At 47.4% G+C, this 59,014-nt stretch overlaps 3 protein-coding genes across 3 annotated transcripts; all 3 read right to left on the reverse strand.

Moving 5' to 3' along the window:
* Positions 1-209: 209 nt before the first annotated feature.
* LOC135880521 (acyl-coenzyme A amino acid N-acyltransferase 1-like) lies at positions 210-10,101 on the reverse strand. The gene is given in 4 exon segments (XM_065406837.1): positions 210-806; positions 5,794-5,858; positions 5,861-5,995; positions 9,639-10,101. Coding segments are annotated over 4 exon segments (1,260 nt in total).
* A 16,598-nt stretch (positions 10,102-26,699) lies between these two features.
* MRPL50 (mitochondrial ribosomal protein L50) lies at positions 26,700-29,673 on the reverse strand. The gene is made up of 2 exons (XM_065406232.1): positions 29,551-29,673; positions 26,700-28,206 (listed from the first exon to the last, which is right to left on the reverse strand). Exons 1-2 carry the CDS (start codon positions 29,634-29,636, stop codon positions 27,816-27,818), a joined length of 477 nt encoding a protein of 158 aa, XP_065262304.1. The 5' UTR covers positions 29,637-29,673; the 3' UTR covers positions 26,700-27,815.
* Positions 29,674-36,426: 6,753 nt separating this feature from the next.
* ALDOB (aldolase, fructose-bisphosphate B) lies at positions 36,427-55,833 on the reverse strand. The gene is made up of 9 exons (XM_065406196.1): positions 55,738-55,833; positions 45,940-46,061; positions 45,426-45,637; positions 44,802-44,856; positions 42,861-43,021; positions 42,518-42,601; positions 41,698-41,872; positions 37,649-37,848; positions 36,427-36,984 (listed from the first exon to the last, which is right to left on the reverse strand). Exons 2-9 carry the CDS (start codon positions 46,049-46,051, stop codon positions 36,889-36,891), a joined length of 1,095 nt encoding a protein of 364 aa, XP_065262268.1. The 5' UTR covers positions 46,052-46,061; positions 55,738-55,833; the 3' UTR covers positions 36,427-36,888.
* Positions 55,834-59,014: the final 3,181 nt, after the last annotated feature.

The following is a 59,014-nucleotide window of genomic DNA, read 5'->3' on the forward strand; positions in this document are numbered from 1 at the left end:
TCGTGCATTTGTGTTTCCCACCTGCTATTGGCTGCAGGCCTACAAGAGAAGATGTCCACGTTGTAGTGGTTGGAAATGCACCCTCGTCCCCCAGGCGGTGTATTTCTCTTTCAGTTGAGACCCAGAATTCACAGATTGTTCCAATATTTCTTGATCGGGTTCAGGAGGGCATGGGGCGCAGAAACTTTTCGGTCCAGGCCTCCCTGTTTTCAGAGTTTGCTGCTTCCTGTTGGGCACAGGTGGTGCCAAAGGAATTTTTGGATCTCTCTCCAAGAATGCTCCTGTGCAGCGGCATGGGGTTGGGCTTCGCCTCCCCACATCAAGGGCAAGAGGAAAAAGGGGTTCCAGGAGCAGGGGCAGAACGGGGACCCCGGGGGCTCTATCAGGTGCCCGGTGCCTGGATAAGACAGCAGAGTGCAGTTCTTTCTCCCATGTCTCCTCATCCTCTCCATCGCTTCCTCAGCATATGCTTTGCTGTTGTGGTTCTGGTCACTTTCTCCCACGACCAAGAGGAGCTGACCCTGGGCCTTTTCAACAGGGATGATGCTACCTTGATTTGCCTCTGCTCGAGTGTCCCCAATGACACTGAAGAAAGAGAGCAGCCCCAGGGGTGTGAGCCGCACACACTCAAATTTGCAAGCTATTGGACTGATGTGGAGATCACGGTAGCGCAGCGCAGTCCCGTGGATGGCATTGGTCCCGTTAATGCAAACTGTGGCTGTGATCTGTGGTAGGAACGTTGCCATTGCCAGTGCAATCTCAGCACCTTTGCAGGTTGCAACCACACCAACTCCTGCCCCTCCCACCTGAAAACACACCATACAGAAATACATTAAACGTTAAATTAATGTGCAGCCTTTTTGTGTGTGTTCTGCCCTTCAATGATTCCTGTTCTCTGATCAAGTGGCACAACAGTGACAGTCTTATCTAAGCATATTTAGTGTGGCCATCACCAAGATATCTGGACCTTCACTAGTAAGTCAAGATAACATAAGCATCCAACTGACATAAGTTTGAAAGATGGATATTCACCATTGCACCTTAAATTATGCAAGGCAAACACCAAGCCTGCAAATGCAGACTGCATTTGCACATGGCCACTTAGATGTATATAAATATTCAGCTTTCTACATGCAATTGTGCAATTAAATTAAATATGCAATTATAAGTATGAACTGCAAATCTCCATCTTGCTATCTCCATCTCCAGAACTATGTATCCACTCCCCATATTTTCCACTTTAAATGTGGCTGTCATAATTACCTTGGAAATTAGCTCCCTGTCTCCCTACCACCACCATCACCACCTCTGCTTTAAAAAACAACAACTTTGATTACACTGGTCTACAATTTTTGAGAAGTCATCTGCTTCAGCACATTTTATCTCTATTTATTATGTATTTTGATGTGCTGAATTCAAATATGACAATTAAAACAACTGATTGGCTACTGTTTCTAAGATATTTAAGTTTTTACATTTTATGTCTATGTATATTGTGTAGATAGAGTTTTAATCATAAATTGTAAACCTAGGTCTTTTCATGTGTTTATGGTTGCTTTACATGATAATATTTCACCTGTCCTGTTTATGTAACACTTTAAAAATCAGCAAAAGGGTTATATAAATAAAATTTATTATGAAACAAAAGGCAAAAAACTATTCTGTACATAGTTTAGTCCTATTCAGTGTCTACTCAGCGCTTCTTGGCTTGTCTCTTGTATTCATTAAATGGAGCATCTCTTGTCACTGTCCAGCAATAGTCTGCAAGCATTGATGGGCTCCATTTGCCCTGATAGCGTTTCTTCATTGTTGCAATGTCTTGGTGAAATCACTCGCCGTGCTCGTCGCTCACTGCTCCGCAGTTCGGTGGAAAAAAATCTAGATGAGAGTGCAAAAAAATGTATCTTTAGTGACATGTTGCAACCAAGGCTTTTGTATGCCTTGAGGAGGTTTTCCACCAACAACCTGTAGTTGTCAGCCTTGTTGTTTCCGAGAAAATTTATTGCCACTAACTGGAAGGCTTTCCATGCCGTCTTTTCCTTGCCACGCAGTGCATGGTCAAATGCATCATCTGGAAGAAGTTCACGAATCTGAGGACCAACAAAGACACCTTCCTTTATCTTAGCTTCACTTAACCTTGGAAATTTTCCACGGAGGTACTGAAAGCTGCTTGTGTTTTGTCAATGGCCTGGATGTGTAAGGGTGGTAACAAAATCTTCCTTGATTCAACAAGTGGTGGATGCTGAACACTTTTCCTCCCAGGCTCCAATGACTGTCGGAGTGGCCAATCTTTCTTGATGTAGTGGGAATCTCTTGCACGACTATCCCATTCGCAGAGAAAACAGCAGTACTTTGTGTATCCAGTCTGCAGACCAAGCAAGAGAGCAACAACCTTCAAATCGCCACAAAGCTGCCACTGATGTTGGTCATAGTTTATGCACCTCAAAAGTTGTTTCATGTTGTCATAGGTTTCCTTCATATGGACTGCATGACCAACTGGAATTGATGGCAAAACATTGCCATTATGCAGTAAAACAGCTTTAAGACTCGTCTTCGATGAATCAATGAACAGTCTCCACTCATCTGGATCGTGAACGATGTTGAGGGCTGCCATCACACCATCGATGTTGTTGCAGGCTACAAGATCACCTTCCATGAAGAAGAATGGGACAAGATCCTTTTGAGGGTCACGGAACATGGAAACCCTAACATCACCTGCCAGGAGATTCCACTGCTGTAGTCTGGAGCCCAACAGCTCTGCCTTACTCTTGGGTAGTTCCAAATCCCTGACAAGGTCATTCAGTTCACCTTGTGTTATGAGGTGTGGTTCAGAGGAGGAGGATGGGAGAAAATGTGGGTCCTGTGACATTGATGGTTCAGGATCAGAAGTTTCATCCTCTTCCTCTTCCTCGTCTGACTCAAGTGAGAATGATTCTGGTGCCTCAGGAACCGGCAGTCCTTCTCCGTGGGGTGCTGGGCGTATAGCTGATGGAATGTTTGGATAATGCACAGTCCACTTTTTCTTCTTTGACACACCTTTCCCAACTGGTGGCACCATGCAGAAGTAACAATTGCTGGTATGATCTGTTGGCTCTCTCCAAATCATTGGCACTGCAAAAGGCATAGATTTCCTTTTCCTGTTCAACCACTGGCGAAGATTTGTTGCACAAGTGTTGCAGCATATGTGTGGGGCCCACCTCTTGTCCTGATCCCCAATTTTGCAGCCAAAATAAAGGTGATAGGCTTTCTTAACCATAGTGGTTATACTGCGCTTTTGTGATGCAAAAGTCACTTCACCACAAACATAGCAGAAGTTATCTGCACTGTTCACACAAGTACGAGGCATCTCTGCTCACTTTGGCTAAATAGAAATGTGTCCCTTTGCAAAATCAAACACTGACAAATAAGAGAGCACGACACTGTATGATTTCTAGAGCTGATATAGGGCTATTTGTTCAGCAGAGTGATGTAAGCTTCGTTATGATTGCATCATCCATGACTTCTAGGAATAACATGATGCAATTCATATCATGTATGACGCAATACCAGCTTCAGATTGCATCATTCATTGTTTTGCCTAAAAAGCAAGTACTGTCCAAACCCAGTCATAGATTTAGTCATAGATCCAGTCAAAGATGTATTTTAGTCATTTCTGGTTTAAATTGAGATCCCTTCCCTTTATAACTCACTTATCCTCCGCCATTCCCAAGTCAAGGGTCGTATATACTGACCCAATAGCATATCTTGAAAACTAGAGCCAATCAACAATTTTAAGCATCATTTTCATTCTCAGTGACCCAGAATTAGTAAAGTTTGACTACATTTATTTCAGAAGCATTTTGGCTGTAGAGCAGTGTTACATACATGCTTGTTGGTAGCTGGGTAGACATTTGAGCTAGCAGGCAGGGGCGTGATGTTAACCCTGCTGAGCAGTATGAGGGAAGAGAATGGGGTTGCACCAATAGACATGTCATCCTTCAGAAGAAGTTTAGATGAGGTTCTGTCTAGTCCATCTCCCATGGAAATCCCATTGCATTCCCTCCCTCCCCCCAAAAATGTTAGATAAAAACCTTGGTGTCTTGACCCTATTGCCTTGCTCAATAACAAGTTGTAGTGCCTAACACTGGGTGAGACTCAAAAATGATAGGACATGTTCCTCTCTGAACGCAGAGCTAGTTTTCCTACGGACCCAACAGGACCCATTCTGTGAAGCAGAGAAGATTGTGATCTAGTCAGAAGGCCAAAGATAAGAAGAAGTCTGGCACACCTCTGAGCAAACTCAACAGGAGGAGAATAAAACTTGCAGTTGGTCATCTTTGTCTTCCCTGGGAGGTGTGACAGTGGGTAAGAATACTCTGTTGATGGCAGGGATTGCAGGGAGCTGCAATATGGACCAGGCAGTAATTCAAGATATGTCTACTGTAGTGAGGCGGCCTGGCTCCCAGCCGCCCCAGAGAGGTACGAGCCCCTCTGGATGCCAAAGTGGGCGGAGCCACTGGAGCCTGCGCCCGCCCCCCAAAGGTCAAAGCACAGGACAGGAAGTACCAAAGCCCCACCCCAGAGCTCAGAAGCTGCCTGGCCGCCGGAGAAGCCAGACGCTGGGGGCCTAGCTCCCGCTGGGGAGACTCCTGCAGCCTGTGACCGACCTGAGGACTGGCCATACCAGTCAAGGCCTGATGACGACCAGACCCCGGAGAAGCTGTTAAGCCTACCGGTGAGAAGTGACCCAGAGGAGCTGCCAAGCCTACCGCTCGCTGAGTACCTTGAGGAGCCCATGGTGCTTTATTCCGTGGAGGACACCGACCAGACGCAGGTACTGCTAGAGGGGGAGGTAGGAAGTAGCCCAGGGGCAGCCGACCCTAGTCTGGCTGCGGCACACCCAGAGCCGATGTCAATGTGTTGCGGCCAGGATCCCTACTGACAACAGCAGGCTGCCTGCCGCTGTTAGGGCCCCGGGCTGGGACGCAGTGGAGTGGGCGGGCCTGCGTCCCCCCGTCACTGCACTTACGGGTGGCCATCTCCCCCTTGCCCCAGATGCTCAGAACCAGGAGTCTGGATTTTTGTTCCTGAACTATTTGCTTAGCCCCTGCCTGAGGGCCTAAGCTCCTGTTTGTTTGTTTGTTTGTTTGTTTGCTGCCCCGCCCTGACCCAGGGCCTGGGCTTATCCTGAACTATTTGCTCAGCCCCTGCCTGAGGGCCTGAGCTCCTGTTTGTTTGCTGCCCCGCCCTGACCCAGGGCCCGGGCCGGATACTGAACTATTTGCTCAGCCCCTGCCTGAGGGCCTGAGCCCTTGACTGTTTCCTGCCTCACCCGGCTAATTCCCTGACTCAGCGGACCTCAGTAGTGAGGCAGCCTGGCTCCCAGCCGCCTCAGAGAGGGGCGACCCCAACTGAACCCTTCTACACTACACTGCAAAAAAAAAAAAAAAAAAAAAAAAAAAAAAGGTGTGTTCTTAACTCAGCTTAGCTGACCAACATTAGCTAACTCGGGTTAAAATAGCAGTGATGACACAGCAATTCAGCTTTTGACTCAGGTTAGTAGCTCAAGTTAAAGATTATATGGGAGAATGGGGGTGACCTTGAGCTGCTAACCTGATTTAAAAGCCACGTTGCTGTGTCCTCACTGCTCTTCTAACCTGGGTCAGCTAACCCAAGTTAAGCACACACTGTTTTTTGCAGGGTAGTTATATACTTAGACACACAAGCTACACCTTATGGAGGGTTGTTGGATTTCTTCGGCAGTAGTTGCGATAGGGAGACAAGATATAGAACTTATCTGTGAGCAGAAAGTACCTTTGGATGTTCCAAGAGTATGTTGGCAGCTTCCTCAAAATATTCCAGCTCCACCTCCTCTAAAAACTGGGCAGGTCTTCATACGCAAAGTAAGCTAGGGCCAGTGCAGCAAAGCCACGACTGGCAAGGAGGCTGGCTCGGAATTCAATGAGTCCACCCACGCCACCAAACATGTCAATCAGCCCTGGAAAAGGACCTTCCCCTGAGGAGAACAAGGAAGAGAAAATGAGTGAAAACCAGAGACATAAACAAGGAAAGGGAAGCATGGATTCACAGAATGATAGAAGACTAGGGTTGGAAGAGACCTCAGGAGGTCATCTAGTCCAACCCCCTGCTCAAAGCAGGACCAACCCCAACTAAATCATCCCAGCCAGGGCTTTGTCAAGCCGGGCATTTAAAAACCTCTAAGGATGGAGATTCCACCACCTGCCTAGGGAACCCATTCCAGTGCTTCATCACCCTCCTAGTGAAATAGTTTTTCCTAATAGCCAACTTAAAACCTCCCCCACTGCAACGTGAGACCATTTCTCCTTGTTCCATCATCTGCCACCCCTGAGAACAGCCGAGCGCCATCCTCTTTGGAACCCCCCTTCAGGTAGTTGAAGGCTGCTATCAAATCTCCTCTCACTCTTCTTTTCTGCAGACTAAATAAGCCCAGTTCCCTCAGCCTCTCCACATAAGTCATGTGCCCCAGCCCTCTAATCATTTTCATTGCCCTCCGCTGGACTCTGTCCAATTTGTCCACATCCTTTCTGTAGTGGGGGGCCCAAAACTGACACAATACTCCAAATGTGGCCTCACTAGTGCCGCATAGCGGGGAATAATCACTTCCCTCGATCTGCTGGCAATGCTCCTACTAATGGAGCCCAATATGCCGTTAGCCTTCTTGGCAAAAAGGGCACACTGCTGACTCATATCCAGCTTCTCATTCACTATAATCCCCAGGTCCTTTTCTGTCCTAAAGTGCTGTTTAGCCAGTCGGTCCCCAGCCGTGCATGGGATTCTTCCATCCTAAGTGCAGGACTCTGCACTTGTCCTTGTTGAACCTCATCAGATTTCTTTTGGCCCAATCCTCCAATTTGTCTAGGTCACTTTGGACTCTATCCCTACCGTCTAGCTTATCTCCCCAGCTTAATGTCATCCACAAACTTGCTGAGGGTGCAATCCATCCCATCATCCAGATCATTACTGAAGATGTTGAACAAAACCGGCCCCAGGACCAACCCCTGGGGCACTCCGCTTGATACTGGCTGCCAACTAGACATCGAGCCATTGATCATTACCCATTGAGCCCGACAATCTAGCCAGCTTTCTATCCACCTTACAGTCCATTCATCCAATCCATACTACTTTAACTTGCTGGCAAGAATACCGTGGGAGACCGTATCAAAACCTTTGCTAAAGTCAAGGTATATCACATCCACCGCTTTCCTCATATCCACAGAGCCACTTGTCTCATCATAGAAGGCAATCAGGTTGGTCAGGCATGACTTGCCCTTGGTGAATCCATGTTGACTGGTCCTGATCACCTTCCTCTCCTCCAAGTGCTTCAAAATGGATTCCTTAAGGACCTGCTTCATGATTTTTCCAGGGACTGAGGTGAGGCTGACCGATCTATAGTTCCCTGGATTCTCCTTCTTCCCTTTTTTAAAGATGGGCACTATATTTGCCTTTTTCCTGTCGTCCGGGACCTCGCCCGATCACCACGAGTTTTCAAAGATAACGGCCAATGGCTCTGCAATCACATCAGCCAACTCCCTCAGCACCCTCAGATGCATTAGATCCCTATGCATGGACTTATGCATGTCCAGCTTTTCTAAATAGTCCTTAACCTGTTCTTTCACCACTGCAAAGATACTCTCCCCTCTCTTCGTTACATGGATCCCATCTCTTCCTAGCAATCCTCCTTCCTGGAACAACATCCCACAGTAGAAGAATCCAAAGCCCTCTCTTCGACACCACCTGTGCAACCACGCATTTACCTCCACAATTCGATGGTCCCTACCTGGGCCTTTCCTTCAACTGGGAGGATGGACGAGAACACAACTTGCATGATGAGAACACGATTCAGTGTCAAAATGGCTAGAACTGGAATCATTGTCACTAGCTAACAGCACCCCTGACCCCAGCCTTTCCCATTCTTACCTCTCATAGCCTACTCCTGGGAGCGGAGCAGAATTCTGGGATCTGCCTTTCTACTTTCAGATGAATCAACTAGAACCCTCAGACAACAGCCCTACTACTGCTGTGACATGGAGCCCAGCCAAGATGGTGCGACCCTAAGAGCCCTTTTATCCCGACTGGCGCAGGGTGCACAGTGGTATGTAAAAATAAATCCCAGCAAGTCTGACAAATGCGCTACCGACAGCACAAAGTTGTCAGAATATTTATCTAACCGCTGTGTTGTAAGGCATCATATGAAAACTGGTGACGTGCTGGTCACGGATATCACTGCATGATGTATGTATGGTTAACGTGTAGAGCTATGTAGGTATGCTGGAAATGTGTTACTAAAACATGTTTAGATGAAGCAATCCAAGTCAGGCTGATAAACGGGTTTGTGCTAGACAAAGGTACCTGGATTTGCCAGTCTGCCTGGGTCAAGCTTTGTAAGCCAGAGACAATGAAAGTATATTTGCATTTAAAGTGAACAAAGCAATCAGTCCAGCAGAGCCAATTAAGTTATGTCATAACCATACCCAAAGGACCTCATTGGTCAATACACTCTCATGCTAGGTACTGGACAAAGCCACAAACACCTAGTTAGACACAGTCCCTGCCCCAAGGAGGTTCCAGTCTAGAAAGTAGAGTCCTCTCAGCAGGTTATACACACTAGGGATGGATGGGGCTGTCCACGGGCGGAAATTTAGAAATTGGGGAAACCACTGAGGAAGAGCCTGAACTTGATTTCTCTAGTTATATGGCAAGGACTTGCCCACCTGAAATGTTTGAAGATAGACCTTTGAAAGAGAAGAGCCTTAACTGGATTCCTGAGGTTCCCTAGACTAGGCTATAGACATGTTTCTAATTTTAGATGACAAAATTAATAATGACCCTTTACGAGCCCCTTCATACAGCTGGGGGACTGTGCACTTCACAAGCACCCCACCCCTCTGCTCACCACACACACACACACACACGGGTAGGCACGTGCAAACAGAGCATTGTTTTTCCATGTGAACAGCGTAACAGCCTCAGGATCTGCAGTTTGCACACAGAGCTCGGTTACGAAGAGGAAGAAAGCTCTGCATGGCTGTTCACAAGCACTGGGGCTTGTGCCTTACGTAGAAAGATGAGGCAGATGAGAAAGAGGTGGAGGACAGAAGAGAGAGAAAGGAATGGAATTGGGTGAAAAAAAGCAAGGAAAATTTGAATACTCATGAATGAATTTTTTTGAATGAATGTGCTTTGGTCTGTGTGTGTGCCCTTGTGTGTTTGCGTTTTACTCGCAGGAATGTTTATGGAAACAGCAAATTGTAAGCTAATACTGGAAGAGAGTCACTGAAAGTGATTCAGAACTCATCAATATGAGTATTCTCAATGGAAACTGAATCCTGAAATTCATGCTCATCTAGTCATGAAGCAAAATCACCCCCACGTGACCCATCGATCCAATCATAACTAACCAACGCAGCTGAGATTTTTGCACTCATGACAAACTCCTGGGGACAATCTTCAGGACAGGAATTAGTCACAGAAATTATCTGGCAAACAAATACATTGGAGAAGATTGCAATCAGTTGGCAGACCATTCGTGAACAGAAAAAGGAACCTTTGCTGAATCAAGTCCTTCTTTATGGCTCATTCACCCAGTTCTAGAACCGAGGAGACGGGGATTCTCTCACCTGGAGGGAGGAAGAGGGCTCCGCGGACTCTGCTGCCCCTGATCTGGACCCGTTGTACTCCGGGTACCACGTACCACCTCTCCACAGTCTGGCTGGCTGCAGGCTGATCGCGGGGTGAGGAAAACACGTGATATGAGTCGAACAAGTCCAGGCGAACCCGGAAGGGACTCTGCATCACATCCCGCTTCATCAGCCTATGGAACAGCTTTTCTGGCTTCAGGCACTGAAACAGACCCATGGGCTGCACACCAGTGTAATCCCCTCCAGTGGCAGCAGCCTGCTCCAGGTCCACCTCGCCAGCCTTATCTGACCAGTAGAGCGCTTGGGAGCAGAAGAGCACCCCTTTCTCATCGGTCAGAGAGGCTTGGAGGGTCACCAGCTGGGAGGGGGGCAAGCCAGAGACTTGGATTTTCAGTGGTTCATCAGCAAGGGATATCTTTGGGGTGACTGTGAGCCTGATCATTGCTAAAGCAGGGGCTGCCGATAGCCCTCAGGTCCCTGGGAAACAAGGAGAGATGAAATTAGGAATACCAAACGGTTAAACTACAGTGTGCTGAAATAGGAGGAAGGCATGGAAGATTCCAATTAAGTCAGGCCATCCAGCCCATTGCCTGGTAATACTTCGTCTTGCTCACAGCAAATGCAATCACAATGGTATGAACACTTGTGCACCGTGAGAAGCACTTGTGTACGTGGCTATGTGGTGTACTAGGAGGTTTCAGCAGCAGTCACCAAGGCATCACTGAATCAAAGATCTGAGTGGAGCTCACGGTTCAGAGACACTCATGAAAAAACCATGGAACAGCCCAATTGATTGTGGGGCTTAGGATTTCTGGATGCCACAGGGATTGTCGATCATAGACCAAGGGGCTCATCTGCTAGTTCTCTGCTTGGAATAGTTTTTACGGCAACCTCCACACCCAGTTAAGATGTAAATAGCAATGTGCTGGAGGTGCAAGAACCACATGTGACGGGTTCGGTCACAGAGACTCCCTTGGGACTGTCACCTGATGTGCTGAAACTACCTCTGAGCCCGTTTCCCCTGTCAGCTTGGGACTTCCAGAACCCTGCCTTGTTGAGCCAGACACGCTAGCCGGCTGCAACACAGACCCAGGGTCTGAACCACATCCCAAAAGCTGCAGGTTTTAACTGAAAACCACTCAGGAGGTACTCCTGTCTCCAGCACCCAGACACCCAGCTTCCAATGGGATCCAAACCCCACATAAATCCGTTTTTACTCTGTATAAAGCATATACAGGGTAAACTCATAAATTGTCGGCCCTCTAGAACACGAACAGAGAGATATGCACAGCTCTTTGCTCCCCCAGGTATTAATCACTTAGGCCTGGTCTACACTACGAGTTTAGGTCGACTTTAGCCGCGTTAAATCGAATTAAGCCTGGACACGTTTACACGACGAAGCCCTTTCTTTCGACTTAAAGGGCCCTTTAAACCGGTTTCTTTACACCACCTCCGACGAGGGGATTAGCGATGAAATCGGCCTTAGGGGGTCGGAATTGGGTTAGTGTGGACGGAATTCGACTTTATTGGCCTCCGGGAGCTATCCCACAGTGCTTCATTGTGACCGCTCTGGACAGCACTCTCAACTCAGATGCACTGGCCAGGTAGACAGGAAAAGCCCCGCGAACGTTTGAATTTCATTTCCTGTTTGCTCAGCGTGGAGAGCACAGGTGACCATGCAGAGCTCATCAGCACAGGTAACCGTGATGGAGTCCCAGTCCCAGGATCGCAAAAGAGCTCCAGCCTGGAGCGAACGGGAGGTACGGGATCTGCTCGCCATCTGGGGAGATGAATCTGTGCTGGCCGAACTCCGAAGCAGTAAAAGAAATGGCAAAATATTAGAAAAGGTCTCCAAGGCCATGAAGGACAGAGGCCATAACAGGGACGCACAGCAGTGCCGCGTGAAAATTAAGGAGCTAAGGCAAGCCTACCACAAATCCAGAGAAGCGAACGGAAGGTCCGGGGCTGAGCCGCAAACATGCCGCTTCTATGCGGAGCTGCATGCCATTCTAGGGGGTGCAGCCACCACTACCCCAGGTGTATGCTATGAGTCCCTCACTGGAGAAAGACACAGGGAAGCGGGTTCGGCGGACGAGGAAGATGAGGATGGAGAGAACATAGATAGCTCACAGCAGCAAGGAAGCGGAGAAACCGGTTTCCCCAACAGCCAGGATATGTTTATCACCCTGGACCTGGAACCAGTAACCCCCGAACTCACCCAAGACCCTGTGGGCACACAGGGGACCTCTGGTGAGTGTACCTTTGTAAATATTACACATGGTTTAAAAACAAGCGTGTTTAATGATTAATGATTAATTTGCCCTGGCAATCACGGCCAGTAAAGCTACTGGAAAAGTCTGTTAACGTGTATGGGGATGGAGCGGAAATCCTCCAGGGACATCTCCAGAAAGCTCTCCTTCATGTACTCCCAAAGCCTTTGCAAAAGGTTTCTGGGGAGGGCTGCCTTATCCCGTCCGCCATGGTAGGACACTTTACCACGCCAGGCCAGTAGCACGTAGTCGGGAATCATTGCATAACAAAGCATGGCAGCGTATGGTCCCGGTGTTTGCTGGCATGCAGACAACATCCATTCCTTATCGCTCTTTGTTATCCTCCGGAGAGTGATATCATTCACGGTCACCTGGTTGAAATGGGGCGATTTTATAAAGGGGACATTCAGAGGTGCCCCTTCCTGCTCTGCTGAACAGAAATATTCCCCGCTGTTAACCACGCGGTGGGGGGGAGGGGTGAATTGACCATCCCAGAGAATTGGGTGTGTGGGGGGAGGGGAGTTAGTTGGGTTTGTGCTGCATGTTAAAGCTGAAACCGCAGCCCCTCCTTTTACATTGCAAACCCATTTTAAATGGCCAACCCAACGGGTGCTTGGTATGGTTAATGAGAGCAGTACTGTTTTAAACCATCCCCACTTGTTAACAAGGTTAAAAAAGCCAAAAGACTGTGTCTTACCATGGCTGCCTGCCAGCTGAAATCTGTGGCCTGGTACTGCGTGAGTGATCTCTCACACAAAACCGGCAGGCCCTCAATATAAGAGGAAAAATGCGACCTTGTAACGAAAGCACATGTGCTGTGTGATGTGAACATCAAAATCTAACGTGAAAGACTGTACCCATTGTTCTCTAAAATGTATCTTTTTTAACAACCTCTCCCTTCTCCTCCACCAGCTGCAAATGTTTCACCTTCACAGAGGCTAGTGAATATTAGAAAACGTAAGCGAAGGACGCGTGACGAAATGTTCACTGAACTACAGACTGCCTCCCACGCTGACAGAGCACAGCAGAATGCGTGGAGGCAGTCAATGACTGATTTTAAAAAAGCCCAATATGAGTGAGAGGAGAGGTGGCGGGCTGAAGAGCAGAGGTTGCGTGCTGAAACGCGGGCTGAAGAGGAGAAGTGGCGTCAGCTTGTAATCAGAAAGCAAGAATCGATGCTCCGGCTGCTGGAGCATCAAAGTGATATGCTCCTGCGTATGGTTGAGCTGCAGGAAAGGCAGCAGGAGCAGAGACCGCCGCTACAGCCCCTCTGTAACCAACAGCCCTCCTCCCCAAGTCCCATTGCCTCCTCACCCAGACGCCCAAGAACACGGTGGGGGGGCCTCCGGCCACCCAATCACTCCAGCCTAGATGATTTCCAGTGCAATAAGTTTTAAAGTTTTAAAGTGCAGTGTGTCCTTTTCCTTCCCTCCTCCCCCACCCATCCCGGGCTACCTTTGCAATTATCCCCCTAGTTGTGTGCTGAATTAATAAAGAATGCATGAATGTGAAGTAACAATGACTTTATTGCCTCTGCAAGTGGTGCTTGAAGAGGGGAGGGTAGGGGAGGGTGGGGTGCTTGGTTTACAGGGTAGTAGAGTTAACCGGGTGGGTGGGGGGGGGGCTGCGATTTCATCAAGGAGAAACAAACAGAAGTTTCACACCGTAGCCTGGCCAGTCACAAAACTAGTTTTCAAAGCTTCTCTGATGCGCACCGCGCCCTGCTGTGCTGCTCTAACCGACCTGGTGTCTGGCTGCGCGTAATCAGCGGCCAGGCGATTTGCCTCTACCTCCCACCCCGCCATAAATGTCTCCCCCTTACTCTCACAGATACTGTGGAGCGCACAGCAAGCAGCAATAACAATGGGGATATTCTTTTCGCTAAGGTCTGAGCGAGTCAGTAAGCTGCGCCAGCGCGCTTTTAAACGCCCAAATGCACATTCCACCACCATTCGGCACTTGCTCAGCCTGTAGGTGAACAGGTCCTGACTCCTGTCCAGGCTGCCTGTGTACGGCTTCATGAGCCATGGCATTAAGGGGTAGGCTGGGTCCCCAAGGATCACGATAGGCATTTCAACATCCCCAACGGTTATTTTCTGGTCCGGGAAGAAAGTCCCTTCCTCCAGCTTTCGAAACAGAACAGAGTGCCTGAAGACGCGAGCATCATGTACCCTTCCCGGCCAGCCCACGTTGATGTCGGTGAAACGTCCCTTGTGATCCACCAGGGCTTGCAGCAGCATTGAAAAGTACCCCTTGCGGTTTATGTACTCGGTGGCTTGGTGCTCCGGTGCCAAGATAGGGATATGGGTTCCGTCTATCGCCCCACCACAGTTTGGGAATCCCATTGCAGCAAAGCCATCCACTATGTCCTGCACGTTTCCCAGAGTCACTACCCTTGATATCACCAGGTCTCTCATTGCCCTGGCAACTTGGATCACAGCAGCCCCCACAGTAGATTTGCCCACTCCAAATTGATTCCCGACTGACCGGTAGCTGTCTGGCGTTGCAAGCTTCCCCAGGGCTATCGCCACTCGCTTCTCAACTGTGAGGGCTGCTCTCATCCTGGTATTCTGGCGCTTCAGGGCAGGGGAAAGCAAGTCACAAAGTTCCATGAAAGTGCCCTTACGCATGCGAAAGTTTCGCAGCCACTGGGCATCGTCCCAGACCTGCAACACGATGCGGTCCCACCAGTCGGTGCTTGTTTCCCGGGCCCAGAATCGGCGTTCCACGGCATGAACCTGCCCCAGTAACACCATGATTTCCACATTGCTGGGGCCTGTGCCTTGTGAGAGGTCCATGTCAATTTCCTCATCACTATCGTCGCCGCGCTGCAATCGCCTCCTCCTCAGCTGGTCCTGGTTTTGCTTTGGCATGTCCAGGCTCTGCATATACTCCAGGACAATGCGCGTGGTGTTCATAGTGCTCATAATTGCCGGGGTGATCTGAGCGGGATCCATGATCCCAGTGATAGCTATGGCGTCTGGTCTGAAAAAAGGCATGAAACTAGTATCTAAAGACCAGGGGAAGAAGGGAGGGAGGGAGGGAGGGGCGAGTGACGACATGGCGTACAGGTACAGGGAATTAAAATCAAGAAAGGTGGCTGTGCATCAGGGAGAAATACAAACAACTGTCACACAGAATGCCACCCCCCCCCCCCCGAGATTGAACTCCTAAGCCTGGGTTTAGCGGGCCGTTGATTTGACGGAGGGAGGGGGGAAGGAAATGAATACAGAACAAATCTATTTTTTACATCTTAAGACGACAGTGCAGCATGACTGATAGCCCTCGGCATTTTCTGGGTGCTTGGCAGCAAATACTGGGCGCGTACCAGTATGATGATGATGGATACCAATCATAATATACTATTTATTGCCAAAAGGCAAGGGATTGCTGCTGTGTAGCAATGTAACCCTACGTGTGCCAGCCACATCTCTGCCAGCACCCAGATCGCCCTCGGCCTTTTCTGGGTGCTTAGCAGACAATACTTGGCAGAAAATAGTATACTACGACTGGTAGCCATCATTGTCCAATGAGGACGGTTAAAGGCAAGGGGTTGCTGCTGTGTAGCAATGTAACCCCATGTGTGCCAGCCATATGTCTGCCAGCACCCAGATCGCCCTCGGCCTCTTCTGGGTGCTCAGCAGACAATACTTGGCAGAAAATAATATACTATGACTGATATCCATGATTGTCCAACGAGGACGGTTACCAGTCGTAATAAACCATCTACTGCCAAAAGGCAAGGGGCTGGTGCAATGCAGCCCTACGGCTGCCAGCCCCACAGCTACCAGCATCCCGATCGCCGATGAAGGCTACCACTCATGCTGCACCGTCTACCGCCAAAAGGCAGTTAGCTGCTGCTGCTGTGTAGCAATGCAGTCCCACGTCTGCCGGCACCCGGAAGACATATGGTGACGGTGAGCTGAGCTGAGCGGGCTCCATGCTTGGCGTGGTATGTTGTCTGCACAGGTAACCCAGGTAAAAAGGCGCGAATCTATTGTCTGCCGTTGCTGTGACGGCGGGGGAGGGGCCTGACGCAATGTACCCAGAACCCCCCACGGCACTGTTTTGCATCATTCGGGCATTGCGATCTCAACCCATAATTCCAATGGGCGCCGGAGACTGCCGCAGACTGCGGGAACTGTGGGATAGGTACCCATAGTGCAATGCGCCGGAAGTCGACGCTAGCCTCGGTACTGTGGACGCGGTCCGCCGACTTCATGCACTTAGAGCATTTTATGTGGGGACACACACAATCGGCTGCATACAACCGGTTTCTATAAAACCGGCTTCTATAAATCCGACCTAATTTTGTAGTGTAGACATAGCCTTACTCTGGGTTAATCAATAAACAAAAGTGATTTTATTAAGTATAAAAAATAGGATTTAAGTGGTTTCAAGTAATGAGACAGAACAAAAGTATCAGAGGGGTAGCCATGTTAGTCTGGATCTGTCTTAAGCAACAGAGAGTCCTGTGGCACCTTTAAGACTAACAGATGTATTGGAGCATAATTATGTAACAGCCAGGCAAGGTGTGTTAGTTTTATCTTTGTTTTCTCAACTTGTAAATGTACCTTTTGCTAGAGTGTTTATCTGTTTGCTGTAACTTTGAACCTAAGGCTAGAGGGGGTTTCTCTGGGCTCTTTAAGTTTGATTACCCTGTAAAGTTATTTTCCATCCTGATTTTACAGAGATGATTTTTACCTTTCTTTAAATAAAAGCCTTCTTTTTAAGAACCTGATTGATTTTTTCCTTGTTCTAAGATCCAAGGGGATTGATCTGGACTCACCAGGAATTGGTGGGGAGAAAGGGAAGGGGGGGGAGGGGAATGATTAATTCCTCCTTGTTTTAAGATCAAAGGGGTTTTGGATCAGTGTTCACCAGGGAATTGGTGGAAGAGTCTTGAGAATTGGTGGAGCATAATTATGCTCCAATACATCTGTTAGTCTTAAAGGTGCCACAGGACTCACTTTGTTCTGTCTTAAGCAACAGAAAGTCACCAAGTAAAATAAAACAAAACACGCAAGTCTAAGCCTAATACATTTAAGAAACCGAATACAGGTAATATCTCACCCTCAGAGATGTTCCAATAAGCTTCTTTCACAGACTAGACTCCTTCGTAGTCTGGGCCAAATCCTTTCCCCTGGTACAGCCCTTGTTCCAGCTCAGGTGGTGTTAAGGTTCCTTCCCCACTCTGAACTTTAGGGCACAGATGTAGGGACCTGCATGAAAACCTCTAAGCTTCTCTACCAGCTTAGATCTGCTTTTGCTGCCACCACTTCCAATGTGCTAACTCCCTTCCCTTGGTAGCCTTGAGAGACTCTTCTACCAATTCCCTGGTGAACACTGATCCAAAACCCCTTTGATTCCACAACCTCCCTAGGCAATTTATTCCAGTGTTTAACCACCCTGACAGTTAGGAACTTTTTCCTAATGTCCAACCTAAACGTCCCTTGCTGCAGTTTAAGCCCATTGCTTCTTGTTCTATCCTTAGAGGCTAAGGTGAACAAGTTTTCTCCCTCCTCCTTATGACACCCTTTTAGATACCTGAAAACTGCTATCATGTCCCCTCTCAGTCTTCTCTTTTCCAAACTAAACAAACCCAATTCTTTCAGCCTTCCTTCATAGGTCATGTTCTCTAGACCTTTAATCATTCTTGTTGCTCTTCTCTGGACCCTCTCCAATTTCTCCACATCTTTCTTGAAATGCGGTGCCCAGAACTGGACACAATACTCCAGTTGAGGCCTAACCAGCGCAGAGTAGAGCGGAAGAATGACTTCTCATGTCTTGCTCACAACACACCTGTTAATGCATCCCAGAATCATGTTTGCTTTTTTTGCAACAGCATCACACTGTTGACTCATATTTAGCTTGTGGTCCACTATAATCCCTAGATCCCTTTCTGCCATACTCCTTCCTAGACAGTCTCTTCCCATTCTATATGTATAAAACTGATTGTTCCTTCCTAAGTGAAGTACTTTGCATTTGTCTTTATTAAACTTCATCCTGTTTACCTCAGACCATTTCTCCAATTTGTCCAGATCATTTTGAATTTTGACCCTATCCTCCAAAGCAGTTGCAATCCCTCCCAGTTTGGTATCATCTGCAAACTTAATAAGCGTACTTTCTATGCCAATATCTAAGTCGTTGATGAAGATATTGAACAGAGACGGTCCCAAAACAGACCTCTGCGGAACCCCACTCGTTATGCCTTTCCAGCAGGATTGGGAACCATTAATAACTACCCTCTGAGTACAGTTATTCAGCCAGTTATACACCCACCTTATAGTAGCCCCATCTAAATTATATTTGCCTAGTTTATCGATAAGAATATCATGCGAGACCGTATCAAATGCCTTACTAAAGTCTAGGTATACCACATCCACCGCTTCTCCCTTATCCACAAGACTCGTCATCCTATCAAAGAAAGCTATCAGATTGGTTGGACATGATTTGTTCTTTACAAATCCATGCTGGCTATTCCCTATCACCTTACCACCTTCCAAGTGTTTGCAGATGATTTCCTTAATTACTTGCTCCATTATCTTCCCTGGCACAGAAGTTAAACTAACTGGTCTGTAGTTTCCTGGGTTGTTTTTATTTCCCTTTTTGTAGATGGGCACTATGTTTGCCCTTTTCCAGTCTTCTGGCATCTCTCCTGTCTCCCATGATTTTCCAAAGATAATAGCTAGAGGCTCAGATACCTCCTCTGTTAGCGCCTTGAGTATTCTAGGATGCATTTCATCAGGCCCTGGTGACTTGCAGGCATCTAACTTTTCTAAGAGATTTTTTAACTTGTTCTTTCTTTATTTTATCTTCTAACCCTACCCCCTTCCCATTAGCATTCACTATGTTAGGCATTCCTTCAGACTTCTCGGTGAAGACCGAAACAAAGAAGTCATTAAGCATGTCTGCCATTTCCAAGTTTCCTGTTACTGTTTCTCCCTCCTCACTGAGCAGTGGGCCTACCCTGTCTTTGGTCTTCCTCTTGCTTCCAATGTATTGATAAAAAGTCTTCTTGTTTCCCTTTATTCCCGTAGCTAGTTTGAGCTCATTTTGTGCCTTTGCCTTTCTAATCTTGCCCCTGCATTCCTGTGTTGTTTGCCTATATTCATCCTTTGTAATTTGTCCGAGCTTCCATTTTTTATATGACTCCTTTTTATTTTTTAGATCATGCAAGATCTCGTGGTTAAGCCAAGGTGGGCTTTTGCCGCATTTTCTATCTTTCCTAACCAGTGGAATAGCTTGCTTTTGGGCCCTTAATAGTGTCCCGTTGAAAAACTGCCAACTCTCCTCAGTTGTTTTTCCCCCTCAGTCTTGATTCCCATGGGACCTTACCTATCAGCTCTCTGAGCTTTAGGGTTACCATCCGTCCGGGTTTCCCCGGACATGTCCGGCTTTTTCAGCTTTAAATGGCCGTCCGGGGGGGGATTTCTAATAAAGTAGAAATGTCCGGGATTTCCCCCTTCCCCTCATGCAGAGTGCGGCGCGGCTGATTGGAGGGCTGGGCCTGATTGAAAGCCGCTCGCAGCCACTGGGGCCTCTAGCAGCCAGAGTCCCTCCCCTCCCCCACTCCCTCCTCCCCCGCAGAGCAGTGCGGCACAGTGTTTGGGTCCACGTGGAGCCCGCAGCTCTCCCTCTGCCGGGGGAGCGGGGGAGCAGGGCAGGCGGGGGGGGTGCAGAGGCTGCAGGGCAAGGAGGAGCAGGGCAGGCAGGGGCATAGAGGCTGCAGGGGCAGGGCAGGTGGGGGGCGCAGAGGCTGCAGGGGCGGAGGGGTGCAGGGGCTGCAGGGCGAGCGGGGAGCAGGGCAGGCAGGGGCATAGAGGCTGCAGGGGCAGGGGATGCAGGGGCAGGGCAGGCAGGGGGGTGCAGAGGCTGCAGGGCGAGGAGGAGCAGGGCAGGCAGGGGCATAGAGGCTGCAGAGGCAGGGGGGCGCAAAGGCTGCAGGGGCGGGGGGGTGCAGGGCGAGTGGGGAGCAGGGAAGCACTTAGCAACCCCCAACCAAGATCAGAGCGGGAGGGAGGAAGGGGAATGCAGGGTGCTCAGAGGAGGGGGCAGAGTTGGGGCAGGGACTTTGGGGAAGGGGTTGGAATGGGGCGGGGAAGGGGCTGGGTTGGGGCAGGGCCGGGGGCGGGAAAGGAGCCCCGTGGAGTGTCCTCTTTTTTTAAATGTTTGAATATGGTAACCCTACTGAGCTTACCAAAATCCGCCTCCCTGAAATCCATTGTCTCTATTTTGCTGTACTCCCTTCTACCCTTCCTTAGAATTGTGAACTCTATGATTTCATGATCACTTTCACCCAAGTTTCACCTTCCACTTTCAAATTCTCCCAGAGCCGGTGGGGGGGGGGGGAGGAGGAAGAGGAGGAGGAGGAGGAAAACAGGAGTGATGGTGGTGGGCTGGATGGAGACACCCCGGAATCCCTGGAGCCATGCAGCCAGGAGCTCTTCTCGAGCCAGGAGGAAGGTAGCCAGTCGCAGCGGCAGGTACTTGGTGGAGGACAAACAGAAGAGCAGGTTCCCGGTAAGCGTTTTTTTTTTTTTCGGGAAGGAATTTTTTCGGTGCGGGCTCTTTGAGAGAGGAGGGTTAGGCATGCATGCCTAGATGCGGAATAGTGCATTGATGTGGTTTATCACATCGCGGTAATCTCCTCGAATGTCTCATCCAGAACGTGTGCAATGCGCTTGCGCAGGTTTATCGGGAGAGTCACCGTGGTCCTTGTCCTAGCCAGGCTAACGTGTCCGCGCCACTGTGCCGCGAGGGGGGGGGGGGGACCATTGCTGCACACAGGCAAGCTGCATATGGGCCAGGGCGGAAGCCGCATTGCAGTAGAAGACCCTCCCTTGCTTCCCAGGTCACCCTCAGCAGCGAGATATCGTCCAGGACGAACTCCTGTGGAAAATGTTGGGACAGTGTTCAGTGTAGGTGCCCCCTGAAGCTGTTGGCTCTCCCCAAGGCACAGAAACCCAGAGGACAGTGCACCCCTGAAACAATCAGTCCCCCTTACTCACCATTTTGAGGCTCCCGTGGAATATGTGTGCTCTGTTTCGGACGGGCTAATTATGCTATTGTGTAGACCCTGTGTATTTTCTACTCCTTAAATGCGGGGGGAATCATTACCCTGTCTGGTATAAACAATGCTGCCTCTGTTAAATGTTGCATTTTGCCTATACAGCTGCATCAACCTTGAGACCTCAGCCGTCCCTCTTATCGCCTGCTCAGAGACTGCAAAGACTCAGGAAGAGACCGCAAAAAAGCAAAGAAGACATGCTGCACGTGATGCGGCAATCTATTAAAGAGAATGAGAAAGCACAGAACTGGAGGGAGAGAGAGAGAGCAGGATCTGCCAGGAAAACGCAGCGCACCGGCGGCAAAGCACCGCGCACTGGCAGCAAAGCACTGATAGGCTCAGAGGCATCCTGGAGCGCCAAGCAGACACTATCCAGGAGCTGGTAGCCATGCAGAAAGAGAAGCAGTACCGCAAACACAAACGCCACCCCCCCCTACAGCCCTTGTCCCAAAACTCTTTCCATTGTGCCCCACTGTCACCTCCAACCCACTTTCCCCAACTTCCGTGTTCTTCACGCCACCCGCTGCCTCCAACACCAGTATCTTCACCACCCAGCCCTGAAAACCACGACCCTTACCCTTTGCACTCAACCCCCATCACCATGCAGTATAGCTGCCCTGAAGTGCAGCACTCACTGCACAGCACACCAGACAGGACATACGCGAATCTGTGATTGTACTGTTCCCCACTCCACCCCCTTGTTTCTTTTCAATAAATAATTTTTTTTTCTTTTCAATAAATGGATTCTTTGGCTTTGAAAACATTCTTTATTATTGCATAAAGTAAAAGATTCCTTAGCCCAGGAAATAAACAGGCACTGCAAGTCTGCTTGTCTGCTTAGCAGACACTGATTCCTAAAGATTGGAACTACTGCACTTCACTCCCGTTCAGGGCACCAGATATCACTGCTGGTTTTCAGCCTCAAATTGCTCCCTCAAGGCATCCCTAATCCTTGCAGCCCCGCGCTGGGCCCCTGTAATAGCCCTGCTCTCTGACTGTGCAAATTCAGCCTCCAGGTGTTGAACCTTGGAGGTCCATGCCTGAGTGAAGCTTTCACCCTTCCTTTCATAAATATTATGGAGGGCACAGCAGGCGGATATAACCGCGGGGATGCTGTTTTCGGCCAAGTCCAGCTTCCCATACAGAGATCGCCAGCAGCCCTTTAAACTTCCAGAGGCACACTCCACAGTCATTCAGCACCGGCTCAGCCTGTAGTTGAACCGTTCCTTGCTGCTGTCAAGGCTCCCTGTGTAGGGTTTCATGAGCCACGGCATTAACAGGTAAGCGGGATCTCCAAGGATCACAATGGGCATTTCAACTTCCCCTACCGTGATCTTCCGCTCTGGGAAAAAAGTCCCGGCCTGCATCTTCCTGAACAGCCAAGTGTTCCAAAAGATGCGTGCGTCATGCACCTTTCCGGGCCAGCCTGTGTTAATGTCAATGAAACGCCCACGGTGATCCACAAGTGCCTGGAGAACCATAGAGAAATACCCCTTCCGATTAATGTACTCAGATCCTAGGTGGGGTGGTGCCAGAATAGGAATGTGCGTCCCATCTATCGCCCCTCCACAGTTAGGGAACCCCATTTGTGCAAAGCCATCCACTATTTCCTGCACGTTACCCAGAGTCACGATTCTTCTGAGTAGGATGTGATTAATGGCCTTACAAACTTGCATCAACACGATTCCAACGGTCAACTTTCCCACTCCAAACTGGTTTGCGACCGACCGGTAGCTGTCTGGAGTTGCCAGCTTCCAGATTGCAATAGCCACCCGCTTCTCCACTGGCGGGGCAGCTCTCAATCTCGTGTCCTTGCGCCGCAGGGTGGGGGCAAGCTCCTCACACAGTCCCATGAAAGTGGCTTTTCTCATCCGAAAGTTCTGCAGCCACTGCTCGTCATCCCAGACTTCCATGACAATGTGATCCCACCACTCGGTGCTTGTTTCCCGAGTCCAAAAGCGGCGTTCCACGGTGCTGAGCATGTCCGTGAATGCCACAAGCAATTTCGTGTCGTACGCGTTACGCGGCTCGATAGCATCGTCGGACTCCTCACCCTCACTCTCACTGTCACTTTGGATCTTAAGGAATAGTTCGACAGCCAAACGTGACGTGCTGGCGAGACTCGTCAGCATACGCCTCAGCAGTTCGGACTCCATTTCCCGCAGACAGATCGTGCTGCACAGAAACCGTTGAAAGATGGCGCCAAAGGTGGACGGAAACAAAGGGATTTCTGGGATGTGAAGCGATGCATCACGGGGCATTGGGACAGGACCCAGAATCCCCCGCACCCACGCCCCCTTCCCTCAACCCACAGCGCCAGAATGGGAAAAGGTGCTCTGTGGGATAGCTGCCCATAATGCACCGCTCCCAATAGCGCTGCAATTGCCGCAAATGTGGCCATGACAGTGCGCTGGGCAGCTGTGAGTGTGGACAGACTGCAGCGCTTTCCCTACTCAGCTGCACGAAGTCAGGTTTAACCCACAGCGCTGTACATCTGCAAGTGTAGCCAAGGCCACAGAGGCTTACTTCTCTGGAATCTTTTGTGGCTCCCTGTTGCTACAGACATGGAAAAATGCCTGTAAATGTCACCTGATGGACAACTCACGACTGCATCAGCAGCACCAGCAAAACTCAAGAAGTATGAGACATGAGGATTTCCAGTCTAGAGGCAGTGTGTGAGGTTTCTCTTCTTTCCTTTGGCAAGTACAGTGGAACAGGCTTAAAGTAAAGTGTGTGAGGTTTTTTTTAAAAGTATGTACACCAAAAATCTTCACTTGGTTTTACTCTAACCAAAGGTTACCCTTTATCTCCCCCTGCTGTCTTCAGTTCTCCCTGTACCCACAGTTGAAAGGGCTTTTAATTTTTCCTCCCTCACAGCTTCAGGGGGACACAATGACCCTTTTCCCTACCCTGAACACTCTTTGCTCTTCAGAACAGAGACGAGAGAGGGGCTAATCATTCTGCAGGCCAGCTTTTAACACCTATCAAAAGCCTTCTGGACACATTTTAAAATAAATACATATTTTTATTTAATTACAGCAACTGCGAGGAGAGCTCTTGTGGCTTCAGGTGTGTTGGCCTGCATCTTAACGAGTCTTCAGAGAGCTTTTCTATTGTGTTAAAAACTAGCTTAACTGAGCTAACTTGATTGAAAAATGCACTCTTTTGGGCCAGTCAAGACAGTGGCACCTTTTTGTGTGTGTTTGCTCTGCAGTGGTGCTGTCCCAGGAGCTCGCAGCTCCACCGCCCGGAGCATTGCGCCAGCAGTGGGGCGGGCTGAGGCTGCGGGGGAGGGGGAACAGCTGCGGAGGGGCCGGAAGCTAACCTCCCAGGCCAGGAGCTCAGGGGCCGGGCAGGAGGGTCCCGCGGGCTGTAGTTTGCCCACCTCTGCTATAGATACATAGTTTATCATGTACTTTAGTCTCCTTGAAATTAGGGCATTTCATAAAAATATGAGAAACCCTATGGGATTTGGTCATTCTCCATTCCAATACTTTTTTCAAGGTACTTGCAACCTTGACTCACAAGGAACCACTAATAAGACTCCAGTATTTAGAACATCTTTATTACAGAGGCATAATGTAAATGTAATAGGCAGCAGGTTTAAAACAAACTAAAGGAAGTATTTTTTCACACAGCGCACAGTCAACCTGTGGAATTCCTTGCCAGAGGATGTTGTGAAGGCCAAGACTATAACAGGGTTCAAAAAAGAACTAGATAAGGTCGAGTATAGGTCTATCAATGGCTATTAGCCAGGATGGACAGGGATGGTGTCCTTAGCCTGTTTGCCAGAAGCTGGGAATGGGCAAGAGGAGATGGGTCACTTGATGATTACCTGTTCTGTTCATTCCCTCTGGGGCACCTGGCATTGGCCACTGGCAGAAGGCAGAATACTGGGCTAGATGGACCTTTGGTCTGACCTCGTACGGCCGTTCTTATGTAAATTGTTTAGTAACACTCACCACGTTCTCTGTTTTAGATGCTGCTAGTGCAGTAGGCTGTATATAGCTAAGCCTGTAGTTAGTAAACACAGTTATTAAGGACCCAAGAATGCCATTGTGGTTTCTTCATCTTATTGGAACTGTAGGACTTATTCTGAGGGAGTTCTATGGCCTGTGTTATATAGGAGTCAGAGCAGATGATCACAATGCTTCCTTCCGGCCTTGGACTCTATGAATCAGCCCACAACCATTTCCTGCCTCCCACAAATTATGGGCAGATTTATTTATTTTGGGTTTGCTACATGCCCTCTATTTACACGCACTATGCTATGTGCTGATAGGAAGGGTATTTGCATTACTAATGAAGATCTTTCATAGTTTATGTGAGGATAGTTTAGTTGGGGTTGGTCCTGCTTTGAGCAGGGGGTTGGTCTAGATGACCTCCTGGAGTCTCTTCCAACTCTAATCTTCTATGATGCGTTTACAATTCCTAACTTGTAGTATGACATGGGTATCTCCAGAAGTGTGCTTGTGCTGAGTCAACTCTTCTAAATGTGATGCAGTGTATACCCTGCCCTGGCTCAGAAAGGGTTAATGTGGACCTGAGTGTCACCTGGAAGTGGGCCAGGCCTAATTAATGATGAAGCCTAGCTGGGGAGGAGCTATAAACAGAGGAAGTTTGGAACAGAAGGGGCTATAGGGAGAAACTCTGCAATCATTTTCTTAGCAGTACGCAGTGAAGAGGCCTAGAGGGAAAGAGAAGGTTCTTTCACAGTGAGGAGAAAGCCCAGGGAAAGGCTTTGTAGGAAGGATAGTAGCAATAAGTCTGGTGGAGTGAACCTTGACTGCATGCCCTAGGGTCCCTGGATTAGAACCTAGTGTAGAAAGCAGGCCTGGGTTCACCTGATAAGGTAGTGTGAAGCCTCTAAGGTGATATGGACTACTAGATACCCTGAGAAAAGAGTGAATGGACTACTGGGCCCTGAATTGATGGTGGCAGACTGGCTGGAAGGATCACACATTTATTTGTTAGACTTCCTATTACCCTGGAAGGGGCAGGACTAAATGTGACCTGACTAGAGAGCAGTGGTACAAGAAGAGGGAGACCAGTGCAAGGACCAGAGTGATTGTCAGCATAAGGTGCTAGAGGAGAGCCTGCTATGCCCTGCCCAGTCACAAAGGGATGCACCTATGGTGAGTTAACTCTTCTACATACCTCTCCCAGCCCACCCGCATACATAGCTACCAGAAGTAGCATTGTTTCTACTCAAGTGTCGTCCTAAACAATTAAAAGAATCACCATGCGGCAAAGCTGGAACTCCTCTGGACTGGGAAGGGAAGATGCACTTGGGAGTATGAGTTCCCTAGTAAATTTTGGGGAATTGTGATAAAGTAATAACTATGAAATTTGTTGATTAAAGCAACAAAATAACCTTTGTAACAGGAATCCACAATTGGAAGTGGAAGCTCCCCACTGTACTCCAAAACTTATGACACAACGTATATGTTTGCACTCAAGTAAAAAAAAGTCCTAGGAGAATCCAAGCTGTTCTATGCCTGCTCCACAATGCTGCATTATCTGTTAATGCAAGTTCCTGTAAATGCCTCCTACCCAAAGGGATCCACCCAGGTTTACCATGTGTGATGGTGTAGATACATTCATCCTCCCCCAGACCCATGCTCACACATACCCACAGATGACCACCCTTGCACTTAAACTTGTCTGTGAAAGACCGAAGTCACACAATCAATACCAGTACATTTCCACACCTTGTCATTTATTTTACATTTCCTTACAAAAGGTTTCCATTTTTGTTTCATACGTCGTTGATGGGTATGTACATCAAATCACCACCGTCTACCCTTGCTGACTCAAACTATTGGAGACACACTTACACTGTGGTAAGGAAAACTTCTGAATAGAGAGAACTGTAATAAACAACTGCTGAAGGGACCAGAACTCAGTTTCCTAGCATATGGTGGGGGTCCTTAACTAGGAAATATAATAGCTATACTGAATCTTGGTGATACCTGAAAATGTTAACTTAAGACAATGGTTGTTTTGAGTTAGCCTAGAGCTCATTGTCTAAAAGCAACCAGTTGTGTGTTTTAGTACATCCACACAGCAGTTTCTTCAAGAGCAGCCAATTTGTAATCTAAACACCCTACACCTTAATGGATTTGAGGACTGTGCATCTGGAATTGTTTTGATTGTGCTATTGCTGATAGGACCTACATTTCCACCCCATCCAGAGAAGGCTGACTGTTACAAGATACACTGGAGAAAGGGAAAGGGTGACTTTTTCCCCACCCCTCCTCCACAATCTGTTAGCTCCAGCAGACATGAATAAGTCTGACAAATTCCCTCAATATACACCTCTCTCTACATCATGTATATGGCAAGGTCACTAAACCCCATTATGCGATACTGATTCCAGTAATGAAGTTTACAGTGATGCAAAGATCAGTGCCCTTTGTTTATCCTCAACCTCTATTACTCGTAGGGTATGTCAACACAGCAAAAGAGACATACAGCCCTGAGTCTGAGCCTCCTACTATAAGCCTGAGTCAGTTGACCCAGTCTCTGAAACTATCTGCTAGTTTGTTTTTGCAGTGTTGCTGTACCCTTAAATAAGGAGCATGGCCTAGAATAGAGGGGATACAAATGTTGTTCTCTTTACTGACCAGCTGTCACTGTTGCATCATAACAAACGCTTTTTTTTTTTTTTTTTTTTTTTGGAAGCAGTAAGCCGTGTCCTTGAAATCTGAAGACATTTAAATGAACTCCCAACGGAGTATATGATGTGTAGACCATCACCATGATGAATGTCGCTTAGACATCATCCCAGAAGTCATCCCTCTTCTCTGGCATGACTCAGTGTTCCCACATAATCTTTAGGTTTGAAGGCAGCTCTGCAGTGCATAGCTCATCAAATTTTGAGGCATCTTTGACCTGCGTGCTGTAGAAAGCTAAGACATCCCCAGCAGTGCACATTTGGTGGAGTCGTGAATTGGGGACTGCATGGCCTAGTTCTGCAGCCAGTTGCGCCAGCAGGCGATACTTTAACTTGCTTTCTTTTAGTGAGGCCTTTTGCCAGTCCTCAGAGAGTGAGGGTCCAAAGATTTCCCTGACATGAGACTCAAGACGACTCTGGAGATCCTCTGGGGGAAGGTACTTCCTACTGCGTGGTGGGGGACATACCAGGATGGGTGGTTCTTTCACTAGAACAGCTGTTTCAACCACCTCTGGTTCTCTCACCTTCTTCCTGTTAATCAGAAGGAAGTATTTTAAATCTCCCAGCTGCTATTGAATTGAAGTGTCCTTTTCCATTTAGGTTAGATTCCCCTCCTCCCCCCATTCACACTCATTTTTGGTTTCACTACCATAATTTGATAGCTCTTACACATGCCTGCACTGAAGACAGAGCAAGCTGTTTCCTTCGCTGATTTGCATATACACTCAATACAAACATTAGCACTCTGAGCCTAGTTCCCAGCTTTTTCCAGAACGCCACCTTCAATAATATTCACAGAGCAAGTACCACTGCCACAGTCAAACAGGCCAGGAAGTGCTTCACTCCTATCCTGCTGTTGCTTCATAACAGTAGTAAGTTGCACTTTCACAGCATCTTTGTGAGGCCTCAGACGGAGGTGCTCACAGTGACTGTGGGGTGCTGTGCTAGCGTAGCAGCTGTTGGGTAGCCGGACCCTGGGGGGTGTATTTACCCTACCCTTGGAGTCTATAGTTGAGGGCTTGTCTTAGGGTGACCAGCTGTCCCGATTTTATAGGAACAGTCCTGATTTTGGGGTCTTTTTCTTACATAGGCTCCTATTACCCACCACCCCGTCCCGATTTTTCACATTTGCTGTCTGGTCACCCTAGCTTGTCTACACTACGCAGCTTTTAGCGACAAGGCTGCGTCAACACAGCCTTGTCGCTAAACGTCAGTGTGCGTAAACGCGCCCTGACGGTATTGTGTCGGCACTTTTGCTAACAAAATACTTCCATCCCCGCGAGCGGCGTTCGCTTTGTCGGCAGGAGAGCGCTCCTGGCTGGCCAAGCCGCGGTCACGCGGCCACTTGCGTTGGCAAAACTTTTGTCCTTCGCGGGGGAGGGGCTTTTTAAAGTACCCGTGAAAGACAAAAGTTTTGTCGACCGTGTCGCAGTGTAGACAGGCCCTAAGTCTACAGCACAAGCTGGGGTGGGTGAGCTCTCGGCGAGCACGGCGGCTCCGGCGCGGGCACGGCTAGCAGGGCTAAGCCGTGCCCACTAGGTGCCCGGCGCTGTCAGGGGGAGCCGTACTCGCCCCGCCCCGCCCCGCCCCGCCCGACAAAGCGCGCTACAGCTCGCGGCGAGCGAGCGCGTGCACGAGCAGGGCCAACCGCCAGCTCGCCGCGCGGACCTGGGGGTGGGGGGGACGGGGAAGCCGGCGCTGAAGGCTGGAACGAGGCCGGCGCGGCGGACGCTCGCACCCCGAGGGGCAGGCGGAGCACTCAGGCCCAGCCCCAAGCCGCCTCCCTCCCCACTCCGGGCCTGGTCCCGCACCGGGCGCCTCAGCGGGGGGGTGGGGCCGAGAATAGTTCGGCCACGGAGCCTCCCTCGGGGTTACCTCAGGCCGCCCCACAATGCCCTGCGCGGCGGGACCCCCAGACTCAGCCGCCTCCAGGCACGCACGAGCCCGCAGGAGGTCGCCATCTTGGAAACGACACAGAAAGACTGCCCGTGGCACGACGGGAGAGGTAGGATTGTTTCCGGGAGCGCGCGCTGCCTCATGGGAAGTGTAGTCATGGGATTTCCGTCACGTGGCCGCGGCGCGGCACCGCGGAGCGCTCTGGGGGATGTAGTTCGCGTCGAGGCGAGAGCGAGGCTGCGGCCGCCGGCGGCTCGTGCACTGGGTGGAGCTGAGCGGGATGAGGCCCGGATGATGTGGGCAGCGTCTCCACATGGCGGCTGCCGGGGCGCTTGTTGCCATAGAAACCGGGATGTGGCCTCATCCGCGCCCGTGGGGAGCTGCTGCTGGTGGTCCAGCTGGAGGGGGAGCGGCCCCCTGGGCCTCCGTGTCACCCTGGGCCTTGCAGGGCAGCAGCACCCACAGCAGGGCCATAGAGCGCACAGCCCCACAGCAGGGCCAGTGACATGCGTGTGCACAAACAGCCACACACGCATACATGGAGACATGCAAACCGCACACAGGTGTATGTGCACAGATGTATAACTAGCTATACACACATCCGCATAGGCTGCTCTAACCCCCCCGCGCGCTGCATCCCTGCTCCTCCGCCTACCTCCCAGCCGCGGCCAAACAGGGGGAGGAGGCAGGGCCGGGGTGGGGATTTGGGGAAGGGGTTGGAATATTGGCAGGGAGGGGGCGGAGTTGGGATGGGGACTTTGGGGAAGGGGCGGGGCATCCTGGAAGGGGTGGAGTGGGGGCAGGGGAAGAGGGGGTTGAGCACCTGTGGGAAGGCGGGGAAGTCAGCGCCTATGCACATCTAGACACGAATAGACACACTTGTATTCCCACTGCACATGTCATACACATCTACATGCACACATATACATGTAGGTGTATATCTGTCTAATGCTGACAGACCCTGGGCATCGGCAGGTGGGATCGAACCTGGGACCTCAGTGCATGAGCCTCTACCGCATGAGCTAAAAGCCAACTGGCTGTTAGCTAAGGCTGTAGAGCAGACTCATTTTACCTCTCTCTCTAAGTGGTCTCGGTGCCACTAAATGAGACACAACACCATATCCAGACAGGGCCGGATTAATTTTTTGTGGGCCCGGCACCAAACATATTTGTGGGCCCCTCTGGGGAATGAAGGGGCCAGGGGCAAGAGCACAGCGGGCAGGGTGGATTTGATTTAAATGATGATTTAAATCTCTAGTCAGGCAGACTCTATTTAATCATGGTTTCCTACGTAAAAGTGCATTCTTGTTGGTTGTTATAACCTTAATACATATTTTTCACAACACAGAGATAGAAGTAGGTTTCATTTTTAGAAGGTACACACTATACATTTTTAAACAGTGGTTTATTTTGAAAACTTTTCAGATGAGTTTTACAGCTATATCAGAAAATGAATGATTGTTTGGTTATTTCATTTACCAACGGTAATTGAAGTAGATATTTATGAAGTCATTGGGAGATGAACTATCTGCAATTCAACAGGTTAATCATTAATATTTGGAGGATTTTCTTGCCAGGCTGTATTAGGAGGAGAACATCACCAGACAGACATTTAAATTGTTTTATTTAACTAAAACAACAACGTTAAGTATTCTGGATTTTTTTCTTCAACGGCAAACATAATATTTTAACAAAAAAGCATATGTTCCCTCGCTTCTCACATTTATCTCCAGACTTCTTCTCCTTGTCCAGATCTATTCCACCCCCAACAATCTTCTATTCATTGAACTTTTTGAAACTTTTCACTTTTAGAGAGAGGTAAGGGATTGACTCTGTGTACACAAATTTGCAGAGGGACAATAGCATTGAGGTCTGTTATTTCTCACCTCTATATATTATTTATTTATTTAAAACATTTTTGCTGTTAACAAGCATGTTAGCTCTGGAGACACAAATTCACAGTTTGAGAACTGCAAAACTAAGCATCTCTGATGGTATCTTCTAGATTGAGCATTGAGTCCCATTGGGTAGATAGAAAGATTAACCTAAATAATCTATACAGAAGCCTGTGGAATCCCATAAGATTGGGTCCCCAATCCATGAACTATTGGAACTCATTTACAAAATTTTTCTTAAACATTATATGAATATATTGTCTCATACTATAGAATTAGAATTTATAAACCCTATTCCATGATGAGACATAATGTATGTTAATTAAAACTATCTTTAGATAGGTTTTTTCCTCAAAAAGCATTTTATCAAAATGTGTTTTAAATAAAAAAATCCGATATTTTGATTTTCTAAAAAAAATCATTGATTTTTATCCACCCTGACAGTGGTGCATGGTGGGGGGAGGGGAAGGATTGGTCCCCAGCTGGAGCGAGGCAGGGGCCAGGGGCAAAAGCACAGCGGGGCGGGAGCTAGGGTTGGCCCCTGAAGCAAGGGAGGGGCTGGGGGTAAACTGCAAGCTCAGCAGGGGTGGGGAGGGGGTAAACAGGATCCCCACCCCCACCCCTGCCCACATAGAGCGGGTACCTACCTTCTCCCTGGTTCCAGCCCATTCTCTTCATCTCTCTCTGCACTGAGCTGCCCCTCCTCCAGTGTGACAAAGTGGGAATGTTCTTAATGTTCTCTCTGAATACTGTGTGGGTGCCTCAGTTTCCCCTATGCATTTCTTAAGTATCTAGGTGGTGGGATAAGAGTGTGTGATTGTTGCAGAGCCCTAGGCAGGTGTGATGCTGTCTGCACAGAGAGTGGCTGACAGGGGTGCAGGGTCTGGCCAGGAGTTAGGGTGAGGGAGGGGGCTTAGGGTTGGGGCAGGAGGTTGGGGGTGTGGAGCGCTTACCTGGGGCAGCTCCTGTTTGGTGCAAGGGGTACAGGTGGGAATGTGTGGGGGGGGTGCAGGAGCTCCCGTTTGGTGCTCAGGATGGGGGTGAGTATGTGAGGGGGTGCAGGAGTCAGGGCTGGGGTTATGGGTGTGTGTGCGGGGTTCAGGAGTCAGGGCAGGAGGCTGAGAGGTGTGAGGGGGTGCAGGAGTCAGGGCTGGGGGTGTGGGCTGGGGTCGTGTGAGTGCTCCCAGCCCTGCCCTGAGCAGCTCACGGCAGGAGGTTGGAGGGGGTATGCCCCGATTCCACCCCCTTCCCCAAGGTCCCGCCCCTGCCTTTTCTCCGCCTCCTCCTCTGACCAGCGAGGGCACTGCCGCCCTGCTCCTCCCCCTCCCTCGCGCCGGCAAACAGCTGTTCAGCGGCGGGGGAAGCGCTGGGAAGGGGAGGGGCAGGAACGCGGCATGCTCGGGGGAGGAGGTGGAGGAGGAGCTTGGCTGCCTGCGGAGCCTGCCCTGCTGCAGCAGGAGCCTGCAGGACCAAGCTTCTGCCCGCTGCCCTCGCAGGAGGGGGCGGGGGGCGGAGAAGAGGGGGCCAGGCCAGGGCCCCTTTGGAGCGTGGGCCCGGCGCCAGTGGCGCCATGGTAAACCAGTACTGCACCCAGAAGGTGTGTGGGTTACATATGCACACTCATACACACGCTATATGTGAATGTATGGATATGTACACGCACTACATACTCGCCTAAACACGCACACACTGGGCCATGTGCTGGCTGCTGCCCTTTGCGGTGGTGGGAACACACCTGAAATGCCTGGTGAATGCGGGAGGGACATGGCTCATTTACCTGGGAGGGCTGCTCCTCTCACTATGGTGCAAAATGGCGCATGGCACACAGTCCACATGCTCCCATCATAGGGAAGGACCCTTGCACGGTCACTGCTGCAGTATGGATGGAGGCTTGGCAATGGGGCCCAGGAGATGTAGGAAACATAAAAGGTCTGGAGAGATCCCTGGTGAGGGGTGCAGGTTGTAGCCCAATAAGACCCCCAGTGATTTCTGAGCACTGTACTCCAGTAAAGCCATACAGGCAAACAACTCCTAGAGAACTGTGATCTCCATGAGCTACCAATGCACCTCTGAGGGTGGTAATAGTGTTGCCAAGTCTCCTGATTTATCTATGAGTTTTGTGATTTTTTAAAAAAAAATGTTTTTCAGTAAGCGCAGCTCTTGATCCAGAGATATGATTATATGGGAATCTCAGCTTTCTCGGGTTTGTTTTAAAGTAAGATTCTAGCCCTCATGAGTGTGGAGAAAAACTGGAACATGTGTCCCAGTACACCCTAAAGACTCAAAAAGAACCCAACATGTATTTTTAAAATCTCATTATTTTTAGGCCTATCTCATTATTGAGGTCTGTCTCGTAATTTTTGAATGATTACAGTGACAATACTGAGGTGCTGTTATAGCTGCAAGTATCAGCCGTGCTTTGGTTCATGGGTATACATGTGGTGCATGTGCTCGCTCACATCATTAAATCCCTTTGTTCAGCCTACTGACTCAGCAATGCATTAGATTAACAAGTCCCTACTTGGGGTACCTAGAAGAGAGCCAGCAGGCAATGAGGACAGTGCATTACACATCACCACATACTCCAGGGCTGACTCTAGCCCACCGTTCCTTCTTGGTTGGGCTGCCGAGCAGAGGAGCATCAGTTAAAACAGTTGCAGCATTCACTTTTGAATGGCAGAGGTGTTTTTCAATCTTGGGAACACTTTGCAGAGAAATTTAATATTTTAGGGGAAGAAAGGTACTGTTATATTTCACACAACCATGAGTTACATAGGGTGACTGTGACCAAAAGCACCCCATAGTCACATCCTACACACTACTGTAATAATCTTTGTACAAAATATGCCTTGTGAGGTATTATTTGAAAACTAATAATTTGCTGGTCAATAATCTCCTGGTGAAATGTGTGTAGCAGCATTATATGGGAAGTTATGAAATCCCCCTGTATAATGTTATTAGCACACATTCAAAACCACACAGCCCTGCCTAGGTAAAGGTTGTTAAACAGGTCTATCCTAAACAGAGGAATGTGTGTTTTACCTCCATTTACATATCAATAGTAAAGTGGGTCCTCAAGATAGCAGGGAGAGGAATTGACAGAAGATGAAGCAAATTTGCATTTCTGCAAACACAGATGGGAAGAAAGATGCCTCCTTCATCACCCTACTCCATATTGCCTCCTTTACTGTTTGAATAATCTTTGCTTTGAGGGGTAATCTTCAGAAGAATCCACTTCATGGGTTCACTAGACCAGGGGTCAGCAACCTTTCAGAAGTGGTGTGCTGAGTCTTCATTTATTCACTCTAATTTAAGGTTTCGCGTGCCAGTAATACATTTTAACGTTTTTAGGTCTCTTTCTATATGTCTATAATATATAACTAAACTATTGTTGTATGTAAAGTAAATAAGGTTTTTAAAATGTTTAAGAAGCTTCATTTAAAATTAAATTAAAATGCAGAGCCCCCCAGACCGGTGGCCAGGACCCGGGCAGTGTGAGTGCCACTGAAAATCAGCCTGCGTGCCGCCTTCGGCACGCGTGCCATAGGTTGCCTACCCCTGCACTAGACTATAAAAGAAAGGAGCAGAGAACTCCAAGTAATCGCTCTCTTTCACCTAAGAAAACAAAGGCACTAATAGCTTTGGGCCTTGGGGAGAGATCCTTACCAAGGAAAGGGTCAATCGCCATCTTGCTGGAAGACTGTGCGTGAGAGAGGCGATCTTGAACAAAGCCTTGCTAGATTAAGTTTTAGACTTGTGGATGCGTGTTTTCACTTTTATTTGCTTATAACCATTTCTAACTTTCTCTCTCATACTTGAATTCACTTAAAATCCTATCTTCTTTTGTTAATAAACCTGTTTTATTGTTTTTAAATCTAAACCAATCCAATGCTGTGTTTAGACTGAACTGTTTGGTGACTCCAGTTAAAGTAGCAAACTGTTGAATATTGACTATTTACAGGAGCAACAAACCTTTAATATCGGAACTGTCCAGGAAAGGGCTGGACAGTGCAGATCACCTGATTTTGGAAAATGTGGGACTGGGAGTGTGTTGGGGTCACCCTGCAAGTAGTAACCAAGGCTGGTGGAAGCCAGAGTGTGACTGGTGTGTTGCTGACAGGCTGCTGGGGTCATAGCTGCTGGACCAGGGCTGTAGCTGTATACAGACCCTCAGGGTGTGACCTGCATGGTGGTAGACTGTGAGCAGCTCAGGTTGGGAAGTACAACAGCAAAGTATTGTGAGGCATCCAGGGTTACAGGGCAGGCTGTGATACAACCCCTCACTCATCTGGATTGAACCCCAGAATGTGACAGTGACTACAAGTTTACAGAGGGTGTGCACACTGGATCAGTATCTAAGAGGCAGCAGGACCTAGTGGATAGAGTCCGGCCTGGGAACTCAGGAGACAGGGGTTCTCTTTCTGGTGTTCTGAGTAGCTTTGGACAAATCACTTAAAGTCTCTGTGCTTCAGTTTCCTCAGTCTGTAAAATGGGGATAGCAATGTTTATTTCCTTTGTAAAGTGCTTTGAGATCTGTGTATGAAAAGTGCCATGTAAGAGTTAGGTATTATTCACACATCATTAACTCAGCTCTCAAAGTCCTGTCCCAATATGCACCAGGCTCAGCATAAACTTGAAGAGAAGGATTCTCTGGACACAGTCTTTGGAGGTAGCTTTAACTATCTATGGCTATGACCCTGAAAGCTGTGCCTCGCAGGCAGAACCCTGAGCTTACCTGAAGGCCCTCTGAACTCACATTGCAGGATCAAGTCCTAAGTCATTATCAGAAATGCAGAATTTCATATTTTTTTAAAAAAAATATATGATTTTGATCTCATTGGCAGTTATTTTGTCTGGTTTAGTTTGTACACATAAAATTCAACAAGCAATTGAAAGGAAGCTCAAGGTGTATATGTGCACTTGTGAGAAAGAATTAAACCTTCACACACAATTAAAATGTATCAGCTGCATATAATTTCACAGTTGCAGATGCTTTATTCACAGCCCATAGATTGAAAACAATATCTAGAATGTGTAATACAGGAGTCCAGTGTGCTCTCTCCAGCTGCAGAGTGTGGTTTTGGAGGGGGCATGCGCTTTATTTGCTGGTAAACAGAGAAAATTGATGGCATGGGGTGAGAATTGATGCCCGCATTTCCATCTTTCTAAGGAACAAAGTAAAAACCCTCTCAGGGGGAGAGAGCGATTTGGTAAATTATCAATGGCAGTAGGGGCTAAGTCTGTAAAACAGGTACCATTTTCTTGGATAAGATGATTTGATTTTCTCCCTACATTTTAGGATTAAAGTGTGCAGTGGAGCCCATAGTTTGAACCCACATGATTTCCAGTTTCCTTTACGGGGTTAGGATTTTTCCTTTTTCAGTCCCCCTAGAGGGACAGGGTGGTGGTGTATTCCCACACCCTAGTACGTGTAGCTGGCAGTGAAAAGGGACTGTTTCGCAGCTGCATCACTCTTTCCAGAGACAATATATTGTCCTTTGGATGCTAACCCATTAATCTGAAAAAACAAAAAGGAGGGAGAAACAGTTAGTTACGCAGAGGAAAATTAAAAAAAAAAAACAGGGAGAAATAAAGAACACAGGGAAATAGGGAGTGCTTTTGTGAATTCCCAAACAAAATTTACAAGGGGGATTGGAGAATTTAGGAAACAGATAAGATAAAGACTGTTATACTTCTAAGCAGAATGCTAGTGATCAAAAGTTATTGCTATCTGATAGCTGTGTGTTGGCCTATATAAAAGACAAATTTACCCGTATTGTAAAAATGTCCACAGAAATTACCTTTAATTAGCATCCTAGTTGGCAGTCTCAGCAAAGAGACTGAAGATCGACTGGGTAAGGAGAATAAACCGCCCACTTATTCTTACTGATGTCTCCAGAATAGATTTGAGGACTATTATTGGGGCTTTGAGGGGAAGCTTGCACTGCAGTTTCCTGTGATAGACCTGTGTGTGGGGCCGTCATCCTTGGATGAACATGAAACACAAGGATGGATCAAAGCAACAGGAATCTTTAAAACTTGGGGAACATGTCCCCATTTATCACACCATGTGTTGTACAGTATTTCTCTGAAGTAGGGTAATTGTTCTTTTAAAGACCTGGACTTAGAACTGGAAGGTCTGGCGTCGGCTCAGTCATGATGATGAAGTGAAGGTCCCATACCTGTGCCCGTTTGCAAAATGCCTCCTGCGTAGCCTTCTTGTTCTCAGGTTTGCCAGACCATGCAGCAAGTGCTGATGCCTGCAGAGCCCGTCCATATGAGAAGGTCAGCTTCCAGGGTTTGGGCAAAGGGCACTGGTTGATAGCACTGAGGTTGAGAGAAGCTTCCTCTTCACTTTGGCCTCCAGACAGGAAGCAGATTCCTGCAGGAGGGGAAAAAAAAGAAGTTATAAGTTTAGAGACCACTGATTCACTCTAATGTCCTGAGATGAAGCAGAATCTTGTAGTGGAGGCAGCAGGAACATAAAGAATCACATATCACAAATCATGGTTTTCCCAAAGAAGGCATTTAGGTGAGACTGAAGAGAATTAGGTCAACTGTATATCCATAGATATTGTATCCTATCAGTCCTCAGTGAGATTGCATATGATGCCCAATCAAATCTACCACTGGTGTCTGCTATTTGGTCCATAACTGGAGATGCAACAAATTCTCTTAAAAATCTATCAATGCAACAACAACACAACCCAGCCCCCTGGGAACAGAACAGGTCATTAAATGGAAGCAAATGGAGACCTATATCTTAGACTAAACAGGGGAGACATTGTGGTCTGACCCCTCCCCCCAAGGTCTTACTGCACCTCAGTACATGAGACTTGATGGTTTCAGATCACGATAGGTCCTACAAGCAACCCCAATAAGCATTTGAGGCACTTGGATGGATGATCCTTGTGTGACGTTGTGCAGTCTACATGGTTTTATAAAAACATGATAATAAGTGAATATAATGTAACTGGGATAGTTTTATAAAAAATTTGATAATAAGTGACTATAATGCAAATGGGATATGCTTTGTGCAAAAGGTCTCTTGTAAGGTATCATTACAAAGCTCATAATCTACTGAGTGTGATCATCCTATTTGTAGAAATGTACCATTCTTGTATCTAAAACTAGAAATATAAAATGTAACTCTGAGGGCCTATTGTAATTATGTAAAGTGTGGGCCATTAATGATGGTTTGGAATCTTGATGACTCCCATTGTCTGCAGATGGCTGTTTACCTGTGAGTCTCCCTGTATATGTGTGTGCTGGCAAGTGAGTAATGAAGTCTTGCAGTGACATGTGATCATGTCACCTGAACTGGAATCCATCTTTAACCTGGTGCTTTTCCAGTGAGGGGAGGGGGTGGAAACCCAGAGAGACAAAGGGTTCCCGCCTTATGCAAAAGATATATAAAGGGGTGGAAGAGAACAGAGAGGGAGAGGAGCCATCATGGAGAATCCCCTAGATAACACCTAAGCTGGAACAAAAGCTGTACCAGGGGAAAGAATTGTGCCCAGGCCTGGAAGGTGTCCAGTCTGAGAAAAACTTACTGAAGCATCTCTGAGGGTGAGATTATCTGTATTTAGTTTGATTAGGCATAGATTTGCGCATTTTATTTTATTTTGCTTGTGACTTACTTTGTTCTGTCTGTTACTACTTTGAACCACTTAAATCCTACTGTCTGTATTTAATAAAATCACTTTTTATTTAGTAATTTACTCAGAGTATGTATTAATACCTGGGGGAGCAAACAACTGTGCATATCTCTCTATCAGTGTTCTAGAGGGCGAACAATTTATGAGTTTGCCCTGCATAAACTTTATGCAGGGTAAAACGGATTTATCTGGGTTTAGACCCCATTGGGAGTTGGGCATCTGAGTGCTAAAGACAAGCACACTCCTGTGAGCTGGTTTTCAGGTAAACTTGCAGCTTTGGGACAAGTGATTCAGACCCTGAGTCTTTGTTAGAGCAGACTGGAGTGTCTGGCTCAGCAAGACAGGGTGCTGGAATCCTGAGCTGGCAGGGAAAACAGAAGCAGGGGTAGTCTTTGCACATTGGGTGGCAGCTCCCAAGGGGGTTTCTGTGATCCAACCCGTCACAGTGGCGTAGTCGAGCAGGATCTGTGCACAGCTGATTGCTTTGAGATACTGGTAGTGATTTTAAGTAAGTTTTAAGTGTGGTGGCTGGAGAACAGACAAAGTGGTTACTGGTTTGTTATTTTCTGTTTGCTTATTTCGGGAAAGGGAAGTAGGGACAGAAAAGGAAACAAAATAAGTAAGAATGAAGATGAAAAGAAGCTAAAACTACACAAGTTTCAAATTGCCCAGAAAGACTGAACAATGGGTGCTGGGAATGTCTCTGTTAACTAAGAAGCCCCTGAGCTGAGTGATCTCAGTTTCAGTGAACTGCAGATGGGTGTGGCCCAACCTCTGTCTGTGCTGAAGCTGACTGGAGTGTCTAATTTAGCAAGACAGGAGTGGAGGGGTGCCTGTTCTGGCAGGAGGGTGTTCTCTGTGGTATCCCAGCTCATCGAGTGGTGGTCTCAAGGAAAGACAAATGGAAACTGATGTACAATTTGCCTGGGAAAAGGCTGACCTGAAAAAAGAAAAGGCTGCCCACCAACCTGGACTTAAGAAACAAAGCAATTAAGACCCAGAAGCATGACCTGGCTGTAATGGAGTGGAAGAGGTGCACAGAGACATGTATCCTGGAGCTGGAAGTTGGGGTCCTGGTGACTGCTGCGGTGGGAACAAACCCCAAGGACTCTAGCTGGAAGCAAACCCAACCTGAGTGAAAGGGGGGGGATTTTGCTGGCCAGCGAAAGGTCCCTCATAGCTGGTAGCTGTGAGCCTACAGCTGGGTCAGGGTCTCTTTCCCTTTTGGGGGACACAGGAGTGTCTGCCCCATAGGGGAGCCCAAAAACGAATTTTAGGTATACTGCCTCCGCCATGGTCACTGTCCAAGTCTCTGGCAGTAAGTTCAGGAGGAGGGTGTGACGTTGTGCAGTCTACATGGTTTTATAAAAACATGATAATAAGTGAATATAATGTAACTGGGATAGTTTTATAAAAAATTTGATAATAAGTGACTATAATGCAAATGGGATATGCTTTGTGCAAAAGGTCTCTTATAAGGTATCATTACAAAGCTCATAATCTACTGAGTGTGATCATCCTATTTGTAGAAATGTACCACTCTTGTATCTAAAACTAGAAATATAAAATGTAACTCTGAGGGCCTATTGTAATTATGTAAAGTGTGGGCCATTAATGATGGTTTGGAATCTTGATGACTCCCATTGTCTGCAGATGGCTGTTTACCTGTGAGTCTCCCTGTATATGTGTGTGCTGGCAAGTGAGTAATGAAGTCTTGCAGTGACATGTGATCATGTCACCTGAACTGGAATCCATCTTTAACCTGGTGCTTTTCCAGTGAGGGGAGGGGGTGGAAACCCAGAGAGACAAAGGGTTCCCGCCTTATGCAAAAGATATATAAAGGGGTGGAAGAGAACAGAGAGGGAGAGGAGCCATCATGGAGAATCCCCTAGATAACACCTAAGCTGGAACAAAAGCTGTACCAGGGGAAAGAATTGTGCCCAGGCCTGGAAGGTGTCCAGTCTGAGAAAAACTTACTGAAGCATCTCTGAGGGTGAGATTATCTGTATTTAGTTTGATTAGGCATAGATTTGCGCATTTTATTTTATTTTGCTTGTGACTTACTTTGTTCTGTCTGTTACTACTTTGAACCACTTAAATCCTACTGTCTGTATTTAATAAAATCACTTTTTATTTAGTAATTTACTCAGAGTATGTATTAATACCTGGGGGAGCAAACAACTGTGCATATCTCTCTATCAGTGTTCTAGAGGGCGAACAATTTATGAGTTTGCCCTGCATAAACTTTATGCAGGGTAAAACGGATTTATCTGGGTTTAGACCCCATTGGGAGTTGGGCATCTGAGTGCTAAAGACAAGCACACTCCTGTGAGCTGGTTTTCAGGTAAACTTGCAGCTTTGGGACAAGTGATTCAGACCCTGAGTCTTTGTTAGAGCAGACTGGAGTGTCTGGCTCAGCAAGACAGGGTGCTGGAATCCTGAGCTGGCAGGGAAAACAGAAGCAGGGGTAGTCTTTGCACATTGGGTGGCAGCTCCCAAGGGGGTTTCTGTGATCCAACCCGTCACACCTTGAATCTGCATGGAGAAGCAATGGATAGTAATGAATGAGTTACCAGGAACAGCGGCAGGAACAGTGCGATGGAGGGCAGTGACTGTTGCCATGGCTACCTCCTGAGGGGTGTACTTCTTGGGGCAGGAATGCCCAGCAGTCACCATATTGGGTTTCAGCAGTGTTCCCTCCAGGTAGACATGATGATCATTCAGGGCCTTGTAGACAGCAGCCAGGACCTGGGAAACAATGAGAACAGGAGGATCATTCAATGCTTATTCATGTTCGCTCAATGCTGGACTTCACTCCCATACTGATTCACCAGAGGGACCCAGGTCTCCAAATCTGCTGTAGAGGGACAACCTATTTCTGGGGTGAGAGCGGAATTGACTGTCCACGTTTTATCCAGGCTGGGCTTCAGCCCCCCTTCCATCACTTTACCAAGAAGCCCACCAAACCTGCTATGGAGAAGTATTTGTCCCCGGGGATGATAAAGGAATTCATTCTCCATAGTAATGGAATTCTTAGCTTTAGCCCCTCAAACCTACCTTACTCTGGAATGGGAAAGTTACAAAATATGGAATGGCAGTGGAAACCTGGATGATACCTCTTCTCCTAGAAGGGTGAGCCCTTCTCAGCAGGGAAACAGGGTGGCCTCGTGGCTAGGACACTATTCCCACCTCTGCCACTTACTGTGTGACCTTGGACAACTCACTTAACCTTTCAGTGCCTCCTTCCCTTCCCCACCCCACCATCCATCTGTAAAATGGGGATAAGAAAGTGCTTCGAGACTTATGGATGCAAAGCTCTGTTTAAGAGCTAAGTATTATTATTATTATGCTGATTGATGAAAATGGGACATGTCTGGTAGGTAAGAATCTTACCTTCTCTGTAACATACTGACAGCGCTGGAGGTCATGGTCTCCATCGGGTAGGATCTCCGGTTCTACAATGGGCACCAACCCATGCTAAGAATGGAAAAACAGAAGTCAGTGAAGGTCTGGACAAGAGACTGCCCTAGCAGGGATAACCTGAGAAAAGGGTAGTAAAGCAAGGAGAACTACCAGAAAAGAGAAGATACCAACAGACTCTCTCAGCATGACGGACAAAGAGGCCTCCTCTCAAACACATGGGAACTATTTCAAAAGAGAGTAGGAAAGGGCACAACTTATTCCCACAGCACAGGAAGGGAGGGAACTATTTCACACACACATTGAGAGTTTATACCTGCTGGCAGATGCTGGCATAGCGTGCCAGCGTGTTGGCATTCTCCTGGATGGCTAGAGTGGAGGGAGTTGTGTCTGTGATCTTCAGCACAGCACGCCACTTGCCAAAATCAGCGCCATCCTTCTTATACTGGGCGCAGCGCTCAGCGAGCCCATCCAGCCCTGCAGGTATTAAAGGGAAAGGAAGGTGCCTTATTTAGCGCCCCCAGATTTATGTGATTGGGGCTGAACTTTGTGTCCTCTACGCAACCCTGTGGAGGTGGGGATGCAGGGCCAATGCAGGTGGCCTGTAGCTCCTACCTTCTCCTGGAGACTGCTATCCTGTGGTCCTTGTGCAGACTAGCCAGGGGGCATGCAAAATGTCTCCACTCTGTGCATGCCCAATGCAATAGCTGCTCACAGTATAGCCCTCAGGGAATGGGGTTCCTTAAATTGACAGCGCTAGGATGGTAACTAGGGAAACCCTGGGTATAATCTGTGGTTAGCAAAGCCTCTGGGACAGTAATAATGCAGGACCCATAATGTTAGAAACAGGAACTGCTGCACAAAATCAGAGGATTAGTACATAAAATCTGATCTCCTGATTCTGACTGTAAAACCTGATACCTCAGGGGGAAAATGACCACTACTCCCATCTAATTGCATCCCCCAAAATACACACGAACAACCATATAATGTTAACTTGGGGGGGGGGGGGGTGAGGGGATAAATCCTTTCTGATCCCAGTTGGTGATCAGTTTTATGCCTTGAAGCAAGACAAAGAGCTCTTGTAACTTACTACCCTTCTGCCTACTTATTACCTTGCAGCCACTGGTGCTGCTGGCAGTGCTCATCAAGCCAAAAGGGATGTTTCTTGGCAGTGGGAGGCTGCTCTCTGCATTCTGGCTGGTATCTGGAGGGCTGTGGTGATGGAGGAGTGCATTATACCTAAGTGTCTAAGTGTGGAGCAAGGGGTGCCAATGAGCACATATCCCCCCTCCCACCCTCCAGCGCCTTTGGAGGTACTATTTTACTCCTGCTCTTTGCAAGCACGATGCTTCCAGCCACTGCTGCTTGTGTAGTGCACCTTCTTCTCCCTGCCCCACATGGCTTTCACTTTGAGAACCATAGCTAAGCCCTACTCCAGTCATTTAAAATTCTCCTCGTCAGGAAAATGCAGCCCCATTCTTAATGGCTTAGAGCAATGTTTCCCAAACTGGGGTTCGTGAACCACTGGGGGTTTGTGAAATGTTACAGGGGGTTCTCGGGGAAAAATTCCCTAATGGCGGACAGAGCTGTCCCTAGGGACCCTGGGCAGCATGGGGCCAGCAGCCCGGAGCCCCTGGACTTCCAAGAGCTAAGCAGATCAAAGCAAGCCTATCTATGACACTGAGGAGATTTAACCTTCAAGACTCCTTCTAAGAAATGGAAAGGGAGGCAGATATTTTTTGCTGTTTTTAAAAGTAAATAGGCAGCTAGTATTGTTTTTTAAATTATTATGAAGAACAAGTTTAAGCTTTGTTGTAACTTGTGTTGTTTGCCTGGACTGCTCAAGACCTGAATGCTTGTGTAGGAGGAACTCTTTGAGTTGGCTTCTTAAATACCTTCACACTGTTTCACATCTGATACTCCTTGATGAAGCATAGGAGCCTTGTCTTATAACAGGCTTATTCAAAGTGATACAAGCTACAAAAGTGAGATCTTGGAAGAGTGTTGCTGTTTTCATAATGTAATCAAAATACTGTAATGATAAATAATTAATAAATAGTGTGTAATAAGCATGTCATAAAAACAAATTTTATATTTCCAAGATCACTGCTCTTATAATTTATACTCAGGTAAAGGAGAAAATCCCTGGAAACATTCATTTTTAGGAGGGGGTTCGTGAGACTTGACATTTTAGTGAAAGGGGTTCACAGGTTGTTAAAGTTTGGGAACCACTGGCTTAGAGGAAATGTCTCACCTTGAATGGTGGTTTCTCCATTTGTTCCTGCCAGCGGGGCTGTTCCTTTATCTAGCTATGGAAGTACACAGAAAGGAAGATGTGTTAACAATTAACAGATCAGTATAATTTCTGCCACTGTAACCCAGAGCTAGTACAGACTTCTCAGCCTTCGCCAGCAGGAGTCACTGTAACAAATGGTGCAGGACCTTGGTGGGCAGAGTAAGAAACAGAAAACAAGTGCTGGGGAATGGGGAAATTGCAGAAGAGAACAATGCATGACAATGAACAAACAGAGCATTGGGAGTGGGAAGCAGAATTGTTGGCGGAAACAACCCAAGAACTCTAGGAGTTGGGGAGAGTCACTGGAGAGGATGGAATCAAGAGTCTTGAGGACAAGAGGATGGAAGGGTGAAGCAAGAGCTCTAGGGTGTGGGGGATTTGCTGGATAAAACAGGTCAGGATCAGTGGCTGTAGCTGTGGCTTGGCTAATAGTACAGGAGCATTAGCTGCAGGGGTAATGAGGAGAATGGTGCCAGAATGACAAAAGAGCATTGCTTATCTGCGAGATCCCTGCCTGGGCACAGTTCACACTGGGAAGGACTCTGGGGCTATTATGCCAGCAGGGCCCTTGGAGATATTCACCTTTATTCCCACCACAATGCCTTTGTCTTTGATGACATCTGGGAATGGCTTTCCACTGCTGTCCTTCTGATAGAGGGTCTCATGGAAGAAGATCACGCCCCCAATGCTCTGATTGATGGAGGCATCTGAAGAAAAGAGGATCTCTCGGAAGGCGCGGCGATTTTCCTCTGTGTTCTCCACCTTGATCCTCTGCAGTCTGCTCCCCATAGTACCTAGCAAGAGGGGCCAAAGGTCAGAGAACACGATATTGGGCATGATTGTCCTTTCACTTATCTCGTATAAGTGCAAGGATGGAGTAACTGAGAATTAGGCCTTCTGTGTCTGTGCAGACCTGGGCTTCTCTCCTCAGCCCATGCCCTCATAGTTCTGTCTACGGACCCCAACCCTTCCCTGATGGACAGCTCGCTCCTGAAGAAAGATGGGCATTCATTTACTCCTGCCTGGTATCTCAAATTATTTCAAAAGCAAAATGGCTTGAAGGACACTAAGAAATATCAATAACTGTTCAACTCACCCACAGACTCATCCGCAGCCAGGATCCCCTTCCCTGGAGCCACAATCCGCTGTGCTATGCCAGACAGGGCCTTCTTCTGCTCCGGAGTCAGTGCTGGAAACTGGTGGGTCATGATGGCTATTCTGGAGGAGACACATAGAGACACCCATTGTTCCAAGCTGAGTTATGCTGTGGATAGTGTTTGTAAAATCACATTGATTGGATACAGACACAACAATCTCATGCATCTCCTTCTGGTGGGAGTGAGGTTCTCTATATTCTTACAGACATCTATCTAGCTACGTACTTATGTGACCCCACCACTCCCACTCCTCCTTTAGCATAGTATTGGAATGCCTCACAGTCTATTCCTGGGAGGTAGGGAAGTGCCATTATCCCCATTTGCAGATGGCGAAGTGAGACACAGAGAGGCTAAGTGACTTGCCCAGAGTCACACAGGATGTCTGTGGCAGCACTAGGCTCCAGTACATTAACCATTAGACCATTCTTCCTTTCAGATCTGGGAACGAGAATCCACATTAGTGTGCACTGAAATCCAGTTCAGGCTCTTCTTCTCTCCCAGAGGTTGCCTTGTAAATGCCATTCCAGATGGGTGCAAAAAATACCAGTTCAGTCTCCTTTTCCCCCAGAGGTGGCAACAATGGCCCATTCCAGCAGGTTCTTCTCTTTTGCAGTTTGTCTTCACATGACAGCAGGGTAGACTGCAGCAGCTACTGCTAAATGTCCTCACTGAGCCCCCTTGGGAAAGGAATCCAAGTGTGGATTTTTGTATATAACTGGACGTGCTCAGAGCCCAAAGGCAGTTCAGTAAATAGGCTTGGAAGGATTAGATTTTGTATCCGTAAATGTCAATTTCACTGGACACACAGAAACTGACAAAAAGATATTTCCAGACATAATAATCAAAATTTACAGATCGGCAAAGCAAGAAAAATGATGCTTGAGAGCTTCAGAGTTTGAATTAAGGATACTTACTTTGCATATTTTGACGTGATATTGACAATTCATGTTAACAGCTATAAAGCTTTAACTTTTTGAATCTCAACATCTACAGTCATTAAATAATTCTGACCCCTCCCCTTCATAATTTCCCCCAACTGAAAATTTAAATTGATAAAATAAAATAAAAATCTTTTAAGATAAATGTTGATATTATCGCTCAAAATTTGAAGAAAAAAAAAAAGAATTCCACCAAGCCTGTAGTTAAATCATTAAAATCTGGGACAAAGTAACACACATTAATTGCTGACTTGCAAAGTTCTTTGTAAAGCAGATTAGATACTTTGCTCCTAAATAACTAGGAGTTCTCTCTTATCTCCCACATGGTACACTGTCTGCTAACCCTCCTCCTCTTCCCTCGCCTGCCTTGTAGGTATTTGCTTGTATGGCTCAATGCTTTCTCACCCCTTCTTTCCTGCTGTGTGTCTATAATTTGTATGCCTGGGGCTCCTCTCAGAACTGCATGAGGTGTTGTTAGCTGTTTCATGGGAAAGCAAATCAAATGTGAGATGAATTAATCCTACTCTAGACAAGATCTTGGATTGCAAATGGATCCTAATCCATTCCTATTTTATCAGGCTGTGGCTGAGATTCACCAGCTGAGAATTTCACCTGAGTGAGAGTTAGATTCTGTCTTTTGCTGAGGGTGGTGTATGATCTTATTAAGGTTTCGATAAGGAAGGAGAACACACCTGACAGCTTGGGTTTGTTCTTTGGGTGGACAATGAGAAGTATATCTGTCCCAGAAAAAAATACTTCCTAGAGGCCTTTATCAAGAAGTATGCCGGTATTCTACAGTAATGCTTACACTGTATAGCCCTGTGATCACACCTCTGAGATCCAGGTCCTTCCTCATGTATGTTATGGCCTCATCTATCTGTCATCCATCCTTTATAAAGGTCTTAAGAAGAAGATAAGTCCCTGTTCTGATTATTATTGTAATTATTTTTATTACAATCCTTGAAGCCCCAATGAAGATTAGGTGCCACACAAACAAACGCATAGTGAGAGACAGTCCCTGCCCCATATAGCTTACATTCTAAACAGACAAGACAGAAAAATTGTGGGAGGGGGTAACACAGAAGCAGTGACTTGCCCACAGTCAAAGAGCAGGTCAGTGGCTAAACCAGTAATAGACCCCCAGTTTCCTGACTCTAGGTCCAGTTCACTACTATCACAGGCTGGCAGGGCCTTTATGGGGAGTCGGACTCTGTCTTGCCTGTGACCTAGCAGCTGTCCCCCAACTGATCCTGATCTAGTAGCTTAATTACCATTAGTGACCCCTGCTGTGAAAGGTCAAGGAGGAGGATGTAGAGATAGAACTGAATCAGAAAGAAGAGATAGGGAGTTCCTTCTCTCTAGGTAGGGTCTGGTGAAGGCAGTCTAAAGAAGCCTCAGAGATGGAGTTATATTCTGTGGTGAGTGTCCTGGAAAAAGATAAGGCCCAGCAAGGCAGTCCTAGGGGTGAATGTTCCAGAGTAGGAACAAGGAGGGGGGAGGACCTAGGGAGAAGACCTGGGAACCAAAGGAGAGGCTGTGTTAACCACAGCCTACTGGGAAACAACACTAAGGGCTCAGAGGTAGGAAGTAGTCAGGGAAACAGCAGCACATGTGAATGGTGTAGTGGTGCTGAGTATGCCCCAGGGCCTTGCCTCCCACAGAATGGGGTCAGAATTAGAGCAGTTTGGGGGTGGGTTTAGAGAGCCAGGCTGGCAGGGCAATGCTGCAGATTAGGATTACACCACTAGAAGGAGCAGACCCATCTTAACACAGTGTCCCTGGACTGGAACCCAGAGCAGAAAGTGTATCTGTGCTCCCTCATCAGCCCCAAGGAGGGGGTCTTGAAGCCTCAACACAAGGATTACTGAGCACAGGATGGGGCTGAGGTGTGAGCCCAGAGGATGGGCTAGGGAGTAGCCTGTGAGGGGTGAAAGGATCTCTTGTTGTAGGGATATTAAAGAAGGTACTAACAGTGATTCCCCCAAGAGACAGTGACCCCCTCATAATTTGGCCCCCACACTTTAAAATCCAACAGTTTCACCAAGTACAAAAATCTCTTGGGTCTTCTGTTAAAACTTGTAAGCTACTGTCTGTAGAAACCATTGATTATATCTATCCTGTGAAAGATACTTTACTACTATGTAAAACTTACAAACAAGTTAACTGACTTTGTTCTTGAAGTAATTGATACAATGTAAACAAACACTATAAGCTGTTAAGTGACTTTCACTTCATTCAAAGGCTCCTAGGACAGACCCCCACCCTCTGTGATTAAAGGGCCGGGAGTCTCAAATGAATTACCACACACCCCGAAAGTGGTGGAGACAGTAAATTAAAATATGGTTAAGGTATGGAATGTATGCTGATGAATGCTTGATATACATGAATGGTTAGGGAGGTGCCAGCCTAGAAAGGAAGTATCCATCGGCCGAAGAATGTGTCAAGTGGATGACCAGAAAACCCCCGGAGGGTAAACTGGGATCCACCCCATCACCTGGAAGGATGAGAAACACAAACTCTGGACAGTGTGGAGCCACCAGGAATGTGCCACTTTGGACAGGAATGTGCCATCTGCTGATTGAGTCAGCAACAGCAGGATGAAACAGCTCCCATAGACTAACATAGGAATTAAATCCTATAAGAATGGACTCTCAAGACTGAGGACTTTGAGTCTTTGGTTCTGCTGCCAACCTCCAGGAGCATCAGGTGCATCTGACACAGACTCGGCTCCATCCTCATGACCAAGATACCTGGCCAGTAACTTGGCATGAGCAACTTCTAGGCTGGTAACTATAACACCTATACAGAACTTGAATGAATGATTGTGTGAATGAATCTATCTATCTATCTATCTATATATGTGTGTGTGTGTATAAGGAATAAGTAGTGATAGGAATAAGTAGTCAAACAACGTTGTTTACTTTTATCTTTTGCTTTATCATTATATTTACAATAAATGTGGCATCTTTGCCTTATCCCTCTTAATAAGATCCTGCTGGTTGTTATTTTATTGGTATAACATTGTTACCCCAGAAGGGGTCTGAACTAGACATGACTTTGAAGGGCTAAGTCGTGGGCACAAACGGGCCATTGCAGGTTCAAGGAAGCGATCAACAGGGGATGCAAGAAGTGAAGACTCCTGCAATGCCATGAGACGGTGACGGGGACGCTATTGTGGTGAATGGAACTGCTTGTATCTATCCGTTAGACATGTCACCTCCCATTTAATTCTCTAACTTACATGCTTAGGCCCCGATCCTTGAATCCCACTGTCTTCAGTGGGACTCTGTGCAGACCAGCTTTTAGCATGCACTTGGGTGTCCTAAAATACTGCCTAAACAAGAGCTAGCACTGATGAATAATAGCTCAAAACACTTCAGTAGCACTACTGTAAGTCTTAGGGCCAATCTGGGGCACCCTTACTCAGGTCAACAAGCAGTAAATCACATGAGCAATCCCATTCACTTTAAGTGTTCCCTAAGGTGAGGGTTGTACAAGCTGGTCCTTTGTGTTCCGGACCCTTACTATAGGATACTGTAGAATCCTCCCAGAGGAAAAGATATATTTAGATTTTTTTCCCTACCGTGTTCTGAGGTCTTGGAAAAGGGTCGGGACGTATATCTACACCCTGTGCATATGGCAAGGAAATCTGTGATACAGTAGGTGGAATCTACCTGTTAAGAGTGGCAATGATCTGGTGTAACAAGTGAGTAGTTAGCTCTCTGCGATGCACAGCAATTGTATGGGAGACAGCTGTGAATCGCAGTATGGGATGGTGGTTTTGCTGGAAGTTAGACCAAGGCGTGGTGATTTCTAGGTGCTCTGTATACCTGCTTAGTGATGATCCTTTAGCTGGGAAAATTTGAGAGAGATAACATAACACACATACCACCAGCCAATCAGAACCTCACTTCTGAGTTTCAACTTCTAAAGCCATACACTGCTGCTGCCGTAAACCAATGAGCCATCACATGCCTGTCCACAGCAAATGGCAATATTAAATAAAGGAGTCTGATATCAAACAGAAATGAGTTGCAAGAGCAGATGAAAGTTCCCGGTTTTGCATAAATACCCTTTCAAAATGCTAAAGAATGGATGGATGCGCAACAAAACCAACCAGGGAGCCTAGAAATGGTCATTTATTTTGGTGAATAGATTTAGTTATCTATTGCCAGATTCTGCTACTCTTACACTTAGCAATACTTTCTTTGAGAGCAGCCCCATTGATTTCAGAAGTGCTATTCAGGCAGTAAAGTATTGCTCATTACGAGCAGGGATGGCAGAACCTGGCCCATCATTGGTTGTTGCTCAACTATGGCTGCCTCATGAAAAATAGGCTTCCAAAAATGTATCAACAGAAATTATGAAGGCCTGCTGAAGAGAGAGCATGGTCCAGTAGATAGGAAATTGGACTGGAATGCAGGAGACATAGGGTCTGCGCTTGGCTCTGCTACTGATGTTGCCAATATTTGTATCTGCTAGCCAGTTGTACCTCATCTGCTTAGTGGAAAAAGGCCAGTCATGTCAAGTTATGGGCCAGATCCTCAGCTGCTGTAAACAGTTATAGTTCAAGTGCCTTCGGTGGAGCTATGCTAATTTACACCAGCTGAAGATCTGGCCCATGAGTGTTATTTTCCTGTTTATTGTAATTGTTCACAAAACGGAAATGCGGGAGGAAGAGCAACAACAAAGGAATATATATATAGAAAATGCACAAAATCAGACGCAGCATAGTGGCTAAATCGAATGTTCTGCAGAGCTTTCCAGCAAGCTTTGCTGGTGCTTTAAACAAACGGGGCTGTTTGTCTAAGCCAGTCCCTGGCAGAGAGGCAGCTGGACCAGAAAAACATGGCAATGAAAGTCAATATTGCTGTGTTGGAATTTAGACCTTTCCCCAGTATGTGCAGTGGGAAATATTATCACAGACATCAGCACAAACATTGCATTCAGTTAATATTACAACAGACTGGAGGAAAGTGCAAGCGCACATGGGGGATAGGAGAGGGAATATGGGGAAGGATTTCAGTGTTGTTAGCATGTTGCACTTTGGACCAGGTTAGAAGCATCTGTTCTTTCTTTGTGCCTTTCCCTTGGCAATTACCCTCAGCACTTTGTTTCTTACAAACAATCAGTGTCAGGTTTAGAATAATTTGCCCATCAGCCTCCTACCTAAACTGGAGAAACCAGTTGTGTTATAACATCTGGGTTCTGGACGGCAGGAAAAAGAGGATGCAATTGGCATCAGGTGTTTTCATGACTGTCTTTTATCTCTCCTTTTATATAAAATATGTCAAATGTGCAGGGAACATGTGTTGAATACTTAGCACTCTCTGAGTGTGTGCAGCTTTGTCTGCACAATTACTTGTGAGCACAATTCCTCAGCGCTAGTGTACACACACATTTACACACCAAAACCCCATTTGTATGCACAAATTGTGTGCAAGTAGATCTGTGTGAGTAAATTCTACCATTGTGCACACAAATGGTAGTGCTTAAAGTGTGTGAAAGTGATTTGAATGAGTAAAAGCTGCATGTGTACAAATGGATGTGGCTGGGGGTTTTAAAATGTGGCTCAGAACAAACAGGCAAAGCGTACAACACCCGAGTCTGATTTCTGGTTCAGCTGTCTGTTGGGGACACTGGGATGGAAAATGTAACCTTTTGCATAATGGAAACAAAATTAATAAGTGCTTGTGCAATGGCTGGCATCTTGGCCAACAAGAGGGATTTAACTGGGGACCGCTAGAGCTAAACACATGAGTTGCTTGAGTTATGGAACCAGGCTTCCCCAGTGAGACCTGCAACAGATCTGCATTCTCTGTGGCTCATGTACAGAGGGTGACATGTGACACACTGATACATGTGTTAAACTTGGAAGATGCAAACGGCTCTAAAATGCTTAATACTTGTATTATTCTATTGACTTGAGAAAAATTATTCTTCCTAAACAAAAGTGGGGAAAACCCTCTCATTCCAGGGGAAATGAGGAAGGGAACTGCCTGAAAATATGGCAAAGAAAATAAGTAAGAAGCTTTAAGAGAAGAAACAAAGAAGCATTAGAGTGGAATACAAGGCAAATTGTCCTTTCGGAAATGTGTTTAGAATAAAAAAGTCTGTTTGACCCAAAACAGATGTGAAGGAAGAGAGAAAGTAACACGCACACTAAAGAGTGCATGAGGGACAGAGAGGCAGCTGTTAGAGGAACAAGTCAGGAATTAACCGTCCATGACTACAGGAAATGAGGAACGTAAAGCCATGTAGGGGCTCCCTTTTCCCCTCTTGTACTGCAGTCTTGTACTTCCATTCTTTCTGGTGCTCATAAGACAGAAAGTCAGGGCACTGTCCTACCATGCCCTGAATGGGAACATTATCCAGAAATGGTTAAAGCACTGAACTTTACACATACAAGCCTACATGCTGAACATTAAATTAACAGCCATGTTTACAAAAATAAAATAACTGCTAGAGAGAGAAAAGCCATCACAGTGCAAATCAGCATCTCATGCGGCTTTGTATATACACTGCACTGTCCCACAGGCATGAAGACAAAACTGTAGATGTAAAGCATGTAGATTAGGGGGTGGGTCCCCTCTGCCAAGTATCAGATCTGGAAAAACACCTGAATTAAGGAGTCAGACTACCACTGCCTTAGGAAAACGAGCAAGCACGTTTGCTGAAGATGGTGATTTTGTTCAAGTTCTCTCAAGTGGCTGGAAGATCAGACCTCCCAATTACCTAAAAAACCTGATTGCCGGCTGTTTGGTTTTCTGCACCTGTGTGCAGGTAGTGGGCATACATACACCATGGTTTTTCTTAGAGCAACTTGTAAGGTAGGTTTTTGCTAACAGACTGCTAAATATCTATGGGTGTTGGGGAGAGGAGAGGGAGCAAGGAACTTTCCCACCCTCTATCCTTTGCTTTGGGGGCTGGCATCAAGTGGCACTTGCACCAGACTAGCTAAGGTCACATTATCCCCTCCAAAGTGGGTGGGAGGGTGTAGGGCAGGGGTCTCAAAGTCCCAGCCTGAGGGCCATCTGTGGCCCGAGAACCTCCCCACTGTGGCCTGCGGAGGAGAGACTCTGCATGCGGCAATGTCTGCTGCAGGCGCCGCCCCCCACAGCTCTCATTGGCTGGGGGAGAGGGACCGAGATACTATCACTAGTCGCCGGGCAGAGTCAGCCATGGCGGCAGTATTATTAGTTGCCAGACAGAGTCAGCTAGGGAGGCAGCGTCACTTTTCCCCCCACAATGAATATAAACAAGTCACAATACCGAACACAAATATCTGACGCACACCTTGCTGCAATCCTGAAGGTTTCAACTGCTCAGTCACTGAGGCCAAACATCAACAAACTGACAGAACTGAAACGTTGCCAGGTGTCTGGCAAACCTTAAACTCTCTGGCAGACGAAGAAGTGTATCAAGTTGTATGGCAGTTTTATTATTCTAAAAAATTTGAAATAAAAATACAATATAAACGTTTTCTTTTCTGAACACCATCTTCAGTGACATTATTGGTCTGCTGGGAGGATTTGAGGACTGGTACTGGCCCTAAGGCAAATTGAGTTTGACATCCCTGGTGTAGGGTACATGACTCCACAGCCCCTCTCCACTGGCCTCCACAGAGCTTATGGCTGTAGAGGGGAGTGGACGCTGCGCTGCATTCCCCTCTATGCTCAATGCTTCTGCATCTCCTTTTTGGTGAAGGCACAGGGGAAACAGGTGCCCCGAGGACTAAGGAGTGGCTGGGTCATATACGGGACTATTCCAGCAGCTGGGAGATGGGTTGGTTAGAGCACTCGTTTTCAGGTGCTGAGAATAGTTTCTTCTTCTTGGTGGTGGCCTGGGTGGTGCCATGTCCTGGTGGGTAGTGGTAGGAGTGGGGGATTGTGGGAGGGTTCTGCCATGCTGGCAGTTGGCACTTGTCCCTGGAGTAGGTGGAGAGTTCTGGCAGGCCCCCTAGAGAGCTCTAGTCCTTAGGATGCTAGCAGGGGACAGTGCAGGTGTTTTGGGTGAATCAGGAGGTTGAGGGTGCTAGCTTGGGGATGATGGAGTGGTCAGCAGCTGCCAATGAGCCTATTCATATTGCATAGCTCTGAGCAATTTACTGAAAATGACTGTTCTCCTCCTCTGTATTCAAAGGGGTCCAACTCCACTGCTAGTACAGGGGAATATTTCTGCCAACAGCTTCTCTTATCTCTTTTCATGTAGTCTTCTCCTTTCAAGACTATCCTATGTCCCCTTGTCAAAGCCATTCTCACCAGCACTACTGCTATAACACTTCTGAGGAAATTAAACACCGAATGCAGGTTGTAACACTTCATCAGCCCTGACTGTGTAATGTGCATGCAAGGAATAAAAAGAGGATTGCATTCTGCAGCTCCACCCCAGATTTTCCCACGTGCACCTACATGAATCATCATTTAAACAAAGTAGCAGAAAATGACACGGACACAAACACACGGGCTATTGATCCAGTCTCCTGAATTAAGGATGAGGATTATGTGTTCGCATTCGCTTCTTCCAGGTGTTCTTTGTTACAAAATTAAGCCAAAAGAGTTAGCAATTGCATCAAACAGGGCTTATTACATTTATAGAAGATAGATGAGAGAGATCACTGCAGAAAAAAGAAAAACTAAGAATGAATGCGTTTCTTTCCTGATTTGGTTAGCAATGACAGTTTTACACACTGTTCCTGACAAAGCAAAATCCGTGCATTTACAGAAAAGATACATATTCTCTCTTCCCCCCGCCCTCCCATTGAGATCAGAACTGAATCAGTAATTTATTATCACTCACTGTTTGAGGATAGTGTCTCCTTCTCTGCTAAAAGTTCCTGTTGAGGTAGCTGCAACCAAATAGGTCCAATCTCCCAACTCCCCAACTTTTTATAAAGTTCTCAGCAATATTTGTTTTCCTCTTTTTTTTCTCCCTCCTCTTCAGGCTGTTTGAGGCGGTGTCACTATGCAGCACCTCTAATTGGCTGAGGGACCATAAACCTGCCCAGCCAATCAGATTCATTCTCTCTCTCTCTCACACACACACATATACAGGCATGGAAGAATTCTAGTTCTGTTTCTTTCCGAGTGAGAATGACAAATTCCATAAAGATTCTTTTGACAGATCAGTTCAACAGCTTCCTCATCCCTTTCAAGCCATAGTACAAATTATTGCAAGACATACACTGGAATATGCTTACAGTGGACCTGGCTAGAGCTTGCATTTTAGGGCCAGATCCTCAGCTGGCGTAAATCAGCATAGCTCCATGGAGTTCCAACCCTCTGATTTGGTCCCTTGGGGCCAGGGAGCATGTGTTCCCTTGTATTTGGTATATGGCCTTGCAAAGCGATGAAGCTCAGTATGTAATCTTAGTAATAGAGTCAGTCTCTGCTGGTAATAGTGCAGTAGGATGAAAGTCACGAATTGCTTCAGTGCATTGCAGTGTGTAAATTGGAATTCTGTTTGTGGGGTTAAATTCACCGTAGGAGGACAGGTGAGCACAAGACCCATTCAACACTTAAACCCTCAAATTAGGCTTATGTGGTGCATACTACTCACTGTGAAAAACAAATGAATTCTCTATACGTAGCTTCCAGGGCATCTATGCTCATACTGCTGATATTTTCAGTTTGTCAAATCACAATAGAACAAAGCTGATTTTTTTCATAGGCCTTTCATATTCCAGGTAGCCCACCACAGTGGGTTGGACACATGTAGTACAGGGACTGCGTTAAGCCAACGTCATACTCTCAGCAATGGCACACACGGTAGCCTTGGACGTTAGATCTTGTTTTAACTGAACAATGCAATGTTTGCTCGGACACTGACGTTCTCGCTCTATTTTTTATGGCATGTGTCATAACCTTCAGGTGAGCAGCAGTTGCCAGACAGTCGTTGAAGGAATTGTGGCTTCTCATCAAAGGAGGGCACTTTCACAAGGCCAGCACCCTCCCACACTAAGCCCATCCACCCCTCATGGTGTGAGACTTGGACCATGGCAAATGCACAAACAATTAGAGCGAATACAGGGCTAAACCCTCAGCTGGTGTAAATAAACATAGCTCCATGAAAGTCATTAGAGTGATAGTGATTCGCCCTAGCTGAGGATGTGGCCCATTATTTCTTCCTTTCACTCTCTACTTCCTTCCTGATAAGCCTGTTTGCAGACTACCATGGATGTATATCCATTGCAGTGAATATCTATGGCCAGAAAACCCTAACTGCCTTGTGATATCTGTTTCATTATTTGAGACATCTCTCACCTGTGGACTCCATCCCTTCCAGAGAGATGGACTCTGTGATCTAATTAACTGTTCTTCACCTCTAACTGCTGTGATCCTATATAGTAACAACCAATATTTATCATGACAAGCCCTATTAAAGGGATCTGGTGGGGATAAGCAGGACAGGGGTAGTTACTGTACCAACATGCTCCTTCCAATTTGTCTTGCACCTTTGAATGCCCCAGAGAAAACCCAGCTTGGAACCTTGTCTCTCCTGATCCTTTTGAAAACTCAGCCGTGCTTCAGGGTGTATCGTTCCCCACATGATGGGGATGTGATAGGACAGGTGCCCTTAAAAGAAGTAGGGCAGAAGGGAAACGACTCCTGCTGGGTATTTTTGAAAACACAGTGTAACATCCCATCGCCCAATGTGCATTTTTTTAAATGGTTTTGTTTTTCTGAGGAATTTGATGTCTCCCTCTGGGCTGAAATCCAGCACTACAGTAATTATAGGCCTAGCAGCATCTCTGAACAGCCAGAAGGAAGAATTTAAAAATTTTAAAAATACTCTGAAAGTGAATAAATATGGAGACTCCATTCTCCTTCCAGTTAGGGATGCCAACTTTCTACCCGCACAAAACTGAACACCCTTGCCCCGCCCCTCCTCCAAAGCCCCGCCCCCACTCACTCCATCCTCTGTCACTCGCTATCCCCACACTCACTCACTTGCTCATTTTCACCAGGCTGGCTGAGGGGGTTGAGGTGCAGAAGGGGGTGAGCGCTCCGGCTGGGCGTGTAGGCTCCGGGGTGGGGCCAGGGATGAGGGATTTGGGGTACAGGAGTGGGCTCTGGGCTGGGGCTGAGGGGTTCAGAGTGCAGGAGGGGGATACAAGCTGGGAGAGGGGGTTGGAGGGCAGGGGTGTGTGATGTCTCCAGCGGGGGGGGGGGTGAAGGCCCAGGGGTGGGCCTGGGGATGAGGGGTTTGGGGTGCAGGAGGGTGCTTCAGGCTGGGACCAAGGGGTTTGGAGGGCAGAAGGGGAATCAGGACTGGAGCATGGGAGGGTGTCAGGGTGAAGGGTCCAAGCGGCGCTTACCTCAAGCAGGTCCTGGAAGCAGCAGCATGGTCTCCCCTCCGGCTCCGACGTGGCCATGCGGCTCTGCGCGCTGCCTAGTCCACAGGTGCTGCTCCCGCAGTTTCCATTGGCTGCGGTTCCCAGCCAATGGGTGCTGCAGAACCGGTGCTTGGGGCGGGGGCAGCATATGGAGCCCTCTGGCTGCCCCTACGCATGAGATACAGAGGAGAGACATGCCGCTGCTTCCGTGAGCCGAGCAAAGCCACGGCAGGCAGGGAGCCTGCCTTAGCCCCACTGCGCTGACCGGACTTTTAATTGCCCAGTCAGCGGTGCTGACCGGAGCCTCCAGGGTCCCTTTTTGACCAGGCATTCCGGTCGAAAACCGGACACCTGGCAACCCTACTTCCAGTCCTAGAGAGAGTAGTCTTCCAGTCAGGATTGGGAGTGAGCAAGCATTCCTACCTGATGTCGCAGTAAGCCTCAGCCACATTAAAATCCAGAGCCATGATGCAAACAACCCTAATGGGAAATATGTGCTTATGGTGTAGAGGCTGGAGCAAACTCTAGAAAGCTAGTGTGCTCTTTGATGGGTAAGAGCCAGCTGAGGATCTGGCCCAATGATGATAAAAAGACGGTTACTTACTTGCACCATAACTTTTGTTCTTTGAGATGTTTATTCTACTCAGGTGTGCACAGGTACTACTAGGCAAAGTTCTCCAGCTTTGGTGTGCGTGGCACATACACACCTAAGTGGAATACACGTCTGCAACCATTTGAAGA

The sequence above is a fragment of the Emys orbicularis genome, chromosome 6 (assembly GCF_028017835.1).
Source record: "Emys orbicularis isolate rEmyOrb1 chromosome 6, rEmyOrb1.hap1, whole genome shotgun sequence".
In the NCBI taxonomy this organism is placed as follows: Eukaryota; Metazoa; Chordata; order Testudines; family Emydidae; genus Emys; species Emys orbicularis.

What these genes read in the sequence shown, in the direction of transcription:
- MRPL50 (XM_065406232.1), bottom strand. Translation starts at nt 29,636, where the DNA reads ATGGCGACCTCCTGCGGGCTCGTGCGTGCCTGGAGGCGGCTGAGTCTG. An exon ending in GCATTGTGGGGCGGCCTGAG is followed by an intron (nt 28,207 to 29,550) that starts GTAACCCCGAGG and finishes TCTGATTAACAG; the next exon opens with GAAGAAGGTGAGAGAACCAG.
- ALDOB (XM_065406196.1), bottom strand. Translation starts at nt 46,051, where the DNA reads ATGACCCACCAGTTTCCAGCACTGACTCCGGAGCAGAAGAAGGCCCTG. An exon ending in GCATTGTGGTGGGAATAAAG is followed by an intron (nt 44,857 to 45,425) that starts GTGAATATCTCC and finishes GTACTTCCATAG; the next exon opens with CTAGATAAAGGAACAGCCCC. An exon ending in GTCAGTATGTTACAGAGAAG is followed by an intron (nt 41,873 to 42,517) that starts GTAAGATTCTTA and finishes ATTGTTTCCCAG; the next exon opens with GTCCTGGCTGCTGTCTACAA.